This window comes from Coregonus clupeaformis, chromosome 12 (assembly GCF_020615455.1).
Source record: "Coregonus clupeaformis isolate EN_2021a chromosome 12, ASM2061545v1, whole genome shotgun sequence".
NCBI classification, from domain to species: Eukaryota; Metazoa; Chordata; class Actinopteri; order Salmoniformes; family Salmonidae; genus Coregonus; species Coregonus clupeaformis.
Genome location: NC_059203.1, coordinates 39,551,410 through 39,612,357, shown reverse-complemented (window position 1 = coordinate 39,612,357; position 60,948 = coordinate 39,551,410). Strand labels below are relative to the sequence as shown.

At 44.5% G+C, this 60,948-nt stretch overlaps 3 protein-coding genes across 4 annotated transcripts; 1 reads left to right on the top strand and 2 right to left on the bottom strand.

Moving 5' to 3' along the window:
• The first annotated feature begins 572 nt into the window (after positions 1-572).
• Positions 573-22,030, top strand: LOC121577629 (proline-rich protein 36). Its single transcript, XM_041891374.2, has 5 exons — positions 573-599; positions 14,089-14,177; positions 17,728-17,818; positions 19,508-21,560; positions 21,805-22,030. Exons 2-5 carry the CDS (start codon positions 14,175-14,177, stop codon positions 21,899-21,901), a joined length of 2,244 nt encoding a protein of 747 aa, XP_041747308.2. The 5' UTR covers positions 573-599; positions 14,089-14,174; the 3' UTR covers positions 21,902-22,030.
• Positions 22,031-27,284: 5,254 nt separating this feature from the next.
• LOC121578535 (methylosome protein 50-like) lies at positions 27,285-32,402 on the bottom strand. The gene is made up of 10 exons (XM_041892902.2): positions 31,724-32,402; positions 30,791-30,976; positions 30,457-30,595; positions 29,363-29,412; positions 29,157-29,227; positions 28,894-28,951; positions 28,239-28,307; positions 28,011-28,119; positions 27,854-27,922; positions 27,285-27,712 (listed from the first exon to the last, which is right to left on the bottom strand). Exons 1-10 carry the CDS (start codon positions 31,830-31,832, stop codon positions 27,556-27,558), a joined length of 1,017 nt encoding a protein of 338 aa, XP_041748836.1. The 5' UTR covers positions 31,833-32,402; the 3' UTR covers positions 27,285-27,555.
• Positions 32,403-41,904: 9,502 nt separating this feature from the next.
• Positions 41,905-50,644, bottom strand: LOC121577628 (prefoldin subunit 5). Of its 2 annotated transcripts, XM_041891372.1 has the most exons (6): positions 50,541-50,644; positions 44,015-44,117; positions 43,779-43,810; positions 43,094-43,168; positions 42,568-42,673; positions 41,905-42,451 (listed from the first exon to the last, which is right to left on the bottom strand). In XM_041891372.1, exons 1-6 carry the CDS (start codon positions 50,604-50,606, stop codon positions 42,372-42,374), a joined length of 462 nt encoding a protein of 153 aa, XP_041747306.1. In that variant the 5' UTR covers positions 50,607-50,644; the 3' UTR covers positions 41,905-42,371. The 2 variants fall into 2 exon arrangements, with proteins under 2 accessions (XP_041747306.1, XP_041747307.1); XM_041891373.1 differs by lacking the exon at positions 43,094-43,168.
• Between the last annotated feature and the right edge of the window lie 10,304 nt (positions 50,645-60,948).

The window sequence follows — 60,948 nt, the reverse complement described above, 5'->3', positions numbered from 1 at the left end:
AAAGTAGAACCACTGGATTAAAATGATTACAATATTATGTAGGCCTACCTATTATTACCAGTAGGCCTAGGTATGTTATTGAGATCTGAGATGTTATAACAGACTGCGCTGTAAAAATGTTTTCAATTTTTTATATATAATCATTATAGTCAAAGGAGAACATGATGGCATAATGATTAGACCTAAAGGGTTTATTAATCCATGTCTTGGGACAGTGTTGCCAACTCCTCAGTAAGGAAAGTAGCTATTGGCTGTCCTAAAAGTCGCTAAATGACGTCATCACATAATTTGCATAATTGACCATGTGCATGTAATTGTGATGGAAGTTGTAGGAGAGAGGAATAAGGTCGTGGGAGAGACAAAAAGTGAGTAAAAAACACCCTAAATATGTTTAGAACTACAAATTAACTTTCTTCTGTCGATTCTTGTTTTTTAAAATGTTTTACATTTACATTCCGCCCTGAATATAAGCCAGGGCGGGATCAGCCAGCGGCGGCTTCCCGCATGCGCGATTAATTTGCAGTCTGGACGCGGAGGGGTGAACATCTCCTGCTCTGACTTCAGCTGGGAGGGACTGCTGCGCGAGGACTGGGCCGCCTGTGAGTGCTTTGGGACAGGGGTGGGGCCCACGGCAGCACCCGCTGCTCGTTGAGAAGAGTAAGAACGATACGTGCTTTCACGTCAGAGTCTCCAAAAGTCTCCAATAACACCAGAAATAGACACTAGATTTGTCGCTAGTCGCTTTTTTGAAAATGTGTCGCTAGACGGGTCTGAATACTCGCTAAATATAGCGACAAAGTCGCTCAGTTGGCAACACTGCTTGGGAAGTGGGGACTAATTCAAAATGAATATGAATAAACCCCCTAGAGTTCTGAAAACTGTTCAAAGGTTCTCAGAACTAAAAACTGGACAAATTGACATCTTTTGCATTGCCCTGATTTCTGGGTATTCTATTTGATGAGGCCTATATAACAATGGAAAGGTCAAATAAAAGGAGTATTTGTCACTCTTCGTAAACAACAGGTGTGGACTAACAACGAAATGCTTACTTACTGCCCTTTCCAACAATGCAGAGAGAAACATTTAGAAATAATAGAAAAATAACACGAGGAATAAATACACAATGAGTAATGATAACTTGGCTATATACACTGGGTACCAGTACCGAGTCGATGTGCAGGGGTATGAGGTAATTGTGGTAGATACAGTGCCTTGCAAAAGTATTCATCCCCCTTGGCGTTTTTCCTATTTTGTTGCATTACAACCTGTAATTTAAATGGATTTTTATTGAGATTTCATGTAATGGACATACACAAAATAGTCAAAATTGGTGAAGTGAAATGAAAAAAATAACTTTTTTCAAAAAATTCTAAAAAATGTATAATGGAAAAGTGGTGCGTGCATATGCGTGCCCCCTTCGCTATGAAGCCCCTAAATAAGATCTGGTTCAACCAATTACCTTCAGAAGTCAAATAATTAGTTAAATAAAGTCCACCTGTCTGCAATCTAAGTGTCACATGATCTGTCACATGATCTCAGTGTATATATACACCTGTTCTGAAAGGCCCCAGAGTCTGCAACAACACTAAGCAAGGGGCACCACAAAGCAAGCGGCACCATGAAGACCAAGGAGCTCTCCAAACAGGTGAGAGACAAAGTTGTGGAAAAGTACAGATCAGGGTTGGGTTATAAAAAAAATATCAGAAACTTTGAACATCCCACGGAGCACCATTAAATCCATTATTTAAAAAATTGAAAGAATATGGCACCACAACAAACCTGCCAAGAGAGGGCCGCCCACCAAAACTCATGGACCAGGCAAGGAGGGCATTAATCAGAGAGGCAACAAAGAGACCAAAGACAACCCCGAAGGAGCTGCAAAGCTCTACAGCGGAGATTGGAGTATCTGTCCATAGGACCACTTTAAGCCGTACACTCCACAGAGCTGGGCTTTACGGAAGAGTGGCCAGAAAAAAGACATTGCTAAAAAAACAAGCAAACACGTTTGGTGTTCGCCAAAAGGCATGTGGGAGACTCCCCAAACATATGGAAGAAGGCACTCTGGTCAGATGAGACTAAACTTGAGCTTTTTGGCCATCAAGGAAAACGCTATGTCTGGCGCAAACCCAACACCTCTCATCACCCCGAGAACACCATGCTTTTCATCGGCAGGGACTGGGAAATTGATCACAATTGAAGGAATGATGAATGGCGCTAAATACAGGGAAATTCTTGAGGGAAACCTGTTTCAGTCTTCCAGAGATTTGAGACTGGGACGGAGGTTCACCTTCCAGCAGGTCAATGACCCTAAGCATACTGCTAAAGCAACACTCGAGTGGTTTAAGGGGAAACATTTAAATGTCTTGGAATGGCCTAGTCAAAGCCCAGACCTCAATACAATTGAGAATCTGTGGTATGACTTAAAGATTGCTGTACACCAGCGGAACCCATCCAACTTGAAGGAGCTGTAGCAGTTTTGCCTTGAAGAATGGGCAAAAATCCCAGTGGCTAGATGTGCCAAGCTTATAGAGACATACCCCAAGAGACATGCAGCTGTAATTGCTGCAAAAGGTGGCTCTACAAAGTATTGACTTTGGGGGGGTGAATAGTTATGCATGCTCAAGTTTTCTGTTTTTTTGTCTTATTTCTTGTTTGTTTCACACACACAAACATTTTGCATCTTCAAAGTGGTAGGCATGTTGTGTAAATCAAATGATACAAACCCCCCAAAAAATCAATTTTAATTCCAGGTTGTAAGGCAACAAAATATGAAAAATGCCAAGGTGAGTGTATACTTTCGCAAGCCACTGTATGTACATATAGGAAGGTATAAAGTGACTAGGCAACAGGACAGATAATAAACAGTAGCAGCAGCGTATGTGATGAGTCAAAAGAGTTAGTGCAAAAAGGGTCAATGCAAACAGTTCAATAGTTAACCAAATAGCTATCTGGACTAACTATTTAGCAGTCTTATGGCTTGGGGGTAGAAGCTGTTCATGTTCCTGTTGGTTCCAGATTTGGTGCATCGGTACCACTTGCCATGTGGTAGCAGAGAGAACAGTCTATGACTTGGGTAGCTGGAATTTGACAATTTTTAGGGCCTTCCCCTGACACCGCCTGGTATAGAGGTCCTGGATCCACGGCCTGTTCACCCCGCTACCATCTAGAAGGCAGAGACAGTACAGGTGCATCAAAGCTGGGACAGAGACTGAAAAACAGCTTCCATCTCCAGGCCATCAGACTGTTAAAGTCACTACTAGCCAGCCTCCGCCCAGTACCCTGCCCAGAACTTAGTCACTGTTACTAGCCGGCTACCACCAGGTACTCTACCCCTGCACCTAGAGACTGCTGCCCAATTTACATAGTTATTGAACACTGGTCAGTTTACATACTGTTTTACCCACTTCATATGTATATACTGTATTCTAGTCAAGGCTCATCCTAGATAACTACTGCTGTAAACACTTTTTCTATTCATATACTGTCCATACAGACAGTTATGCTATATATATATATATATATATATATATATATATATATACAGTGGGGAAAAAAAGTATTTAGTCAGCCACCAATTGTGCAAGTTCTCCCACTTAAAAAGATGAGAGAGGCATGTACTTTTCATCATAATGAACACATCAACTATAACAGACAAATTGAGAAAAGAAAATCCAGAAAATCACATTGTAGGATTTTTTATGAATTACTTTGCAAATTATGGTGGAAAATAAGTATTTGGTCAATAACAAAAGTTTTTCAATACTTTGTTATATACCCTTTGTTGGCAATGACACAGGTCAAACGTTTTCTGTAAGTCTTCACAAGGTTTTCACACACTGTTGCTGGTATTTTGGCCCATTCCTCCATGCAGATCTCCTCTAGAGCAGTGATGTTTTGGGGCTGTCGCTGGGCAACACAGACTTTCAGCTCCCTCCAAAGATTTTCTATGGGGTTGAGATCTGGAGACTGGCTAGGCCACTCCAGGACCTTGAAATGCTTCTTACGAAGCCACTCCTTCGTTGCCCGGGCGGTGTGTTTGGGATCATTGTCATGCTGAAAGACCCAGCCACGTTTCATCTTCAATGCCCTTGCTGATGGAAGGAGGTTTTCACTCAAAATCTCACGATACATGGCCCCATTCATTCTTTCCTTTACATGGATCAGTCGTCCTGGTCCCTTTGCAGAAAAACTGCCCCAAAGCATGATGTTTCCACCCCCATGCTTCAGAGTAGGTATGGTGTTCTTTGGATGCAACTCAGCATTCTTTGTCCTCCAAACACGACGAGTTGAGATTTTATCAAAAAGTTATATTTTGGTTTCATCTGACCATATGACATTCTCCCAATCCTCTTCTGGATCATCCAAATGCACTCTAGCAAACTTCATACGGGCCTGGCTTAAGCAGGGGGACACGTCTGGCACTGCAGGATTTGAGTCCCTGGCGGCGTAGTGTGTTACTGATGGTAGGCTTTGTTACTTTGGTCCCAGCTCTCTGCAGGTCATTCACTAGGTCCCCCCGTGTGGTTCTGTGATTTTTGCTCACCGTTCTTGTGATCATTTTGACCCCACGGGGTGAGATCTTGCGTGGAGCCCCAGATCGAGGGAGATTATCAGTGGTCTTGTATGTCTTCCATTTCCTAATAATTGCTCCCACAGTTGATTTCTTCAAACCAAGCTGCTTACCTATTGCACATTCAGTCTTCCCAGCCTGGTGCAGGTCTACAATTTTGTTTCTGGTGTCCTTTGACAGCTCTTTGTCTTGGCCATAGTGGAGTTTGGAGTGTGACTGTTTGAGGTTGTGGACAGGTGTCTTTTATACTGATAACAAGTTCAAACAGGTGTCATTAATACAGCTAACCAGTGGAGGACAGAGGAGCCTCTTAAATAAGAATTTACAGGTCTGTGAGAGCCAGAAATCTTGCTTGTTTGTAGGTGACCAAATACTTATTTTCCACCATAATTTGCAAATAAATTCATTAAAAATCCTACAATGTGATTTTCTGGATTTCTTTTCCTCATTTTGTCTGTCATAGTTGACGTGTACCTATGATGCAAATTACAGGCCTCTCTCATCTTTTTAAGTGGGAGAACTTGCACAATTGGTGGCTGACTAAATACTTTTTTCCCCCACTGTATATATATATATATATATATATATATATATTCAAGGGTTTTTCTTTATTTTTACCATTTTCTACATTGTAGAATAATAGCGAAGACATCAAAATTATGAAATAACACATGGAATCATGTAGTAACCAAAAAAGTGTTAAACAAATCCCAAAATATTTGAGATTCTTCAAAGTAGCCACCCTTTGCCTTGATGACAGCTTTGCACACTCTTGGCATTCTCTCAACCAGCTTCATGAGGTAGTCACCTGGAATGCATTTAAATTAATAGGCGTGCCCTGTTAAAAGTTAATTTGTGGAATTTCTTTCCTTAATGTGTTTGAGCCAATCAGTTGTGTTGTGACAAGGTAGGGGTGGTATACAGAAGATAGCCCTATTTGGTAAAAGACCAAGTCCATATTATGGCAAGAACAGCTCAAATATGGAAAGAGAAACGACAGTCCATCATTACTGAAGACATGAAGGTCAGTCAATCTGTAAAATTTCAAGAACTTTCAAAGTTTCTTCAAGTGCAGTTGTAAAAACCATCAAGCACTATGATGAAACTGGCTCTCATGAGGACCGCCACAGGAAAGGAAGACCCAGAGTTACCTCTGCTGCAGAGGATAAGTTCATTAGAGTTAACTGCACCTCAGATTGCAGCCTAAATAAATGCTTCACAGAGTTCAAGTAACAGACACATCTCAACATCAACTGTTCAAAGGAGACTGCGTGAATCAGGCCTTCATAGTCTAATTGCTGCAAAGAAACCACTACTAAAGGACACCAATAATAAGAAGAGACTTGCTTGGGCCAAGAAACTTGAGCAATGGTCATTAGACCGGTGGAAATCTGTCCTTTGGTCTGATGAGTCCAAATTTGAGATTTTTGGTTCCAACCGCCGTGTCTTTGTGAGACGCAGTGTAGGTGAACGGATGATCTCCGCATGTGTGGTTCCCACCGTGAAGCATGGAGGAGGAGGTTGTGATGGTGGGGGGTGCTTTGCTGGTGACACTGTCTGTGATTTATTTAGAATTCAAGGCACACTTAACCAGCATGGCTACCACAGCATTCTGCAGCGATATGCCATCCCATCTGGTTTGCGCTTAGTGGGACTATCATTTGTTTTCCAACAGGACAATGACCCAAAACACACCTCCAGGCTGTGTAAGGGCTATTTGACCAAGAAGGAGAGTGATGGAGTGCTGCATCAGATGACCTGGTCTCCACAATCACCCAACCTCAACCCAATTGAGATGGTTTGGGATGAGTTGGACCGCAGAGTGAAGGAAAAGCAGCCAACAAGTGCTCAGCATATATGGGAACTCCTTCAAGACTGTTGGAAAAGCATTCCTCATGAAGCTGATTGAGAGAATGCCAAGAGTGTGCAAAGCTGTCATCAAGGCAATGGGTGGCTACTTTGAAGAATCTAAAATAAAATATATATTTTGATTTGTTTAACACTTTTTTGGTTACTACATGATTCCATATGTGTTATTTCATAGTTTTGATGTCTTCACTATTATTCTACAATGTAGAAAATTGTAAAAATAAAGAAAAACCGTTGAATGAGTAGGTTTGTCCAAACTTTTGGCTGGTACTGTATATATGTGTTTTTTTAACTGGAAAATAAAATCCAACAATCAATCAATCCAAACTGTGCAGCGGCAATTTGATAAATGGAAAAATACATCTGTTACAAAACACCAAAAAGTTTAATGACAATTCTGAGATTGTCAAGCCAAGCCTTTGCTACTGGGTAAGCCTACAAGGTAGGGAGGGATGTGTTTTCTGTTTGTCGAGATTGACAGTCTATTTATTGTGGTGTTGAAAATGCAAACCAAGATGTCTTCACTATTATTCTACAATGTATAAAATAGTAAAAATAAAGAAAAACCCTTGAATGAGTAGGTGTGTCCAAACCTTTGTGTCACGAATTCCGCCGAGACTGCTCCTCCTCCTTGTTCGGGCAGACTTCGGCGTTCGTCGTCCCCGGAGTACTAGCTACTACCGCTTGATGTTCTCTATGTTTGTTTGGTTTGGTCTTGTTGATGCACCTGTTTCGTCTTAGGTATTGATTAGGTCACCTATAAGTTTCCTTTGGTTTTGTTTGCAGGTGTGTGTTGTTGTCCGCCTGTCCGTTGGTGTACATTGTATTTTGTTGTTAGTGTACTTACGCACTGTTTGCGTAATCGCTCGCCTCCTGTGTTCGAGGCCCGTTATTTTTGCATTGTCTTGGAATTCTAGTAAAGCCATTTTGACTGAGCTTCTGTGTCCTGCGCCTGACTCCTACACCGCATCCACATCAGCTTTGTGACAGAACAACACACCCTACTATGGAGTCAGCAGGAGCAGCGGCGGCGACCGAGTCGCTGGAGGATCGGGTCAGCTGTCAGGACGCCAGGATCCAGCAACTCGGCTCCGCCATGCAGGAGGTGATGAACACCCTGCGCCGATGGGAAAGGGGAGGCGTGCCCACACCTCCTCCTACCTTACCACCACCATCGGCCAGCCCCACCATACCAGCTCCGGAGTCCCATGGGATTCGGCTCTCGCTCCCGAGGGCGTATGATGGCACCGCAGCCGGGTGTCAGGGGTTCCTCCTTCAGGTGGAACTCTACCTGGCCACAATACACCCGGCGCCCTCGGGATACGAGAGCGTTTCCGCCCTCATCTCCTGTCTCTCCGGCAAGGCGTTGGAGTGGGCCAACGCCGAATGGAGGGGAATAGACGCCGCTACCATCAGCTACGCGGAGTTCTCCCGCCGCTTCAGGGCTGTTTTCGATCACCCTCCTGAGGGTCAAGCGGCGGGGGAGCGTCTGTTCCACCTCCGACAGGGGAAGAGGAGCGCACAGGAGTTCGCCCTGGACTTCCGGACTCTAGCGGCGGATGCGGGGTGGAATGAGAGGGCCCTCATCGACCACTATCGGTGTAGCCTGCTTGAGAACGTTCGACGAGAGCTGGCCTGCAGGGACACCAATCTACCCTTCGACCAGCTGGTGGACATGTCCATCCGTCTGGATACCCTGCTGGCCACCCGCGGACGTCTCGAGTTGGGGCCGTCCATTTCATCCCCCAGCACCTCCGAGCCGAGCCCTATGGAGCTCGGGGGTGCTGGCGCTAGAGAGAGGAGGAGAGAGAACCCGAGGGGGGCCGTCCCCTGCACCAACTGTGGCCGTGGAGGACACACTGCGGCTAGGTGCTGGGGAGGGTCTCCAGGGAGTCGGGGCAACAGGTCGCGCACTGGGGAGTCATTCCAGGTGAGTAGGCGCCCCACTCACCCAGAGCTCTCTGTTGTTCACTTGTGTATACCTGCGGTGTTTCCTCAGGTTGCATCTAATTCCCAGCATAAGGCGCGAGTCGATTCAGGCGCAGCTGGGAATTTTATTGATCAGAAATGTTGTGCTAAGTTAGGGATTCCCCTCCTGCCCGTTGATGCACCCTTCCCTGTCCATGCCCTAGATAGCCGTCCGTTGGGATCTGGGTTGATTAGGGAGGTCACAGCACCACTAAAGATGAAGACGCAGGGGGGTCATGAGGAACTCCAAGGAACCAAGGAAGCCCCAGCACCACGGGATACGCAGGAGAGTCGATCAGGTACGACTCTCCTGCGTATCCCGTGGTGCTGGGGCTTCCTTGGTTAATCGCCCATGACCCCACCATTTCGTGGCAACAGAGGGCTCTCAAGGAGTGGTTTGACCAGTGTGTTGGGCGATGTCTAGGTGTTTCCGTGGGGGCGACCACGGTGGAGAGTCCGAACCAAGTGCCCGCAATGCACATTTCCCCTGAGTATGAGGACTTGGCACTAGTGTTTAGCAAGACTAGGGCGACGCGATTGCCACCTCATAGACAGGGAGATTGTGCGATAAACCTCCAGGCAGGTACGGCACTTCCGCGGAGCCATGTGTATCCTCTGTCTCAAGAGGAGACGGCGGCTATGGAGACATATATAGCCGAGTCCTTGAGACAAGGATACATACGGTCCTCCACTTCCCCTGCGTCCTCGAGTTTCTTTTTTGTGAAGAAGAAGGATGGAGGGTTGCTCCCGTGTATTGATTATCGTAGTCTCAATCAGATTACTGTTAAATACAGTTATCCTCTTCCTCTGATTGCGACTATGACGGAATCATTACGCGGGGCGCGTTTCTTCACAAAACTGGACCTCAGGAGCGCCTACAACTTGGTGCGCATTAGGGAGGGAGATGAATGGAAGACAGAATTTAGTACCACCTCGGGTCATTATGAGTATCTCGTCATGCCATACGGGTTAATGAATGCTCCTTCGGTCTTCCAATCCTTTGTGGACGAGATCTTCCGGGACCTGCATGGGCAGGGTGTGGTAGTGTACATTGACGACATCCTAGTGTACTCTTCTACACGAGCCGAGCATGTAGCCCTGGTGCGCCAAGTGTTGGGTAGGCTGTTGGAGCATGACTTGTATGTCAAGGCAGAGAAATGTCTCTTTTTCCAGGAGTCCATCTCCTTCTTGGGTCATCGGTTGTCCGCGTCAGGGGTGAAGATTTTACATTTACATTTTAGTCATTTAGCAGACGCTCTTATCCAGAGCGACTTACATTACACTTTTTTTTATTTTTCATACTGGCCCCCTGTGGGAATCGAACCCACAACCCTGGCGTTGCAAACGCCATGCTCTACATCCCTGCCGGCCATTCCCTCCCCTACCCTGGACCAATTGTGCGCCGCCCCATGGGTCTCCCGGTCATGGCCGTCTACGACAGAGCCTGGATTCGAACCAGGATCTCTAGTGGCACAGCTAGCACTGCGATGCAGTGCCTTAGACCACTGCGCCACTCGGGAGACTAGATGGAGGTTGACCGTGTTTCAGCCGTGCGTAATTGGCAGACTCCAACCACCGTTAAAGAGGTGCAGCGGTTTTTGGGTTTTGCTAATTACTACCGGAGGTTTATCCGGGGTTTTGGACAGGTAGCAGCTCCCATCACTTCCCTGTTGAAGGGGGGCCCGGTGCGTTTGCAGTGGTCGGCTGAAGCGGACAGGGCGTTTGGTAAACTGAAGGACCTGTTCACTTCGGCTCCGGTGCTGGCGCATCCGGACCCCGCTTTACCGTTCCAGGTAGAGGTGGACGCGTCAGAGGCCGGTATTGGGGCAGTGCTGTCGCAACGCTCAGGCACGCCTCCTAAGCTCCGTCCCTGCGCTTTTTATTCTAAGAAGCTCAGCCCGGCGGAACGGAATTATGACGTAGGGGACAGGGAGCTGTTAGCCGTGGTTCAAGCTCTAAAGGTGTGGAGGCATTGGCTTGAGGGGGCTCAACACCCTTTTCTCATTCTGACTGATCACCGTAACCTGGAGTACATCCGGGCAGCTAGGAGATTGAACCCTCGTCAGGCTAGGAACATGTTTCTGACCCGGTTCGTGTTTAAGATAACATTTTACATTTACATTTTAGTCATTTAGCAGACGCTCTTATCCAGAGCGACTTACAGTTAGTGAATACATATATATTTTTTTATTTTTTTAATTTTTTATACTGGCCCCCGTGGGAATCGAACCCACAACCCTGGCGTTGCAAACGCCATGCTCTATCAACTGAGCTACATCCCTGCCGGCCATTCCCTCCCCTACCCTGGACGACATAACCTCCATCCCACGGTCCCAGAACGGTAAGGCAGACGCCCTGTCCAGGCGGTATGACACAGAGGAGAGGTCCATTGAGCCCACTCCCATACTGCCGGAGTCTTGTCTGGTGGCACCGGTGGTATGGGAGGTCGATGCGGAAATTGAGCGGGCGTTACGCACCGACCCTACTCCCCCAGAGTGTCCAGTGGATCGGACGTACGTGCCGCTCGAGGTCCGCGATCGTCTAATTTATTGGGCTCATACGTCACCCTCCTCTGAACATCCAGGTATTGGCCGGACAGTGCACTGCCTTAGTGTTAAGTACTGATGGCCAACATTGGCTAGGGACGTGAGGGTTTATGTCTCCTCCTGCTCGGTGTGCGCACAGTGTAAGGCGCCTAGACACCTGCCCAGGGGGAAGTTACAACCCCTGCCCGTTCCACAACGGCCGTGGTCTCACCTCTCGGTGGACTTTGTAACGGACCTTCCCCCCTCTCAGGGGAATACCACTATTCTGGTCGTTGTGGATCGGTTCTCTAAGGCCTGTCGTCTCATCCCAATGCCGGGTCTCCCTACTGCCCTACAGACTGCTGAGGCTTTGTTTACCCACGTCTTCCGGCACTACGGGGTTCCCGAGGATATAGTGTCTGATCGGGGTCCCCAATTCACCTCTAGAGTCTGGAGGGCGTTCTTGGAAAGTTTGGGGGTCTCGGTTAGCCTTACCTCTGGGTTCCACCCTGAGAGTAATGGGCAGGTGGAGAGAGTGAACCAGGATGTGGGTAGGTTTCTAAGATCATATTGCCAGGGCCGGCAGGAGGAGTGGTCGGGGTATATCCCCTGGGCAGAGATGGCTCAGAACTCTCTTCGCCACTCCTCTACTAACCTGACCCCTTTCCAGTGTGTGTTAGGGTATCAGCCGGTTCTGGCACCATGGCATCAGAGCCAGATCGAGGCTCCTGCGGTGGATGAGTGGTTTCGGCGCTCGGAGGAGACGTGGAACGCTGCACACGTCCATCTGCAGCGGGCCATCCGTCGGCAGAAGGCGAGCGCCGATCTCCACCGCAGTGAGGGTCCAGTATACGCACCTGGAGATCGAGTCTGGCTCTCGACTCGAAACCTGCCCCTTCGCCTGCCCTGCCGGAAGCTGGGTCGGCGGTTTGTGGGGCCATTTAAAGTCCTGAGGAGACTGAACTAGGTATGCTACAAGTTACAACTGCCTAATGATTATCACATTAACCCCTCGTTCCATGTGTCTCTCCTCAGGCCGGTGGTAGCTGGTCCACTCCAGGACAGTGAGATAAGAGAGACTCCCCCGCCCCCACTGGACATCGAGGGGGCTCCGGCGTACTCCGTCCGGTCCATCGTGGATTCGAGACGTCGGATGGGGTGTCTACAATATCTCGTGGAGTGGGAGGGGTACGGTCCGGAGGAACGGTGCTGGGTGCCTAGGAGGGACGTTTTAGATCCATCCCTCCTGACTGAGTTCCACCGTAGTCATCCTACGCGCCCTGCTCCACGTCCTCCTGGCCGTCCCCGAGGCCGGGGTCAGCGCACGGCTGGAGCCCCACGTCAAGGGGGGGGTACTGTCACGAATTCCACCGAGACTGCTCCTCCTCCTTGTTCGGGCAGGCTTCAGCGTTCGTCGTCCCCGGAGTACTAGCTACTACCGCTTGATGTTCTCTATGTTTGTTTGGTTTGGTCTTGTTGATGCACCTGTTTCGTCTTAGGTATTGATTAGGTCACCTATAAGTTTCCTTTGGTTTTGTTTGCAGTTGTGTGTTGTTGTCACCTTTGCCAAGATAATCCATCCACCTGACAGGTGTGGCATATCAAGAAGCTGATTAAACAGCATGATCATTTCACAGGTGCACCTTGTGCTGGGGACAATAAAAGGCCACTCTAAAATGTGCAGTTTTGTCACACAACACAATGCCACAGACGTCTCAGGTTTTGAAGGAGCATGCAATTGGCATGCTGACTGCAGGGATGTCCACCAGAGCTGTTGCCAGAGAATTGAATGTTCATTTCTCTACCATAAGCCGCCTTCAACGTCGTTTTAGAGAATTTGGCAGTACGTCCAACCGGCCTAACAACCGCAGACCACGTGTATGGTGTTGTGTGGGCGAGCGGTTTTCTGATGTCAACGTTGTGAACTGAGTGCCCCATGGTGGCGGTGGGGTTATGGTGTGGGCAGGCATAAGCTACGGACAATGAACACAATTGCCTTTTATCGATGGCAGAGATACCGTGACAAGATCCTGAGGCCCATTGTCGTGCCATTCATCCCCTGCCATCACCTCATGTTTCAGCATGATAATGCACGGCCCCATGTCGCAAGGATGGGCGGCAGGTAGCTTAGTGGTTAAGAGCGTTGTGCCAGTAACCGAAAGGTCGCTGGTTCTAATCCCCGAGCCGACTAGGTGAAAAATCTGTCGATGTGACCTTGAGCAAGGCACTTAACCCTAATTGCTCCTGTAAGTCGCTCTGGATAAGAGCGTCTGCTAAATGACTAATTATTATTATTATTATCTATACACAATTCCCTGGAAGCTGAAAATTTCCCAGTTCTTCCATGGCTTGCATACTCACCAGACATGTCACCCATTAAGCATGTTTGGGATGCTCTGGATTGACATGTACGACAGCGTGTTCCCGCCAATATCCAGCAACTTCACACAACAATTGAAGCGTGGGACAAAATTCCACAGGCTACAATCAACAGCCTGATCAACTCTATGCGAAGGAGATGTGTCGCTCTTCATGAGGAAAATGGTGGTCACACCAGATACTGACTGGTTTTCTGATCCACGCCCCTACCTTTAAAAAAAAGTTATCTGGGACTAACAGATGCATATCTGTATTCCCAGTCATGTGAAATCCATAGATTATGGCCTAATGAATTCATTTCAATTGACTGATTTCCTTATATGAACTGTAACTCAGTAAAATCTTTGAAATTGTTGCATGTTGCATTTTAATTTTTGTTCAGTATATTTATATTACGGACTCAAACATTGCTCGTTCTGATATTTCTTCGTTTTTTTCTTTACATATTGGGGTAATGTGTGTATTGTTTGGTATTACTGCACTGTTGGAGCAAGAAGCATAAGCATTTCGCTGCACCTGCGATAACATAATTTGTCTTTAGTTGTTGTCAATGCATTAGGCACACATTACTTTCCCACATAATAGTTTGTCAAGAATTATGAGAACTGCAGACAAATGCCGTAACTTATTATGTACATGCATAATTACACTAGATGCAGTCACTAGACTGCATCTCCTTTCAGAGCTGCGCTGATCGGTTTAATGGTAGACTTGTCGGTTTTTCATCTGTACTGTAGACTTAAGCAGTGTGTTGTGCTTTTCTTTCTTTTCTTTTAGACAGTGTTGAGCTCGTGTTGGATTCATCAGCCATTCCTGAATCAGGCACTGCCAAAGTGAGGTCTAGACCCACAGTCAAGCACTACATGGTAAGTTCCAATAACTCTGCATGATGTGTGGAAAAAAATCTATTTGATTCTAATATATACTTAAAATCTACATTTCAACACTGGAGACGGTGTTGCAGTTTTTATTGAGACTGCTGTTAAGCTTCTACAGTGCCTTGCAAAAGTATTCATCCCCCTTCACGTTTTTCCTGTTTTGTTGCATTACAACCTGTAATTTAAATGGATTTTTATTTTTATTTCATGTAATGGACATACACAAAATAGTCCAAATTGGTGAAGTGAAGTGATTTTTTTTCTCAAAATTTCAAAATGTTCAAAAATATAAATAACGGAAAAGTGGTGCGTGCATATGTATTCACCCCCTTTGCTATGAAGCCCCTAAATAAGATCTGGTTCAACCAATTACCTTCAGAAGTCACATAATTAGTTAAATAAAGTCCACATGTGCGCAATCTAAGTGTCACATGATCTGTCACATGATCTCAGTGTATATATACACCTGTTCTGAAAGGCCCCAGAGTCTGCAACAACACTAAGGAAGGGGCACCACCAAGCAAGCGGCACCATGAAGACCAAGGAGCTCTCCAAACAGGCCAGGGACAAAGTTGTGGAGAAGTACAGATCAGGGTTGGGTTATAAAAAAATATCTGAAACTTAGAACATCCTACGGAGCACCATTAAATCCATTATTAAAAATGTAAAGAATATGGCACCACAACAAACCTGCCAAGAAAGGGCCGCCCACCAAAACTCACGGACCAGGCAAGGAGGGCATTAATGAGAGAGGCAACAAAGAGACCAAATATAACCCTGAAGGAGCTGCAAAGCTCCACAGCGGACATTGGAGTATCTGTCCATAGGACCACTTTAAGCCGTACACTCCACAGAGCTGGGCTTTACGGAAGAGTGGCCAGAAAAAAGACATTGCTTAAATAAAAAAATAAGCAAACACGTTTGGTGTTCGCCAAAAGGCATGTGGGAAACTCCCCAAACATATGGAAGAAGGTACTCTGGTCAGAAAACACTATGTCTGGCGCAAACCCAACACCTCTCATCACCCCGAGAACACCATCCCCACAGTGAAGCATGGTGGTGGCAGCATCATGCTGTGGGCATGTTTTTCATCGGCAGGGACTGGGAAACTGGTCAGAATTGAAGGAATGATGGATGGCGCTAAATACAGGGAAATTCTTGAGGGAAACCTGTTTCAGTCTTCCAGAGATTTGAGACTGGGACGGAGGTTCACCTTTCAGCAGGACAATGACCCTAAGCATACTGCTAAAGCAACACTCGAGTGGTTTAAGGAGAAACATTTAAATGTCTTGGAATGGCCTAGTCAAAGCCCAGACCTCGATCCAATTCAAAATCTGTGGTATGACTTAAAGATTGCTGTACATCAGCGGAACCCATCCAACTTGAAGGAGCTGGAGCAATTATGCCTTGTAGAATGGGCAAAATCCCAGTGGCTAGATGTGCCAAGCTTATAGAGACATACCCCAAGAGACTTGCAGCTGTAATTGCTGCAAAAGGTGGCTCTACAAAGTATTGACTTTGGGGGGGGTGAATAATTATGCACGCTCAAGTTCTGTTTTTTTGTCTTATTTCTTGTTTGTTTGACAATAAAAAATATTTTGCATCTTCAAAGTGGTAGGCATGTTGTATAAATCAAATGATACAAACCCCCCAAAAAACAATTTTAATTCCAGGTTGTAAGGCAACAAAATAGGAAAAATGCCAAGGGGGGTGAATACTTTCACAAGCCACTGTAGGTGTTGTTCTCCTAACACTTCAAGATGAACATCACATGGAATTTGTTATAGGGCTTGTCTTTAGTTGTTGTCAATGCATTAGGCACACATTACTTTCCCACAAGTCTGCTGAATTGTGAATTATTTCTCAACAAGGCCTTTGTAGTACCTGAAAGAGAAACTGCATTGCCTCATGAAGGGCATTCCTGTAATCATTGATCACTGTGACCACCTCAGAGTCAGACCCATTACTCACACCTGGTCAATCTGAAAGCATACTTTTCTAACCGGCAGATTTCACTTGCACAGGCTATTCACATGTATAAAGAGGGAGTAACCGAAGTTTACTTGCAGGTAGGCTATCCATGTGACGAGGGTCAATTTGTTTGCGTGTTGACCCAGTCTTCTCAAGTAATTTCTGTCCTCAGAAATTCTCACCCTATTTACTTAGACATTCTCATGCGGGCACAATAACTATAAGAATGTCACCTTGGTTCACACAATCTTGGGTCTTGTACTGTCTGCCACAATGATGGCACCTAGCTCATTTGCCCTTGATTCAACATGGTGTCCCTGTAGGTGATCCAGAAAAGCTCAGCCGTATCTGATTTTTTAAACAAGTTGTACTATGTTGTTATTTTGTTGTAGGTATGAAAGCCTACCTCAGAAAGGGAAGTGTCCTATGTGACTGCTCCTCTGGTATGTGTTAGATGTGCCACACCCAGCAGCACAGGGGTTGGACTGCTCTGACTGACTGCTCTGATTTTCACCAGTGAGTCATGGAAAAGAAACATAAGGAATTAAGCCGGTTCAGAAACTGCATTTAATGCCGCACCCTTCGCCCCTTGTGAAATGTTCATGCCTTTGCAATGAGCTGCCTGCTTCAATGAATAGTCTGCAATCATGAGATATTTAAGGCATGACATAAGGGAGGTGTTCTGTTCACATTAGATGTTTTAAAGATACAGTGTAACCGAGGTTGTTGAGAAAGGACCACACCTGAACCTTTTCCACTAATAACTTAATATTTCCACAGCTGAATGAAAGTTATTTATGTGTCCGCTGCCTGAACTTTGGAGTATTGCGTGTACCATGTGAAAGTTCTAAACAAACCAAGTGGTGGTGGCCTAACCATCAGGCCAATGGCAGTAACTTGATTACAGTTTACAGTTACAGGGGTGAACCTAACTTTGGATTGTTTTGCTAGATTGTTTTACTGTGCCTTGCCCATACAACGCCCTGCCTGTGGATGAGGCATGACAGTGTGGCTACAAAGGCAGTAATGTCGTGAAAAGGGCCCAGAACTGGGCTAGTAAGCTTCAGCTAGTGCCTAGCAAGGGGTTAGATACAGTATACCAATGGAAAATATATTGCTGAATCATTTCAAGTGGGGTGCTCAGTGCCCAAATGAGACTATGTAGATTGAGATCCTGTAGCCTCAATCTACACAAGGAGGCTTTGCCGTTATAGTAAAGGACTCCAACTGCTGGGAAGACTAAAAGGAATTTTGGATTTAATGTGCCTGGCCTTCCTCTGTTTTTGGTAATTGACACTACTTGTACACTGATGTACTTGTTTGTTTCCTGAGTGTAAGGTTTAGTAAATTAATAGTTTTTGCATCAGTGGTGTCATCACGCAACAAACATGCTAACCTGTTCTAAGGTAGATGCAAGTAGTAGTTTGGATAACAGATTGGATCACTGCAAGCCATAGTGTAGTCTAGAAGAAATCCAATCCATTCCCTTCCTCTCACACTCAGTTCCTTGTACAATCTCAGGGTGAAATGTAAACAGTCTGATGGCTTTTGTCCTTGTTTCCCACAGTCCTCCTCTGACATTGTGCAAGGGTTTGCTGTCCCAACACCCAAAGTTCCTGTCCTCCCATCTTTCAACGGACCAAAGATAAACAGGGCAGGTGAGGGTCTGCCAAAAGTCTCTGTGTTTCCCAGAGTTAAGCTGTGCAGCTAAATAATTTAAGTTTCCGTGAACTTAAGCCTTAGTGCTGGTTTTAGACAGAGATCAAATTTCAGCACAAACTCAAAGCAACTCTGTTTTCATAAAGGGCTTAAATATATAGAGCAGGTACAGTGCCTTCAGAAAGTATTCACACCCCTTGACTTATTCCACATTTTGTTGAGTTACAGCCTGAATTCAAAATGAATGAAAGTGAAAACCATGTTTTTAGAAATTTTAGCGAATGTATTGAAAGTGAAAACAAAATTCAATTTACATAAGTATTCACACCCCTTAGCTATGACACTCCAAATTGAGCTCAGGTGCATCCAATTTCCTCTGATCATCCTTGAGACGTCACTACAACTTGATTGGAGTCCACCTGTGGCCAATTCAATTGTTTGGACATGATTTACAAAGAAACACATCTGTCTATATAAGGTCCCACAGTTGACAGTGCATGTCAGAGCAGAAACTATACCATGAAGGCCAAGGAGCTGTTCTTAGAGCTCCGAGATAGAATTGTGATGAGGCATAGATCTGGGGAAGGGTATAAAACTATTTCTAGAGTGTTGAAAGAGCACAGAGGTCTCCATCATTGGGAAATTGAAAAAATATGGAACTACCCAGAGCTGGCCGTCCAACCAAACTGAGCAACAGAGCAAGAAGGACCTTGGTCAGGGAGGTGACCAAGAACCCAATGACCACTGAGATGGGAGAACCTGCCAGAACACCAGTCTCTACAGCACTTCACTAATCTGGGCTTTATGGGAGAGTGGCCAGACAGAAGCCGCTCCTGAGAAAAGGCACATGACAGCATGCCTGGAGTTTGCAAAAAGGCACGTGAATGACTAAAGGCAAAAGATTCTGTGGTCTGATGAGACAAAAACTCTTTGGCTGGAATGCAAAGCGCTGTGTCTGGAGAAAACCAGGCACAGCTCATCACCAGTCTAACACCATCCCTACCGTGAAGCATGGTGGTGGCAGCATCATGCAATGGGGATGCTTTTCAGTGGCAGAGACTGGTAAGGATAAATCTGTGGAAAGACTTGAAGATTGCTGTTCACCGCCGCTTCCAATCTAACTTAACAGAGCTTGAGAAAATCTGCAAGGAAGAATGGGAGAAAATCCACAAATCCAGATGTGCAAAGCTGATACAGACAAACCCAAGACGACTCAAAGCTGTAATCGTCGCCAAAGGTGCTTCTACAAAGTATTGACTCAGGGGTGTGAATACTCATATAAATAAGATATTTCTGTATTTAATTTTCAATACATTTGTAAAAATGTGTAAACATGTTTTCACTTTGTAATTATGGGGTATTGTGTGTAGATGGGTGAGAAAAATTATAATTTCATCCATTTTGAATTCAGGCTGTAACACAACTAAATGTGGAATAAGTCAAGGGGTGTGAATACTTTCTGAAGGCACTGTAGATGTTTGTCTAAGATCTTGAACAAGAACACTATAAAAAACACCCAAGCAGCCATTCACAAGCATGTTTGCAGAGTGGGAGGGTACAGATCAAATGTAATTTAATCAGTTTCACCATTATTCAGGCCAACCAAAACAAAAGTAAAATAATTTACTTTGACAAGTTAAATCAATAAAATACTTGTCTCTGATGGTAGTTCTCCCTCTTCTTTATAGTAAATGGCGATCGGTTTTCCAATGGATCGGCTATATCTGTACCTGATTTGGTGGAAGGGGAGATATTTATTCCACCTCCCCCTACAATGGCACCCCCACCCCCTCCACCCATGTTCATCCCTCCCCCACCAGATTTCTTGGGTGACTTGGACTCCATTCAGCCTCCCTCCATGCCCCCTCCAAAACCCCCATCAAAACCACCATCAGTGGTTCCATCTAAAGAGTACGAGGATTTCACCTCCCTGAAACCTCCACTTATGCATCCCCCGAAGCCCCCGTCAACTTCCTCCAGTGCTTCTAGTTCCTCTTTGTCCATTTCTACACCACCACCGACCACTGTCCCTGATTTTACTGAGCCCCCAAAGTTTGCCCCTCCACAGCCCCCTACAGACATGAGGCAAGCTGCTCTGAAAGCCCTGAAGACCCCGCCTCCAAAGCCAACGAGGCTGTCCTCCATCCACAGCATTGACGAACCCCCCCAGTTTCCAGCCCCAGCTTCCCTTGCACAGATCCCGACACCCTCCAGCTTCAACCCCCAGAACACAGCTAAGCTCTACAGTGTTCCTAAGACTGGCATTCTAGGTAGGCAGGTGGACTGTGATAATAGGCCCAAGCAGATCCTACTCCTCCAGGTCAATGGGAAAGCCCCCTCTGTGGCACCACCAGCTAAGCCAGCCCGGAGAAATAGCTCAGGTATGCAGCTGGAGCAAGACCTGCAGGACTTAAAGGAAAACTTGCAAGCCACCCTTCCAGGCCAACCCACCCCACCCAAGACTTGGGAGGAAGTGAAAGTGGAGCCTTTGCCTTTATCAGCACAACAGGGTATCAACAAACCTGCCGCAACGCCCCCTAAAATGTCACCCAAGCTTCAGAAGGTGGTCACTGCCTCTGTAATCACAGAGGCTAGCCAGGTCAAGCAGGAAGCGTCTCCAGGCCGGAATCGCAAGTTCAGTCCTATGCTGGACCATAAACTACGCAACCTAAAGGCCAGTGAGGTCACTGGGATGAGGGAGGGTCCTTCTGCTTCCCCCCTGGCTCTTCTCATGGCAGCTAAAGAGCGAGAGAAGCACAGGTCCACTCTTTCCCTTGAAAACAGCACAAAGAGTAATGAGCCATCAACCAGCATCCAGCACAGTGAATCCAATCCCAATTCTTTCACCGTCATCCCTAGGTCCACCTCATTCACTTCTGTAACCTCACAAGATAAACCACAGTCTGTGGTCCCACTGGTGATCCAAACTCCAGCAAAACCCCAGATTATTGAGTCAGTGGTGAAGGGGCCAATTGCAAATCCAGTAGTTCAGAGGATTCTGCCCACCTCTAGATCCTCATCCTCCAGCAGTCTAGCCGTGGAGAAGCAAAGTGGAGAGCAGAGGACTCCTTCACCCTCTAGCCTTGTCAGGGATGAAGAGAACAGGGAGGACCTATGCATGCCATTACTCCCTCCCCCTCCCGAATTCGATGACCATGATGATGTCGTGGACTCTCCCCCCAGCTCGCCTCCACCTGACCCTCCCGTGAAGAAGGTCCTGCCCCCCACTCCCAGCCCTGTCCTTCCAGTCCAGTCCCCCACTGCCACCCCTGTCAAAACTCCCTCCCCTCTGCCTCCGCCTCCGCCTCCGCCTCCCCCTCCAAAACCCAAATCTCAAAGCCCTCCCAAATTCCCACCTCCTGTCATGGAGATCAAACCCAAGCTGCCTGTTCAGACCAAACCCAAGCCACCTCCCACCCAGGGGCTCTCCTCCCTCTCAGCCAGCCAGGCCACGCTCCAGAGCATCCTGCAGAAGAAGATGCTAGAGATGGACCGCAAAATGGACAACAAAATGCTGGCCATGAAGGAAACAGACTCTGATGACTGGGGGTCTCCCTTGTCTGATGAGGAGACCAAGGTCCCTGTTGTCCTCAGAGTCACCCCGAAGAACCCTGTTATCACCGCAAAGAGCAAGAGTGCCACCATGCCAGCCAAAACACAAGGCCTGGACATGAAGGAGCTGGAGACAAAAATGGCCATGAAGGCTCAGAGTTTGTCAGCGCCATCAAAAGTTCCCACAAGGTAGGACTTGCTCGCTGTCCTTTATCTTTATTTGTCTGTTTGGCTTTTTAACAAAATGTGAAAAAAACAAATCTTTGTTATGGTTAAGGTTAGGGTGTTGTGACTTAGTTTTTGTTTGTCTAGTAGTATCCCTAATTGCATGTTTTGACTCACAGTAAAGAATGTTAGCTAGATGTATTGTTAAATGCAACAAGATCAACCTGGTATGTTTAAATGATTAATTATTTATTCCTCTACTTTTTAGCAATGGGCCACAGTCAAAGCAGGCGTGTGGCATGACTTTCATGGTACAACCCGGAACCAAACAACCAATCACTGTTGTCAGCAAAGGGGACTCATGAGGAGCCAACTCCAAATTATACCACACATACTGTACCATACAGCCCCTGTCAAGGGCAAGGACAATGGAAAGAGAGGGCACCTTAAATACTGCTTAAAATTGATATAACCAATAAACACTGAGCACATATGCCAAGGATGTTTTCACCAAGCCCCTGGAGAGAGGACACAAACAATTTGCTCTGCATTTGTCTAGAAAAGGTTTTGCTGTACCACAGCACATAAACCTGCCCTCCAGAGGTACTGTGTCAAATAGCTTTTTGTCTAAGTGCCAAAGTCTAAAGAGTGGGTGGACCATGTTGGAACAGCTTTCAACAGTATCTTTGACTGCTACGGTTTAATCAGTGCGAGTACACATTGCCTTATTTTTACCTCTGGTATCGGTCTGACCTAATAGACTCAAAGCAGATTGTGAGGAGGCTGCTCTTAAAACTAGGAGCTGTAATTTGCCAGCCTTAATATCAGTGGTGGAAAAAGTACCCAATTGTCATACTTGAGTAAAAGTATAGATACCTTAATAGAAAGTTACTCAAGTAAAAGTGAAAGTCACCCAGTAAAATACTACTTGAGTAAAAGTCTAAAAGTATTTGGTTTTAAATATACTTAAGTATCAAAAGTAGAAGTAAAAGTATAAATAATTTCAAACTCCTTATATTAAGCAAAGCAGATGGCACCATTTTTTTGTTTTTAAAATGTACGGATAGCCAGGGGCACACTCCAACACTCAGACATTATTTACAAAAGATGCATTTGTGTTTAGTGAGTCCGCCAGACCATAGGCAGTAGGGATGACCACGTGTTATCTTGATAAGTGCATGAATTTAACAATTGTCCTGTCCTGCTAAGCATTCAAAATGTAACGAGTACTTTGGGTTTTCAGGGAAATTGTTTGGAGTAAATAGTACAATATTTTCTTTAGGAATGTAGTGAAGTAAAAGTAAAAGCTGTCAAGAATATAAATAGTAAAGTAAAGTACAGATACCCCAAAACACTACTTAAGTAGTACTTTAAAGTATTTTTACTTAAGTACTTTACACCACTGCTTAATATACACCGAATAATTCCATGCATCAAAAGGATGTTTATATAAATGTCTTGAAGAGTTACTATAAGGATGTGTACAGATTGTTTTTGCTTATGTTTCCATTGTGTCACAGTACCGCTACAATACATTAAGAACACACATGTTGTATATTGTTCACTATACTATACTTAACAAGGGTGCCACAACTATGTAAACTGTGTTTATCAGTTATCTTTTGATCATCTACTTCGGTCAGGTGAGCAAGATATGTTCCATACAATGGATGACTAAATAGAAGCAAAACAGATGTCGCCATTTACCACATAAGGACAGGAGAAGTAAGATTTGGTCTCCATGGTCTGTAGAACCTACACTCAGTTGTCCGTTTATTAGGTACACCACCCCGTTCACGAAAATAGTTAGCTCCTACAGACAGTGAGTCAAGTGGCCGTGGTTTGCTATATAACTGAACATTAGAATGGGCAGAACGAGTGATCTAAGCAACTTTGAGCGTGGTATGATCGTTGGTGCCAGGTGCGCCGGTTCCAGTATCTCAGAAATAGCCGGCATCCTGGGCTTTTCACGCACGACAGTGTCTAGGGTTTACAGAGAATAGTGCGACAAACAAAAAAACATCCAGTTAGCGTCAGTCATGTGGGCGAAAACATCTTGTTGATGAGAGGTCGAAGGAGACTGGCAATAATCGTGCAAGTTAACAGGCGGGACACAAACAGGCAAATAACGGCGCAGTAGAACAGTGGTGTGCAGAACAGCATCTCGGAACGCACAACTCGTCGGTCCTAATTACGGATGGGCTATTGCCGCAGACGACCACACCGGGTGCTGCCATAGAGTTAAATTAGAAGTGCCCATCCCCAGAGAAAATGACGTCAAATCACGTTATATCTACAGTAGCTTTGATTGGACTGATCATGTCAACATCATACTTTCAAAATCTTAGCTAGCAGTCATCATCATGAATCATGTCGACAATCTACTGGCAAATCCTTTTTAATCCTTGTCATATGAAGAGGAAATATAGATAAAACGTATCTGTGCTCATCGGCCATTGGACATAGACATTACACAACAAGTTGGAAATCACAAATTCAACAATGAGTGGTTTGGAAGGAATCAGTGGCTAACTGCAAGCATTGCAAAGCAATCACTAGCCTGCTATTCAGTGGAGTGGCTGTGTGGTCCCAAGTCTGGGATTAAGGGTCTCTTTTCCAAGATTAAAATGATAAACATTCAACATTGGCCATGATGTCAATGAAGCATGATTTGTGCTGCGCTCAAAAACTTAACTCGGAACTGCGAAATCTGACTTCAGTGAGTTCAAGACAACTGGGAAATTTGGGGAAAACGAGCTCCGACTGGGTTTTGAACGGTCATCCAACTCAGAATTGTAAATCCAGAACTTGGGCCTCTTTCTAGAGCTACGACCTGAAGATCACTAACGTCATCATGATTTTACCTTGTTTTTTCCCCCGAGTTCCCAGTTGTCTTGAAAGCACCATAAATCCAGAGAATACCAGACTTTGATGACAAAATTTGCCCACGAAGGACCGCCGCGCCACCTTCCTGTTCAAGTGAGCACAGCACAACAAGGTGAGTCCAAAAATGTATTGTATGCTGCTGCATAAATGATGTAATATGCCAGGGAGATATGTATACTATAGCTAAGAAAGTAATACTAAGTGTATGTTGTGTAGTAAACTGTTAGTAGCCCATGTGCCTCAACCTAATAATTTGGTCTATTTTCCCCTCTTAATTTCACCTTCTGTTCTGACTTGGTGGTGCACATGTAGCCTATAGCCTGTTTTAGATAAATGTCTATTGAATATTGTCTGCTTTCATTGTCTGTTTATATGCCCCCTTCATTTATGCTATGGTTCTGACTTTGACTTGGTGTACAGGGAAAACACTAAGAACGGCCCATGTTCTGAATTCTGTCGCTGTACATTTCAAAAGTGCTGAACAAATAGTTATATTGACTACGTCCGTCCTAGCTCGCTCATTAATGTCTTAATCGAAATTATGGATTGCCTCTAATTTGCTTGTCGTCCCCTTATGCCATAGTTTATACATCTCAATTGTCAGTAGAAACCACATTTGTTTAAGCAAGTCAGCCATATCAGCGTTTTTTTTTTTTTAAGGCAGTAAATGAGGCTGAATTAACTGACAAGGCTCCGCTGATAGCCAGGTGTAGCAGTGGTAAGGTGTTGGGGCAGCTTTATGTAGGCCCTAACAGTTTGTGGGCACAGTTTGTCACCGTTATAGTGCAATTAATTTATTGTTTAGTGTTGTGTAGTGGCATGCATCCCACATTTTTGTTTGCCACACCAAGATTTACATGCTAAAATCGCCACTGTGCGGGGTACAGAGATGAGGTAGTGTAGCTATTGTCAGTGTGCCCCCTATATTCATTTAGCAGCGGCACCCTAATCGTTACAGCCACAAAAAATGCAGATGGACAACCCCATGCTTCCGTCCATTTATTTAAAGCTGCATCAGTTGGGCTACATGTTATGCTTTTAAAAGGGGACAATTATATTTCAGATGGTGTCAACAATTTTATTTTTTCATTTTGGAGTAGAATGTTCTTCTAGAAAGGTCACCAGAAGTGAGCTCAGCAGTTCTATCCAAAAAATATAATGGAGAGGCATGCCCCTGCACACTACTTTTGCCACTGGTGTCTGTCAATACTAAAGCTGCTCATTTATAAAAAATATTTTTTAAATCTAGTTAAAACCATGATATATCCAAGACGATGTGAAAACTTGTAAGGGTTGGTCACTGACATTGGAGGAAGAGTAGTGTTGATGTCTTCTGACTGGAGTGGAAGTGGACATGACCATTGATTTTGGTAACGTCAAGTTCCAAGTCCTTTTAGAATGATTTGGCACAAAAACCACCACATTCAGAAACCAAAATTACCATGGATTGCCTTCCCTGGATTTATGGTTTTAAACATTGAATTATGCCAAATATACCAGTGCACAGGCCACTCCTTTGTATTGTTATTTCACCTGTGATATAAAAATGTAATAAAGTCAAGTTTCAAGGTAATTAAATGTGTTTCTACCAAATTGTCTGAGAATAATTTCCCAATGAGGACTAAAAGGTGAGTAACATTCATGTGTTTGGAAAACCAAAATCAACCCGTGAATATACAATATTCAGACAAACTTTATTGAAGGATGGAAAAACAAGTTGATTATGTCAGTTTTAGGTTGCACTGCTCAGACTTCCAAAAAGCAACACCAGACATGTACTGTACATACAATCCAAGGAGCAGCCCTGTGTGGACGAAAACCATTAAGTGTGCTTTCTGTTTCACATGAGCGAGAGAGAGGAGACCATCTAAACAAAAGAAAGTGCCAAGGGAGGGGAGGGATAATATGGAATGGAATCACATTGATACAAACAAGCCAGTGAAGTTAAGGACTTCTCAAATGTACAGAAATTCTTCATTAATTTGGAAAACAAATTGCCCATGGTATTGATTATGGTCACAACTTGAACCAGGTCATTCTAGTCCAGTGTTATTTCAGAATGCTTGTATGAGGCACAGGTTAATTGACTATTAAGTCCAATTCACCCACACAATCTTGCTATCCAATGAGCTAGTGGCTCACTTCTCACAGACTGGCTTACATGCCATGTAATACAGCACCCCCGAGTGGGTAAACAAAGGTTACATGGGGTTGGACTCACTGGACTATACGCGTGATCAGATGGGTTCATTAGATTAGATTCCCATTGCCTTTGGCAGCATTCCCAAACCCAAGTCTTAAAGTACCCCACGTGTTAACTGGACACCAATCCATCTCAGTTAATTTCCCCACAAACAACTGCAAAACAAAGGTGATGTCCAACAAGTGGTTAACATTCACCTTAAAACTGAGACTCAGCATATGACGTTGCCATGAACCGCAAATATGCAACGCAAGACATTGCACTCCAAAAGCACATGTGCGCTTCAAGCTGCTGCAACGTGATCGCTGCTGGACAAAAACAGCAGAAATGTTTAGGCTCGCAATTCATACTCCGTTGTTGCGGAAAAGATCCCGATTTAATTTGTGCATCGCTGACTACCTTCACACATAATTGATTTAATAATTTCTTTTTAAACCTTTTTGTCATTTAGCAGACGCTCTTATCCAGAGCGACTTACAGTTAGTGAGTGCATACATTATATATTTTTTATACTGGTCCCCCGTGGGAATCGAACCCACAACCCTGGCGTTGCAAACGCCATGCTCTACCAACATCCCTGCCGGCCATTCCCTCCCCTACCCTGGACGACGCTGGGCCAATTGTGCGCCGCCCCCTGGGTCTCCCGGTCGCGGCCGGCTACGACAGAGCCTGGATACGAACCAGGATCTCTAGTGGCACAGCTGCCTTAGACCACTGCGCCACTCGGGAGGCCTTAATCAGTTGGAAAGAAAACCAGCATGGCCAGGGGTACTTAGACTAGGATTGGGAAAACCATCCTAATACTGCTCTGCTCTCTGTTCCGGTGTTGACAACTTCAATCCTCATGCCAACCCCTCAAATTCTCCCCCACAAAACCCCATACTTTTACAACCCCCCTCCCCATTTCCTGACCCAGGCTGGGTGGTGGGTCTATGGTGGTGACATGGAGTCTCCAGTGGCGGGTCCATCCTGTCCCATGACGTGGTGGAGGACCTGGTGGTCCCAGCCCACGGTGGTCAGTGTGTCAGAACCGCCAGGGGCCCAGCAGACACCCCGAACAAAGTCCTGGTGCCTCCTGTCTCTCAACCTGGAGAGGAGCAGCAGACACACATGATTAAGTGACTGGGTACAAATACATTATTTTGACTGTTTTATTTCAAAGCTGAGTTGATAAGCCAAAAGGATTAACTAGGGAGAGATTGTAAACAGCCCATACATAGACACTTACGTTTCCTTAAGCTCAGAGTTCATCACAGCAACGGAGCAGTCATCACTGATGGAGGCAAGCAAGGGGGCACTGTGGTGGAAGGTAAGAGATAATTGTGTTAGCTTAGTCTGACAAACCATTGACTGCTGTAGATGTGTGAGGTGAGATGGTGTTTTACCTGTGTGAGGAGAAGGCTAGGCCGGAGACCCTGCGGCTGTGGGTGCTCTGTGTCTGGGCAGGCTCTGTTCCCTGAAAGTCCTTCAGAGTCACTCGTCCCAGCTTGTCACCTGAATCAACAAACACCATTATCAACAAATATATCATTAAAGCCTGGCAGATCAATCATTTAGACCAATGATGTGCTTGGACCACTATGCATCATGGGAAATGTAGCGCTGGTCCTTACCGTACGCGATTGTGGTCCTGTGGTGGGGATGCCAGGCTACTGAGGTAGGGCAACAGCTGGGCTCTACATCTGAGACAAGATAAAATCTCCAAAGTCAGCTGGGAAATCACCAACCACAGCAACATGCACTAGACAACATGTTGGCCACACCAGACCATGTACATGTTTTTGATTTCCACTATTTACATGTATTGCACGTGCACTTCGAACACAGTGAATGGGTACTTGGTGTGCTGCAGAAGCCTAGATACTTTTGAAGTGTGGATGTTTTCAAAACACACAGAATTATTGTCCCAACACACTGGAATCCAGGATCGCTGGAAAAGTTTGCTTAATAAAGAACAAATATTAGGAAAATTAAACCACATCTACCAAACGAGCCTGATTGTTTTTCAAGGACATGTTGTGAGTTGTGACCCGACCTGCATTTGTCACAATTTATAAGATTGGGTTACTCAAGGATATACACTTCGACAACAGAATCCAAGGCTGCCTTAAAAACCATGCTCCTTGACCAATATTGAAAAACTATAAGACCCAATGACAAGCCAAGATTAATGTCACTGTCAATCCACTGGCAACAGAAATCTATGCATCTCAGCCCAGTGAAAATCCTGCTGCCTAGCTGACTGCAGTTCAGACTGGTTCTACTCACCTAATCTAGAGGCTGGTTTGGTGGGTTTTCTCCTGTCCCAAAGCAACAGACGACCATCCTGAGGGAAGGGGAATGGAGAGAATGAGAGGAGACAGTGCATTACGACGTTTCATACAGTTACAAGGGTCTCCTTTCAGTAAGTTACAACCTACTACTGTATCTAGCTTCATATTTCATAGCACACAATAGAAAAGCCACACTTACCATTCCAAACTGATCAACCGATTAAAACAGACAACCCTCTAATTAGTCTTGGCTCTTACCTGGCCACATGAGAGGAAGAGGGAGTCATCAGATGGATTGCAGGACACACAAGTGACTGGCTTCGAGTGAGCTGTGGAACAGGAGACAGATCAGATTCAGTTACCTAGACAGCCTACAGAAACATGAGAAACTGCCACTGACATGTTCACCACTTTTAAGACACAGTGCAGCTCAAAATACAGAGATGGAGGTATAGTTTCCTTACCATTATATGTGCTGACCACTTCCCCCCGAATAAGGTCCCAGACTTTGATTCTGCAGCAGGTAGAAAAGAGAAAGAACTGAGCAAGATTTAGGCCTATGACAGCATAAAAATGATATTAATCTTCACCATGAAATGTATACCAAGCTGCAACACGTCATTACCTGCAGCTGTCAAAATATCAGACTCACAGCCAGGCCAGTTACACCAAGGGCATAGGTCTGTCATGCCATCAAATCCAAAATTTGCATGAGACCGGAGTATGTGAGCGGTCTGAAATCCCGCTCATCGCTCAAGGAGCGATGCTTGCACACCGCTCCATGTCCTTTCCAAACACCAAATTCGCTCCACTCATTAAAATCACAATTTAACTAACACCCATTAATTTTTTGGACTACTTGGACCTACCATTTGGTTTTGAAACCAAACCATATTTAATTTGAATGAAAAGTATTTTAATAAACATGAAGGTGAACGTAAGAAGCGCTCATCATTTCAAATAGGCTACATGTCATGGTAAACAGAATATAAACACTAAATATGTCAGGAGCCAGACAGGGAGCCTAATAAGGAACGACTACAGGCACATGCTAAAAGAAAGTAACAAGGTGGGTAGATAACTAAGTGTGTTATTGTAGCAAAGTATTTATAAACTAAAAATCAGATCTCTTAAAAGTTTCGTAGGCCTACACAATCATGCTTTCAGGATACGTGTCTTTTCAGATTCCACATTGACTCTTTACTTATGGACATCACATCGCCACACTCCCTCTTGGTCCTCATCTTTGTAAGTCACCTTGATTTTGCACCTGTGTTTTATCAGTTTCTTTATGAAAATATTTAGTGAACTTCATGTTAGTAGATAAAGCAAGGGGCTATAGCAGCACACAAGTAGACTACAAATGCATGCTGGGCTGGGCATGCCCTGAGCTAGTGAAGTGAGCGCTACTGGATCGAAATTAGTGGGCAAGAAAGCCGATGCTCCAGCCTTTGGGAATTTCGTGTCGCGCTCCAGTCAAATTGGGCACACTCCGCTCCTCGTTCCGCTCACATACTCTGCATGAGACACACACAGATAAGAGATTGCCCCTACTGACCGGCTGTCCATACTGCCGCTGATGGCGTGGCTTGACCCAGCAGGGCTCACGCTGGTGACGATGTGATCATGCTCGAGTTTGGTGAACCGATTCACCAGCAGACTCTCGTCCTCCACTAGGTCCCACAGCTCAACAGCACCTACAACACCCAGACAAACCCCATTGCATCCACACTGTTGTATAGCCCGTAAATAATGTATATGATAGTGTGGCCTGAATTAAATGTAATCATTGTACTTTTAACACCTATATCTCCCTCTGTTGTGGTTGACCAGCCTTATTTACAGCAGAATATGATATGCATTTAGTAATGATTACTGTCATTCCTACTTACCGGAGTCAGATGCAACTAGGACACCCCTCTCTGAAACCCACTTTGCCTCTGTGACCCCTGCCTCTGTCTGGACACCAGCCTTGCAGAAGCCCTCATTGGGAGACTGCTTGGGGTCACTGTAGACCCAGATGGAGCCCTGCCAGCACCTGCCTGTCAGACTGGAGGCCCCCAACAACAGGGTGCCATCTAGGGGAAGAAAATAGAAAATGTCAATAGCTGAATCATATGTCTTGTGCCTGTGCGAAATTGCCATAGGATAGGGTCCCATAAAATAATATTTTAGTATCCCATCAAAGATCCCTGCACGGACAAGGCCTGTAGTCAGCGCGCCAGTAGATTCACAGTTGTGACTTGTGGACAGTAGTAGACAAGTTTGCTGGCTAGCTAGCTCTTTTTAGGGAATCTAACGTTAGCATCCTAGATATAACATGCCTGCTCAACGTGGTGTTGCGACAGGTTATTTTACAATCAATGCATAACTAGCAAGCTATAATTGTTAGATTATGTCTAACGTTAGCTAGCTATATGATAACGTTAGAGGATCTAACGCACCATTGAAACGCTTTGAGATTGTTATGAAAAGCGCTATAGAAATATAATAAATGATTATTCTCTTCGAAGTGGCAAGTTAGCTTTAGGAGCTAGCTACAGTAGCTGGCTAAAGTGGGTCACAGTAAACTTTACCAAAGATAGAACAAACATATTTGACTGTGTGCTTTTGCTGTTAATGGTGCAAGTTCGAGAGCCACTCAGACGGAGACGAAAGTCATAACCCATCTGATTTACACGTCCACAATAGACCACTTTATTCCGCGACAACACACAACGTGCTGTGGTAGATAGCTAGCCCTTTCTACTAGCCATGTGTCTGGAAGCTATCCAACTAGCTATCACACAAGGCTGGCATCACTCACAAGCTGTGACTTTGCTTACCTCCCCTGTACTGCGCCGAGTCCAAATGTTTCTCCATGCACGCAGGGGCATTTGGGGGTATGTTCCATCTGTTTTCCTTTATCATATTGGTATTTACTGTACTTTTCATCCAGGCAACTCTGATTCACTTAAGATAGTGTTTGCAATACAAATTATTTTTATTTGTATAATAAATGTAAAAACGTTGATAACTTAACTATCTAGTCGAGAAACCACGGACTAAGAAACTACCTGATTTAGGTAAACGTTTACGTTCAAGTGCTCCATCATTCACGCCAGAAATGAATGAACTTGCAAACAGCCAGAGAACTCCATCGTGTACGTTTCCCAATTATCATCAATGGGCCGCGCGGTGCATTCTGGGACAAGATCACTCCTTCAAGTAGTGAATGGGAGTCAATTGGGCGCTAACTCGAAAACCCAACATTAGCATGAAGTAGAACATTACGAATCTTTTCAGAGATGTGAGATAATTGACTTGTTCTCTGTAATATCGTATAGCTTTGAAATCGTAACATACCGTACTTTCAAGGAAAATAGGCTGGTTTCTCGACTCACAACCTGACTTTTAAGAAAGGATTGCGTGACAATAAGCAAGTTTAACAACCGCGTGAACGCGATTGGTCGACAGTCTGCTGGGCGGAGCGTTATACTTTTCTACATTCATTTCCAGCTGGGATTCTTATCCCGCCTCTTCTAATACTGTCATAGTGAGATTGTAGACTCCTAAATTTATACCACAGATTATCCATTATATTGACCAGATACTGAAGTGGCCGCGTTAACAATGTGAAGAAATGTCTTAAAATGGAAGGCAGTCGGAAGGAGGGAAGATACGGTGGGATCATTCTAGCCAATGAGTAGGTTGATACGTGTGTGAACAACAGGCACAACTCCGATTTAAAGTGCTTTTCCCCAAAAATTGCCGGGATGTCACGTGTCCTACTTATATCAGTACACTTGTAGAAACCTAAGCATTACGAAACTTCTATTCGATCAAATAAGTCATTCAATTTTCTGTTAACCAAATTAGACACTCATTGACCTTCATACTCCTTACTTGGTGAGCGAAAAAACCCCACTACAAAACGCCACCTGCTGGAGAAGACATATTTGGGGCGCAGTTATCCGGTCATGGCTAGGATAGATCCAGCTTTTGTCAAATTAACGTCAGATTTTACTTTTCGTAGCAAGTTAGGATAATTAGGTTAAGGTTAGGAAAATAGTTAGGGTTAGCAAAAATGCAAAAAACACCAATAAAAATTGCCGTTAATTTGACAAAAAATATATTTCTTTTAGCCAGGGTTATCAAATATTTCTATAACTAACCCAAGATAGACCAGAGCCTGTCGTTTCCAATGGGAGCAAATTAATCATAGTGGGCAAGGAGGTGGGCAGAGCCAAGGACGAGCTAGTGAGATCCTATTGGCACGTTCTAGCATTTATTTGCATATTTCCGTTAGGGAACGTTTACCCTGAAGTGCGCGTGTGCAATTCCTAAATTCGCCCTTGCACTCCTTCTAAACAACGCACTTTTTTGAAACTTTGGCAGTCTGTTACAGATTCTAGTTTTGGAAACAGACAACTGTATGGAGATCAATCGATGAGAACATTTGCAGAATGTCGGCCAAAATCCATCTCGCTCCATCTTCTCCCACAGCCAGCCACTGGGCTTCCTCTCATCACCATATTTAGTAGTGTGTGGAAACGCCAACCGGATGCTTCACATTTATACATCCGGTGAAATATCTGGCTCATTGCTCTGTGGGGTTATCCCTCTCACTTCGCCTCTTCCTCTGTTTATAAGACTGAGGTATACAATTATGACGCTAGCTTGCAAAAAAATACACATACACTGCCAGTCAAAAGTTTGGACACACTTATTCATTCAAGGGTTTTAAATTATTTGTACTATTTTTTTTTTTACATTGCAGAAAAATAGTTAAGACATCAACTATGAAATAACACATGGAATCATGTAGTACCCAAAAAAAGTGTTATTTTATATTTGAGATTCTTCAAATAGCCACCCTTAGCCTTGATGACAGCTTTGCACATTCTTGGCATTCTCTCAACCAATTTCAATTAACAGGTGTGCCTTGTTAAACATTAATTTGTGGAATTTATTTCCTCCTTAATGAGTTTGAGCCAATCAGTTGTGTTGTGACAAGGTAGGGGGGGTATACAGAAGATAGCCCTATTTGGTAAAAGACCAAGTCCATATTATGGCAAGAACAGCTCAAATAAGCAAAGAGAAACAATAGCCCATCATTACTTTAAGACATGAAGGTCAGTCAATCCAGAACATTTCAATAACTTTGAAAGTTTATTCAAGTGCAGTCGCAAAAACCATCAAGCGCTATGATGAAACTGGCTCTCATGAGGACCGCCACAGGAATGGAAGACCCAGAGTTACCTCTGCTGCAGAGGATAAGTTCATTAGAGTTACCAGCCTCAGAAATTGCAGCCCAAATAAACGCTTCACAGAGTTCAAGTAACAGACACATCTCAACATCAACTGTTCAGAGGGGACTGTGTGAATCAGGCCTTCATGGTCAAATTACTGCAAAGAAACCACTACTAAAGGACACCAATAAGAAGAAGAGACTTGCTTGGGCCAAGAAACATGAGCAATTGACATTAGACTGGTGGAAATGTGTCCTTTGGTCTGTAATCCAAATTGGAGATTTTTGGTTCCAACCGCCGTGTCTTTGTGAGATGCAGTGTGGGTGAACGGATGATCTCCCCATTTGTATTTCCCACCGTAAAGCATGGAGGAGGTGGTGTTATGGTGTGGGGGTGCTTTGCTGGTGACACCGTCTGTGATTTGTTTAGAATTCAAAGCACACTTAACCAGTATGGCTACCACAGCATTCTGCAGCGATACGCCATCCCATCTGGTTTGGGCTTAGTGGGACTATCATTTGTTTTTCAACAGGACAATGACCCAACACACCTTCAGGCTGTGTAAGGGCTATTTTACCAAGAAGGAGAGTGCTGGAGTGCTGCATCAGATGACCTGGCTTTCACGATGACCTGGCCTTCACAATCCCCCGACCTCCACCCAATTGAGATAGTTTGGGATGAGTCGGACCGCAGAGTGAAGGAAAAGCAGCCAACAAGTGTTCAGCATGTGGGAACTCCTTCAAGACTGTTGGAATAGCATTCCAGGTGAAGCTGGTTGAGAGAATGCCAAGAGTGTGCAAAGCTGTCATCAAGGCAAAGGGTGGCTATTTGAAGAATCTCAAATATATTTTGATTTGTTTAACACTTTTTTGGTTACTACATAATCCCATGTGTTCTTTCATAGTTTTGATGTCTTCACTATTCTACAATGTAGAAAATAGTAAAAATAAAGAAAACCCCTTGAATGAGTACCTATGTCCAAACTTTTGACTGGTACTGTAGATGACATTGATTTTAGCGTTGGCAAATTGGTTTAGTCTCATAGTGAGGAGCCTATCAAACGTAGCTAACGTCATACACATATTTTTGGGAATTCTGAAATGTATCGGAATAAATGACCAAACTATAAAACTAACTAGCCAGCTATGGGTAACTGTAGCTGGCTATCTGACAGGAGTGCTAGCTAGTTACGTTAGCTTGCTAGGTACATTAATAGCTTCAGGTTGGTTGTTTTTAAGCTCAATTTCAAGATTTCCACCAAGGACGTTGCCTCTCCAATCATCACTCTCCCTCGCTTGGGCAAGGGACGTACACTCGGATGTGACGATGTAAAAAAAAAAAAAAAAAACGTAATTCAAAAGCTGTGGATTGGGGGCCGTGGGAGGTCTACTTTGAGTTTGGAATGTTGCCAAGGTTTATACTGCGCTTTTGAAACAGCAACCCAAACTACGTGGACTGCATACTTCCGTTTCCTGGGTCCACGCAGCTTGAGGTTTTGGTTGTCACTAGTTACCACAGCCACAAAGTCAAAAATAGCTTTATGGTCTTAATTTAAATTTAGGCCAGGCAAAATTGATTCACTGTTTAACGGAAAAGTGAGGCGAGCGAGCGAAAAAAACATTAAGCGGATAAGGAATAACAATACTTTACCACATTGTCCTAGGCACTTGTGCAGGCTCTAGCCCCAATATGAGCTTCAAAAGTTATATTATTCCATGCGAAAACCTACACTATTTTTCTTTAAAGTAATGCAGATATTACAATGTTGTTATAACCATGAGAAATGAAACAAAATGGGAAGTATACAGTGCCTTGCAAAAGTATTCATCACCCTTGGCGTTTTCCCTATTTTGTTGCATTACAACCTGGAATTAAAATTGATTTTTGGGGGGGTTTGTTTAAAATAATTCTAAAAAATAAATAACGGAAAAGTGGTGCGTGTATATGTATTCACCCCCTTTACTATGAAGCCCCTAAATAATATCTGGTGCAACCAATTACCTTCAGAAGTCACATAATTAGTTAAATAAAGTCCACCTGTGTGCAATCTAAGTGTCACATGATCTGTCACGTGATCTCAGTATATGCACACCTGTTCTGAAAGGCTCCAGAGTCTGCAACACCACTAAGAAAGGGGCACCACCAAGCAAGCGGCACCATGGAGACCAAGGAGCTCTCCAAACAGGTCAGGGACAAAGTTGTGGAGAATTACAGATCAGGGTTGGGTTATAAAAAAATATATGAAACTTTGAACATCCCACTGAGTACCATTAAATCCATTATAAAAAAAATGGAAAGAATATGGCACCACAACAAACCTGCCAAGAGAGGGCCGCCCACCAAAACTCACAGACCAGGCAAGGAGGGCATTAATCAGAGGCACCAAAGAGACCAAAGATAACCCTTAAGGAGCTGCAAAGCGGAGATTGGAGTATCTGTCCATAGGACCACTTTAAGCCGTACACTACACAGAGCTGGGCTTTACGGAAGAGTGGCCAGAAAAAAGCCATTGCTTAAAGAAAAAAATATTCAAACACGTTTGGTGTTCGCCAAAAGACATGTGGGAGACTCCCCAAACATATGGAAGAAGGTACTCTGGTCAGATGAGACAAAAATTGAGCTTTTTGGCCATCAAGGAAAACGCTATGTCTGGCGCAAACCCAACACCTCTCATCACCCCGAAAACACCATCCCCACGGTGAAGCATGGTGGTGGCAGCATCATGCTGTGGGGATGTTTTTCATGGGCAGGGACTGGGAAACTGGTCAGAATTGAAGGAATGATGGATGGCGCTGGGATTTGAGACTGGGACGGAGGTTCACCTTCCAGCAGGACAATGACCCTAAAGGGGGGAATAGTTATGCACACTCATGTTCTGTTTTTGTCTTATTTCTTGTTTGTTTCACAAAAAAAAAAAAATTGCATCTTCAAAGTGGTAGGCATGTTGTGTAAATCAAATGATACAAACCCCCCAAAAAATCCATTTTAATTCCAGGTTGTAAGGCAACAAAATAGGAAAAATGCCAAGGGGGGTGAATACTTTCGCAAGCCACTGTAACTTCTAGCCTAATAAGGCTTTAACAAATTAAGACAATTCAAATAAAGGCCTATCATAGACCACCCTTTCAAGGAAAAATATGCTTTGTTAATAAAGCCTTCGAATTAGGTCAAATGAATGAAACACTGGAAAAAGTGCAATCCAATCTCGTAATTTAATGTGATGTATAGGGTAATAGAGAAGACTATATATAAAAAAAATCTAATTCAAGAATGATCGACAAATAATTGTAATCAAATTTAAATGTTGATGTATAATAATGAGTTCATTATCTGAATGCATATCTATAGCCTTTAGGTGTTAACAAAATATTCATACAAATATTAGGCCTCTCAGACTAGGCCGTGTATAAAGAGGGTCAATCAAGTTAGGTCTGCCAAATTAATGTAGCATTGGAAAATACATAACTCCAGCCATAGAGTATAGCCTATCATCATCAAAATAAAAAATGTAGTTTATAACATGCACAATTAGAAGCATCAACCTATATAGAGCAAGCTTGACTAAATTCGAGCCCAGTAACTTTGATTGTCTCGTCTGTCTGCCAGGAAAAGCCCCCACCTTAGAGACAGTCGATCACATCATTGTGGAGCTGCTGATTTGCACGAAGTGTGTGCCACTGGCGATGGACTTTGCTGGACATGCTAGCGGTTTTCGGCGGCGCATCATCACTTCAAACGCATTCCGTCTTGGTGTTATCGGTTGGCCTACAACTACCGGTAGTACCGGTAAACTGTAAGTTATGAATCACAAATCACCATACAGCTGACACACTTCGATTTCATCAATCATTTTGACTTCAATTTGGTTGTCCATCATACCATCAGCTTGCACTGCGTCTTTGCTGATGAATGCCCTAATCTCTGGCCAGTCAATTGGTTCAACAACATTGTTGTTTCGTCTATTAATCGCTTCTAATAGTTCTGAAAATGATGCATTAACGATTAATTTAACCAACTGTTTGTTTATAACGAGGGACGTCCCACGTTTAACCTGGACACATAAATAGTAGGAATTTGCGCTGGCTTCAGCCATGACCGCACAAGGGAGAAATGAAACATCTGCACGTCGCCTGCAGGTGCCTAAAAGTCGCCAGAAGTTGCTAAATGACATAATCTAATTTGCATAATTGGCCATGTGCATGTAATTGTGATGGACGCTGTAGGAGAGAGGATGTATGTAAGCCAGGGCGGGATCAGCCAGCGGCAGCTTCCCGCATGCGCGATTCATTTGCAGTCTGGACGCAGAGGGGTGAACATCTCCTGCTCTGACTGCAGCTGGGAGGGACTGCTGCGCGAGGACTGGGCCGCCTGTGAGTGCTTTGGGACGGGGGTGGGGCCCACGGCAGCGGGTACGGGGGTGGGGCCCATGGCAGCCGGTACGGGGGTGGGGCCCACGGCAGCACTCGCAGCTCGTTGAGAAGAGTAAGAACGATACATGCTTTTATGTATCGTGGCTGAAGCCACTGTAAAGTCCATGGAGAATAAGAGCACTTCCTCCCAGCTGCCCACTGCACTGAGGCTAGGAAACACTATCACCACCGATAAATCTACAATAATCGAGAATTTCAACAAGCATTTTGCTACAGCTGGCCATGCTTTCCATCTGGCTACCACTACCCCGGCCACCAACTCTGCACCCTCTGCTGCAACTTGCCCATGCCCCCCCCGCTTCTCCTTCACACAAATTCAGACAGCTGATGTTTTGAAAGCGCTGCAAAATCTGGACCCCTACAAATCAGCTGGGCTAGACAATCTGGACCCTTTCTTTCTAAAACTAGCCGCCGAAATTGTCGCAACCCCTATTACTAGTCTGTTCAACCTCTCTTTCATAACGTCTGAGATCCCCAGAGATTGGAAAGCTGCCGCGGTCATCCCCCTCTTCAAAGGGGGTGACACTCTAGATCCAAACTGCTACAGACCTATATCCATCCTGCCCTGCCTTTCGAAAGTATTTGAAAGCCAAGTTAACAAACAGATCACCGACCATTTCGAATACCACCGTACCTTCTCCGCTATGCAATCCGGTTTCCGAGCTGGTCATGGGTGCACTTCAGCCACGCTCAAGGTCCTAAACGATATTATAACCGCGATTGATAATAGACAGTACTGTGCAGCCGTCTTCATCGACCTGGCCAAGGCTTTCGACTGTCAACCACCGCATTCTTATTGGCAGACTAAATAGCCTTGGTTTCTCAAATGACTGCCTCGCCTGGTTCACCAACTACTTCTCAGATAGAGTTCAGTGTGTCAAATCGGAGGGCCTGTTGTCTGGACCTATGGCAGTCTCTATGGGGGTGCCACAGGGTTCAATTCTTGGGCCGACACTTTTCTCCATGTATATCAATGATGTCGCTCTTGCTGCTGGTGACTCTCAGATCCACCTCTACGCAGACGACACCATTTTGTATACATCTGGCCCTTCATTGGACACTGTGTTAACAAACCTCCAAACGAGCTTCAATGCCATACAACAATCCTTCAGTAGCCTCCAACTGCTCTTAAACACTAGTAAAACTAAATGCATGCTTTTCAATCGAACGCTGCTGGCACCCGCCCACCCGACTAGAATCACCACTCTCGACGGGTCTGACCTAGAGTATGTGGACAACTACAAATACCTAGGTGTCTGGTTAGACTGTAAACTCAACTTCCAGACTCACATAAAGAATCTCCAATCCAAAGTTAAATCTAGAATCGGCTTCCTATTTCGCAACAAAGCCTCCTTCACTCATGCTGCCAAACATGCCCTCGTAAAACTGACTATCCTACCGGTCCTTGACTTCGGCGATGTCATTTACAAAATAGCCTCCAACACTCTACTCAGCAAATTGGATGTAGTCTATCACAGTGCCATCCGTTTTGTCTCCAAAGCCCCATACACTACCCACCACTGTGACCTGTACGCTCTTGTTGGCTGGTCCTCACTACATGTTCGGTCGTCAAACCCACTGGCTCCAGGCCATCTATAAATCACTGCTAGGCAAATCCCCGCCTTATCTTAGCTCATTGGTCACCATAGCAGCACCCACCCGTAGTCTGCGCTCCAGCAGGTATATCTCACTGGTCATTCCCAAAGCCAACACCTCCTTTGGCCGCCATTCCTTCCAGTTCTCTGCTGCCAATGACTGGAACGAATTGCAAAAATCTCTGAAGCTGGAGACTCTTATCTCCCTCAATAACTTTAAGCATCAGTTGTCAGAGCACCTTACCGATCACTGCACCTGTACACAGCCCATCTGAAATTAGCCCACCCAACTACCTCATCCCTATATTGTTATTTATTTTGCTCTTTTTGCACCCCAGTATCTCTATTTGCACATAATCTCTTGCACATCTAGCATTCCAGTGTTAATACTATTGTAATTATTTTGCACTATAGCCTATTTATTGCCTTACCTCCATAACTTGCTACATTTGCACACACTGTATATATATTTTCTGTTGTATTTTTGACTTTATGTTTTTTACCCCATATGTAACTCTGTGTTGTTTTTATTGCACTGCTTTGCTTTATCTTGGCCAGGTCGCGGTTGTAAATGAGAACCTGTTCTCAACTGGCTTACCTGGTTAAATAAAGGTGAAATAAAAAAAATAAAAAATAAAAATTACGTCAGAGTCTCCAAAAGTCTCCAATAACACCAGAAAAAGTCGCTAGATTTGTCGCTAGTCTCTTTTTTGAAAATGTGTCGCTAGAGGGGTCTGGAAACTCGCTAAATATAGCGATAAAGTCGCTAAATTGGCAACACTGGCAGGTGCGAGCGTGTGTTTCACTGTCCAATCCGAGGCTCGAACATGATCTGAGTGCGTGATCGGAGGCTGTTTTTGGTCTCTTGCGCATCAACTTGGGAAAGCCTCAAGGGAGAGTGGACAGTGCATTATAAACAAAGCGCCGCATATATTTCCCCAAAAATAACATCTTATTTTTATTTTATATTTTTGCGGGGTGTGGAGAAAAGTAAGGCGGGGCATCCGTTAAACAGTAATTTAACTTTGTCCGGCCTTAGCAGTGTGGTTAAGGTTAGGTTTAAGGCCCAGTGCAGTCAAAAGTAATTTCCCTGTGTTGTGTATATCTACATTTCCACACTATGGAGGTTGGAATAATACTGTGAAATTGTGAAAATGATAATGCCCTTTTAGTGTAATTGCTGTTTGAAAAGGCCCCCTGAAATTTCAGCCTGTTGTGGTGGGATGGTGTTTTGGCACCAGGCGGTACATTTGTTTAGACCAATAAGAAAGTGTTCCAAACCTCTCTGCCAGCCAATAACAGCTAGTTTCCCCCTCCCCACTCAGACCCCTCCCTGACAGTCTTAGCAAAGTTCTTGCTTGAGAAATGTATCTTTGCTAAGAAGCTATTTTTGTTTCTGTTTGACCATTTTAATTGAAAACAATCACAGTAAGGTACTTAATTGTTACCCAGAAATGATTTGATATCAAGGTAAAAACAGCTGCATTGGACCTTTTAAATCAGATTTTAAGTAGAGAAATTGTAGAAATAGGTGGGTTTAGCCATAATTAAGACTTTGTGGCTGTGGTAACTAGTGACAACCTGAGGTTTTAGCGATAGACTGTTTTAGCCCTGTTTTAGCCCGTACCTTGGGACTGTTTTATCGTAGTTTTTAAAATGTATTTTATTATTTTTTTATCTGTGGATTTGAACAAAAAGTAAAAGATACAATGTTTCATGTTTCAATAAACCATAGTCATTGAGCAAAATCTGAAAGACACAAACGGTGTAATATGAGGGCACTAACATGTTCTCCCTTCATTCAAAACATCTGTTGCAGATTTCATGTCATCACAAATGATAATCTGAGTGACAAGAGGAGTCTATTTTAGTCAAATTCAACATTGCTATAGCAACACAAGCTTCAAAATCACTACACAGAACATAACTGGGACACAAATAAATGCCTACATCTCAGTTATATTTCTGAAATCTGGCTACTGAATTTAAACTGAATCCAGATATGACTCACATTTTAAAGGAGTATTTGTTAAAACACTAACTTGGCTGCCCTTCACCATTGTACTGTTGACACAAATTTGTAGTACATTCTTGTCTTTCGCCCACTTTTACCTCAGCTCAACCCATTAACAGTTCATGCAGAATTTGTTTTCAATAACTCAAAACCCCCATCATGAAGCACCCAAGCAGACTGGTGTAAGCCCCATCTTCACCTGGTTAGGCTTTGGTGGTCCCCAACTGTGAAGCCTGTTGACTCTGAAGCTGTTGGATCTTAATATTCATCACCTCAATAACAGCTAGAAGACAGAACAAAAAATACAGATAGGAAGGGATGAGCAAAATAGGTTCTATTGCATTTAAGTTAAATACTTATAATACAAATATTACAAACTTGTATGTATTTGTGTGTTACCTTGTTTCATGCCATGTTTCTCCTGCAGAGCCGGCTGAACCTTCTCTATCTGCTTGGTGAGGAAGTCTATTTTGCGCTTGAAAAACTCTTTTGTGTCATTGACATTCTGCAGAGATATTTCAAATGAGGCTTACAAACTCATATTATACAAAGACAGATTTCCAAATAGTTGTATTAACAAGCAAATAAATGTACATGGAACAGCAGAGTTGAACAAAATACAGTCGACTGACTCCTGGCCAAAAACCGAGTGAAATTTGTAGGAACGATCTTTCAGAATGTGCCCAATAAGAAATTGTTTTCCTTTTTCCATTGCTACAGTGTGCCTTCATGAACACGACCCTGATAAATGCAAAGGATTGGGTCATGTCAGCGTACACTAAATTAGAAGATATCCTTGCCCAGCCGGAGCAATAAAAAAATAATCGAATTGGGACTGGAAAACAGATTACTTACCCAAAGTGCACTTAAGTGTCGACTGTACAATGAAGGGTATTAGCAATTTGTTAATTGCTTTTCTGCCCACCTTTTCAACGTAGTATCCTGTCCCCACATCCACTAAGACATGTTCCACGTCATTAAGTGTTCCAGGGACATACATCTAATAGCAAGTGATGTTAAAAGGACAACAGGAAACTTCCAACAACAACACTATTAATAAATGCATACTGAATATATTGTAGCGAACTCGGGTCCAGTGACTGTCAAGCCAACAGCTTAACCGTTACGCCAAGAGGTCCGAACCTCTTGACGAGGTATTATAGGTGTTGGGTTAAGGTCGCTACACTACCCCCTTCCTTCGGGAGAGCATGTCCCCACTCTTCTCTATACCAAGTCCTTCACGTGTACATGCTTCTCCGATTGCCTCACAGGCACCATCCCACCAATGTAGCGAATTCGGGGGGTAGCCCCGACCGGAACACCTTAACTGTTACACCAAAAGGTCTGACCTCTTGACGAGGTCGTTAGGTATTGGGTTAAGGTCGCTACAATATAATGGCAGAGAAGGTGCTGTGGTCTCATTTACATGTTTTAAATACTGTATTTAACAATGCACCTTCAATCAATCTCAAATTAGAATAATCAAGTGTGTTGAATGTGAGAAAATGAGATTGCTGGTATGTTTGTAGACTAGGAGACTTTCAGTAGACAAAAGTAAAAAAATAAATGTTTTATTATTTTGGCATCTCCGATCAGTAACATAAGGATACAGAGCTTGTGAGGGGCACCAGCAATTCTTTTCCTAAAAGAAAAGGTCAAATGTAAATTATCTATTGAGTGTGTCATACCTTCAAACACCAATGTGGGGTGAGATCTTCATCAAAGATAATTTCAATCAATTTATTTCAGTATCTGTAAAAGCTTCCATACAAAACAAAAACTGAACAAAACATAGGATGCATACAAAGCATTAACCATGTTTGCCAGTGTAGGTTGAGCAGCTCACCTGCATTGTTTTTGTTGAGGACACTCAAACTGTCCTTAGCTTCTACATATTTAGTCTGGACAACTTTGAGCTGACCTATAGATGAGGTCAAAAACTCTGTCTCCTGCAAAACATGGAAGAAAGAATCAGATGATGCAATTTAGACATTCCAGACACATTATTTGCAGTAATTTCATTCATGACCATTGAGGAAGTAAAGAACTAAGTACACCTGGCCCAAATATATTGCATGTCACCGGAAGGCCAAAAAGATAATCAAGGACATCAACCACCCGAGCCACTGCCTGTTCAACCCGCAATCATCCAGAAGGCGAGTTCAGTACAGGTGCATCAAAGCTGGGACAGAGAGACTGAAAAACAGCTTCTATCTCAAGGCCATCAGACTGTTAAATAGCCATCACTAGCACATTAGAGGCTGCTGCTGCCTATAGAAATCATTGGCCACTTTAAGAAATGGAACACTAGTCACTTTAATAATGTTTACATATCTTGCATTACTCATCTCATATGTATATACTGTATTCTATAATGTTCTACTGTATCTTAGTCCATGCCGCTCTGTCATTGCTCGTCCATATCTGTATATATTCTTCATTCCATTCCTTACTTAGATTTGTGTGTATTGGGTATATGTTGTGAAATTGTTAGATATTACTTGTTAGATATTACTGCACTGTCGGAGCTAGAAGCACAAGCATTTCGCTACACCCACAATAACATCTGCTAAACACGTGTATGTGACAAATAAAATTTGATTCAATTTGATTTGATTGCTTATATCAATATTGGCCTGAAATAAAGGAGCAACATTATTATATTCTACTGCCATTTACTTTATGTTCGTAATTCTGATATTTTATATATTTTTTATTGTCGTTGCATTGTTGAGAAGGAACCTACAAGTAAGCATTTCGTTGGACGATGTACAGTATAACATGCGTATCCCGTACATACGACTAATAAAACTTGAACATGGGGACGCTAGCTACATGAGATCATGTAGGAAAGAAACTGAGCATGAATGGACACTAGACAGCTTTCCAAAACATCTTAGCATTTAGCTACAAAATTGTAACGTGATAGCTCCATACAGCGTTACAGCTTAGCTACTGTAAAGTGTAGCAAGGAACTTTTCAACTTACCTGTTCTTGGCAATACTTTCTTCATTCTCGATTCGGGAAAAAATGTGTATCTTAAAAAATGGCAGTGTCCGGTTGCAGGTGGTTCTACAAAAAACAAAGAACATTCGTAAAGATATTAAATCCGTGGTTTGTACCGCGCAAGCATTTCCCAGCATCTTTGCAGGAACTAGTCGTTTCTAAGCGACATGGATTCAATATCTTTCTGAATTTTCTCTGTTTTTTGTAGAACCACCTCCAACTGGACAGGATATTTATAAGATACTTTTTTTTTCTCCCCGAATCAAGAACGAAGAAAGTATTGCCAAGAACATTTGTGTATTCATTGACTGTTTGTTTGTTTCTGTTTCTCGAAGATGGCATCGGAGATTTAAATTGGCACATGCGCACTGAGTCGCCATCTTAGAGAAACAGAAACCAGCAAACAGTCGGTGGTTGTATTTGATTAACATTTATTGAAAAAGTATGGATTTCAGCTGCACTGGGGTCAGAACGCAATCATGGTTACATTAAGACACCGTGGAGCAGGCGCTAGATATGGGTTGGAAAAGGTATCCCATCCCTGCATTGAGGTACGTTTTCCCACCCATATCTCGCACAGGCTCCACGGTGTCTTAGGCTGTCTACACTTGACACTTGCATGCGACTTCTGCTATCAGAATACGAAGATCACATTGAAAAGACAGGTCTAGATGCACAAAAGTAGCTATTTGCGATCCCTTTTAACTTTGCTAGCTAGCTTGCTGGCTAGTTAGGGACAGATAGCAATTTACTGGGGGGAGGGGTGGTCCAAAATAGGGGAGGGTTGTCAAATGTAATTTTTTGCTTTGGGGAGGATTGTGTGTTTTTTTTATTGGGCACAGGGGAGGGTATTGCGTTTTTTTCCTGGTTAACATGGACTCTTTTGCAGGTTTTACTATACAATTTCTTCCATGCTAGCCACATTTCCTCACCTGCTTGCATGCGCCTCCCCTATATCAAGGTGTTTTGGTACTTCCCTTATGCACTACGCTTTTCCGTGTGCTAACTTTTACTATACCACAGGTCAGTATAGCCTACCCTTTATCCACAATTCAGTGACAAAAGTGGTAGGTGGATCGTTTGTCCAGATCTGCAATAGGCTAACTAGCAATCATACCACACATAAAAGCATTCAAAGCTGCATCGATTTTCAATATGAATCGACAAGAACAAATAGGAATAGCTGATATGCAGTGGAGAGGCCAGGTGCATCATTGCTCATGAAAAAACAGTGAAGACATTAAACACACAGCTCAAAAAGCTCCCCTATTGATCTTGTTTAGGGACAATACAATTATCCTACAACACCACAATGCAATGAATAATTGCATTATTTTTATTAAGTGAGTACAAAATTCTACTACTATAGGCTGAAGTGAAAATGCCATTTGAATAACGGTGCAAAAGCCCTGTGATTTGAATGTTTCATTCGATTTGGGTCTACTCTCGACAGTTTATAAGGTCTAGAAAGGCCAGTCTGGCTGTATTTTTACTTCTGATACTGAACGTGCTGTCTGTTTCAGATCAGATCATTCTCCCAAGTCGTCCTACTGTATAATAATGTGGCCACATATGCTCCCGGCAGGCCCAGTTATTCAGGAAAGCTTAACATGCTCTGCCTCCTCTCCAATCCGAGCAGCTATTCCTCACGCACCTAGAACCAAACGCTTCAATATAGCCTAAATACTGTATTTATCGTTTCACTTTTAAAATGTATTACCTTTAATATGTGGCATAAACACAACCAGTCACAATGATTTAATTCAGATTAGGCTACTTCTAAAGTTTCCTGTAGGCATGCGCACGTTCATCTAAAATGGCTTGACATTAACCAGGTCTCCATCCAAACTTTTTATGCGAGTAAAGTAGCCTACATGTCAGATAAAAAATGTCATGGCATCATGGGAAAGTGCACAGTGATTAGGTTGATGCTCCTTTCAATAGATTTCTAGGGTCTTATTCTGGTGACATAATGATCGATGCTTGGCTGCCATTTGACAATAAAAATAATCTCGCACTTCTGTCCATAATTATCTCATCATATAGTAGGCTATACCTGCAATGTATCTGCAAGCTGTTGGCTAGAGCGCACATGCCAATACCAGAGTGGGCACATTTCGTATACCTACGAAACATTTGTCACAAAACCATCCGTAGGCCTAGAGTTGAAAATGCGATGGAAACCCATGGGAATTTAACCTCAAAAGTTATTTTTATGTGCACTAAGTATTTACAGACAAACTTATCTGCAACAAGTCAATTTGATGGAAACATAACTCTGATAGGAAAATGCGCCGGGGCTTCCCTTAGCCGGTAATTGCGGCTTTTGGACGATAAAAAAATGAAAAGCCAATAAATAAAATTGCAGTGGGCGAAATTGTCCAGGAGAGGCTGTCGTCTAGCATAGTCTATATTTTATGTTTTAATCATTTAGCAGACGCTCTTATCCAGAGCGACTTACAGGAGCTATTAGGGTTAGGTGCCTTGCTCAAGGGCACAGACAGATTTGTTCACCTAGTCCAGTCTGGGATTCAATGTTCTTAACCACTAGGCTACTTGCCACTAGGCTACCAACACCCCGAATTCGCGCTTCAGCATCATTCTCTCATGCCTTGCGCTGAGGAGAGAGAGAGCAACAGAGGAGGCTACTGTTGAGGCTACTGTTGAGGCTACTGTTGATTGTGAAGATGGAGGCCTTTTTCATTGAAGTAAAACAAAAATTTGAGGAAAAAGAGTATGCTTATAGTGAAAAGCCTACAAGGGGAATTTAATACGTTTTAATATTGTAGTGGGCTAAGATGAGAAGAATGTTAGCATGGCCAAATGCAGGCTACTGTGCAACTCCCTATTCAGGTAGGATGCAATTTTGGTACTTTATAATAATAATAATAATAATAATTATTATTATTGTATATCACTATAAGCCTATTTATTTATGAAATCAGTTTAAATATGCAAAACCTGTTTTGTTTAATTCGGTTGAGATATTTTCATTAGCTAAATTAAATTCAAGCTGTCTTTTTAATTGTGTACTCCGTATTTAGTCTGTTTTAAACCAGTTCGCAAGTGTTTTATTTCATTCTGTTGAGCCATTTTCTTTGGCTAAATTAAGTTTAAACTGTAATGCTGTGTTTGCCGCAATATAATAGCCTGATCATATTTTCCCTATAAACAATGGCTTGACTTACTTTTGATATTACCCTGATAAGGTTTACTAACTTTTGTGAAGGTTTGGTGTGGTGTGGCCACACCAGTCATAATGGGACCCATGTCGTCCAAAAAGTTGTACTTTTGACTCATCTGTCCAATGAACATTCTTCCAAGAGTCTTGATGATCATCCAGGTGCTTTTTGGCAAACGTTTTGTCAACGTTTTGGACGAGATGGGTCCCATTATGTCTGGCAAAAACCAAACACTGCATTCCACAGTAAGAACCTCATACCAACGGTCAAGCATGGTGGTGGTAGTGTGATGGTTTGGGGATGCTTTGCTGCCTCAGGACCTGGACGACTTGCCTTAACAGAAGGAACCATGAATTCTGCTCTGTATCTGAGAATTCTACAGGAGAATGTCAGGCCATCCGTCTGTGAGCTGAAGCACAGCTGGGTCATGCAGCAAGACAATGATCCAAAACACACAATCAAGTCTACATGAAAATGGTTAAAAAGCAACACATTTGAAGTTTTGGAATGGCCTAGTCAAAGTCCAGACCTAATCCCAATTGAGATGTTGTGGCAGGACTTGAAACAAGCAGTTCATGCTTGAAAACAAACAAATGTCGCTGAGGTACAGCAGTTCTGCATGCAAGTGTGACAAAATTCCTCCACAGCGATGTGAGAGACTGATCAACAACTACAGGAAGCATTTGGTTGCAGTCATTTCAGCTAAAGGTGGCACAACCAGTGTAAGGGGGCAATTACTTTTTCACACAGGGGCATTAGGTGTTGCATAACTTTGTTAATTAAATAAAATAATTATCCATTTTTTTGTCATTCGTAAACTCAGGTTCCCTTTATCTAATATTAGGTTTTGGTTGAAGACCCGATAACATAAAGTATCAAAAATATGTAAAAATTTAGAAAAACAGAATGGGGGCAAATACTTTTTCAGGGCACTGTATACATCTACATTTTGAACAGGATTATCTATTTTGGATGCAATTTATGGATATAGAAAGACTATGACAGAGTGCTCACTGATTTAAAGCAACAATATTCAGCAGAGAAAAATAATCATCTTTACAAAAAATAAATTAGGTGATCCCTGAAAGCCAGATGGAGATGTGTACTTTAGTCCTTATATTATTGTAACATATGCTACAGCAAATGTAGGGACCACAATGGAAATAAGTCCGACTTTAATATGCAATCCTGGTCACTTAAATTATTTTTTTTACTGACAAATTAAATCCAACAACCTATCAATCCAAACTGTGCAGCGCAATTTGATGAATGGAAAGAGACATCTGTTACAAAACACCAAAAAGTTTAATGACAATTCGGAGATTGTCAAACCAAGCGTTTGATACTGGGTAAGCCTACAAGGTAGGGAGGGATGTGTTTTTTGTTTGTCGAGATTGACAGTCTATTTATTGTGGTGTTGAAAACGCAAACCAAGATATTGAAGTGTCCGAAGTCGGTATGTTTTGTTTATTGGTTGTGTGGTGCATTTGCACTGAAACCTGTTGGTAGAAAATGTGTTGCATATATTTTATATAATTATGGCATCAAAATGTTGAACATTTGATTTCTCCTAGCTGATCTGATCATTGTCTGCAACTGGCTCTGATCGTGAGGTAATGAAAGCGGCATGGAGTTAGCTCGTCTGTGGTGGTCGGCGAATCCTCAACCTTCTGGCCCGTAGACCTGCGTGGCATCGATTGCCGCAAAATCATGCTTAAGTGTTAGTTATTATTTGTGGGCTACGGGCCAGAGGTTAGTTGGCTAGTTAACTACAGTAGTTGGCTACTGCCATCAAGTTGTTGTTGTGTTATCAGACTTCGCCTGTTTCACCGTTTGCAGAATGCATACAAGCATTTTAATATAAACTAGAGCGGGAAAAAGGGAATCCGGACACCATAGACATTTAAATGTAGGTGTAGACGCATGACCTGTTCGGAATTCCATGATCAGAATACGAAAGCTGCATGAACTGTCAAGTGTAGACACAGCCTCATTGTAACCATAATTGCATCAGCTCGGTGTAAACAAGTGTAATGGTTGGATCAGAATCTTCTGCCAACGGGTAACGTAGATAGCTAGTTACTCAGATGGCATGGCTGGCACAAGCAAACACTTGGGCAAGTAGAAAATAATGTCCCCAGAATGACTTTACACTTCAACTAAGATTCAAGATCCCTCTGTTACCTGCTCAAGTTGAGTCTTTAGTCCCTCCAACTGAGGAAGAGAAAGCTCTGTCAGATTCACCGCCATGTTAAAAATGTGAGACAAATCAGAATGACCTTTCCCGACACACGTATTTCCAGTTTGAGAAAACGCCCTTTTCATTGAAGATGCAGATGTAGTGACATACTGCCCCCTGCTGAGCTGGAGCATAAATGCAATTCCTTTCAACACCTAAGTGCAAGGATTGTTTGGCAAATATACTGCATTTTTATTGACAAACATGTATTAATACATTTATGTACACATTTCACTAGCATTCAAAAGTGAAAATCAAAGGATACAGCATTGTTTACATTTAAGAAGGCAGCCTTGGCCGATAATACACACAAGCAAGTTTAAAATCACATCCTCCAATTTATGTTTTGGGAATCAATGGCTTCGAATCAGTGCTGTTATTAAATTAATTAAAGTTTGTGTGTGTGTCTGGGGATGTCCTCATCCTATCGCAGATAGATGGGGAGTCCGTAGACCACAGGTGCTTGAGGTATGTGGCCTGGCTGGACGGGGCCATGTGGTCCAGGAGTGGAGCCCTGGGGCCTGCAGACAGCCAGGACTCCAGCAGAGCCTTGGTGAAGCTATCAATTTCCCGGTCCATCACATCCCAAAGGCTCCCCAGAACCAACGGGCTACAGGCCAGAGAGGAGACAGATAGACATACAGTTGAAGTCGGAAGTTTACATACACATTAGCCAAATACATTTAAACTCAGTTTTTTCCACAATTCCTGACATTTAATCCTAGTAAAAATTCCCTGTCATAGGTCAGTTAGGATCACCACTTTATTTTAAGAATGTGAAATGTCAGAATAATAGTAGAGAGCTTTTATTTCTTTCATCACATTCCCAGTGGGTCAGAAGTTTACATACACTCAATTCGTATTTGGTAGCATTGCCTTTAAATTGTTTAACTTGGGTCAAACGTTTCGGCCCATTCCTCCTGACAGAGCTGGTGAAACTGAGTCAGGTTTGTAGGCCTCCTTGCTCACACATGCTTTTTCAGTTCTGTCTACAAATGTTCTATAGGATTGAGGTCAGGGCTTTGTGATGGCCACTCCAATACCTTGACTTTGTTGTCCTTAAGCCATTTTGCCACAACTTTGGAAGTATGCTTGGGGTCATTGTCCATTTGGAAGACCCATTTGCGACCAAGCTTAAACTTCCTGACTGATGTCTTGAGCTGTTGCTTCAATATATCCACATAATATTCCTTCTTCATGATGCCATCTATTTTGTGAAGTGCACCAGTCCCTCCTGCAGCAAAGCACCCCCACAGCATGATGCTGCAACCCCCGTGCTTCACGGTTAGGATGGTGTTCTTCGGCTTGCAAGCCACCCCCTTTTTCCTCCAAACATAACGATGGTCATTATGGCCAAACAGTTCTATTTTTGTTTCATCAGACCAGAGGACATTTCTCCAAAAAGTATAATCTTTGTCCCCATGTGCAGTTGCAAACCGTAGTCTGGCTTTTTTATGGCGGTTTTGGAGCAGTGGCTTCTTCCTTGCTGAGCGGCCTTTCAGGTTATGTCGATATAGGACTCGTTTTACTGTGGATATACCGGTAGATACTTTTGTACCTGTTTCCTCCAGCCTCTTCACAAGGTCCTATGCTGTTGTTCTGGGATTGATTTGCACTTTTCTCACCAAAGTACGTTCAACACTCTACTCAGCAAATTGGATGTAGTCTATCACAGTGCCATCCGTTTTGTCTCCAAAGCCCCATACACTACCCACCACTGTGACCTGTACGCTCTTGTTGGCTGGTCCTCACTACATGTTCGTCGTCAAACCCACTGGCTCCAGGCCATCTATAAATCACTGCTAGGCAAATCCCCGCCTTATCTTAGCTCATTGGTCACCATAGCAGCACCCACCCGTAGTCTGCGCTCCAGCAGGTATATCTCACTGGTCATTCCCAAAGCCAACACCTCCTTTGGCCGCCATTGCTTCCAGTTCTCTGCTGCCAATGACTGGAACGAATTGCAAAAATCTCTGAAGCTGGAGACTCTTATCTCCCTCAATAACTTTAAGCATCAGTTGTCAGAGCACCTTACCGATCACTGCACCTGTACACAGCCCATCTGAAATTAGCCCACCCAACTACCTTATCCCTATATTGTTATTTATTTTGCTATTTTGCACCCCAGTATCTCTATTTGCACATAATCTCTTGCACATCTAGCATTCCAGTGTTAATACTATTGTAATTATTCTGCACTATAGCCTATTTATTGCCTTACCTCCATAACTTGCTACATTTGCACACACTGTATATATATTTTCTGTTGTATTTTTGACTTTATGTTTTTTTACCCCATATGTAACTCTGTGTTGTTTTTATTGCACTGCTTTGCTTTATCTTGGCCAGGTCGCAGTTGTAAATGAGAACCTGTTCTCAACTGGTTTACCTGGTTAAATAAAGGTGAAATAAAATAAAATAAAAAATAAAATCTCTAGGAGACAGAACGCATCTCCTTCCTGAGCGGTATGACGGCTGCGTGGTCCCATGGTGTTTATACTTGCGTACTATTGTTTGTACAGATGAACGTGGTACCTTCAGGCATTTGGAAATTGCTCCCAAGGATGAACCAGACTTGTGGAGGTCTACAATTCTTTTTCTGAGGACTTGGCTGATTTCTTTTGATTTTCCCATGATGTCAAGCAAATAGGCACCGAGTTTTAAGGTAGGCCTTGAAATACATCCACAGGTACACCTCCAATTGATTCAAATGATGTCAATTAGCCTATCAGAAGCTTCTAAAGCCATGACATCATTTTCTGGAATTTTCCAAGCTGTTTAAAGGCACAGTCAACTTAGTGTATGTAAATGTCTGATCCACTGGAATTGTGATACAGTGAATTATAAGTGAAATAATCTGTCTGTAAACAATTGTTGGAAAAATGACTTGTGTCATGCACAATGTAGATGTCCTAACCGACTTGCCAAAACTATAGTTTGTTAACAAGAAATTAGTGGAGTGGTTGAAAAACAAGTTTTAATGACTCCAACCTAAGTATATGTAAACCTCCGACTTCAACTGTAAATGCAATACATGTCAAAATCACACACAGACAGGCAAGTTCATCTAGGATTTATTTTGTTAGTTTATGACAGTAAAACAGAATACATGAAATGCCCTCATTTGCAATGATTTCTGAAACAATTATGAAAGCCTGGTTTGTCTCTTGATCTTTACAGGTGTGTGTGTGCCAGTCTTATCAGCCAGCCATGAGGTAGTTGAGGATGATGCCTGTCCCCTCCAGCTCCCCTCGTACTGCCAGCCAAAGAGCATGGAGGCAGCTCTCATCTCCTTCTTCGGGATCCTCTGCCAGTCCAGGAACTGTAAAAGGCATCTGGCAGAAGTAAATTCATCCAAAACACAAATATAGTTTGTGACCGCATTTTCACAAATTTGATTAAATAATCGTTAAGCCCATTCAGAAGATTAGAAGACAGAACCCGGAAGTATAACATAGGACAACGTAAAATATTTTTATGTGCAATGATGTCCGAGGGGGAAAGAAACAGTGTTTGTTGTTTGCAGTAACTTCTTTATTATTATTGTTATATATATATTTTTTTAGGGGTTAGATCAGCTTAATATTGCAGATAGATTGTAACTTCCATCAATGTAATTGTCTGCATCACTTCCAATCCCCCATGTTTTTATATATATATATATATATATATATACAGTGGGGAAAAAAAGTATTTAGTCAGCCGCCAATTGTGCAAGTTCTCCCACTTAAAAAGATGAGAGAGGCCTGTAATTTTCATCATAGGTACACGTCAACTATGACAGACAAATTGAGGGACAAAAAATCCAGAAAATCACATTGTAGGAGCTTTTATGAATTTATTTGCAAATTATGGTGGAAAATAAGTATTTGGTCACCTACAAACAAGCAAGATTTCTGGCTCTCACAGACCTGTAACTTCTTCTTTAAGAGGCTCCTCTGTCCTCCACTCGTTACCTGTATTAATGGCACCTGTTTGAACTTGTTATCAGTATAAAAGACACCTGTCCACAACCTCAAACAGTCACACTCCAAACTCCACTATGGCCAAGACCAAAGAGCTGTCAAAGGACACCAGAAACAAAATTATAGACCTGCACCAGGCTGGGAAGACTGAATCTGCAATAGTTAAGCAGCTTTGTTTGAAGAAATCAAGCTGCTTACCTATTGGGAGCAATTATTAGGAAATGGAAGACATACAAGACCACTGATAATCTCCCTCGATCTGGGGCTCCACGCAAGATCTCACCCCGTGGGGTCAAAATGATCACAAGAACAGTGAGCAAAAATCCCAGAACCACACGGGGGGACCTAGTGAATGACCTGCAGAGAGCTGGGACCAAAGTAACAAAGCCTACCATCAGTAACACACTACGCCGCCAGGGACTCAAATCCTGCAGTGCCAGACGTGTCCCCCTGCTTAAGCCAGTACATGTCCAGGCCCGTCTGAAGTTTGCTAGAGTGCATTTGGATGATCCAGAAGAGGATTTTTTTTTTTTTTTTTTTTTTTTTCGGGGGGATGGATCAGCTTAATATTGCAGATAGATTGTATCTTCTATCAATGTAATTGTCTGCATCACTTCCAATCCCCCATGTTTTTTTAATTTTTTATATATATATTCCCCTTTATTACTTTTCAACCCCACCATCCTTTCCCTACTTGGAGTAAATTAGTGAACAACAACGCCCAGGCCTCTACTTCCGGTCTATACTTACTATCTACACCTTATAGACAGAGTTAATTTTACAATAATTCTATATCTATCTATATATATATATATATATATATATATATATATATATTTATTTTTTTGCTCCTAAACTTCTTCTACTCTCAACCTCTCCGATCATTTTCATGATGTCCATCCGGTGTCACGATTCAGACAGACGACCAGAGGACCACAATTGCGTCACACCAGAAAGTTTATTAAACTTAAGGGAAAAGGGAAGTAGGGAGTGAATGAAGGCTCCAGGGGTAACAGGGATCCCGTCCAATGCGCTGGGTCTGTGCCCCCCCCAGTGGCAGCGATGCGTCCTATGAAGCCGGTGGTGGGTGGTCCAGAAGTCCTGGGGGGAGACACAGACACAACAGGGCGGAATGAAACCAGGCAGCAGTACAGTTCAAGGGAATCCAAAATACGTAGTAGCAAGGCAGAAGGCTGGTCAGAGTTACCGGGATTGAAGAGTAGTCAGGAGTCGTAATGGCAGAAGCAGGTCTGGATCTCCTAAGGCAGAAGAGTATCCAATAAACAGGCAGGTCCGGGGTCACAAAACCAGGGTGAGCCAGAAGCGCGAGCAAACAGGTTCCGGGTGTGAGCTTTGCAGACGATCTGACACCGGAGAGCTGAAAGACAGGGCCTTAAATACTGGGAGAGGTTAGTGGGTAATGCAGCGCAGCTGGCAGAGTAATTAGAGCCGAGCAGAGCAGGGACAGGTGGAGCTAGTTAGGCTGAGTAGAGAGAGGGAGGTGAGCAGAGTGGAAGATAGTGGAAACCAATTAAGGTGGTAACCCGGTGGAGTGAGAGGGCTCATGACAGAACCCCCCCAAGGGACGGCCCCAGAAGTCCCAAGAGCAACACCACGCCGGGCGGGAGGAGGGGAGCCGGAGGAGGGCTAGAACTCCTCCGAACGGTCCGAGTGAACGTCCTCATCCTCGGAGGAAGCCGGAGGGCCGTGGTCGGGAGATGGGACAGGTCCCGAGACAGGATCAGGCACAGGACAGGAAGCCGAGCGGGCCGGACGGTTAGGGACCCCTCTGGGGCGGCCCCCTACGGATTGCAGGTTGATCAGGATGCCGTTGGTGGAAAGCGGTGATGAGAGTCCTATCCACAATCCGACTAGCTGGCACCCAGGTCCTTTCCTCATGTCCATAGCCCTCCCAGTCAATGAGGTACTGGAGACCCCTACCCCTCCGTCTGGACCGAAGCAGGCGGCGGACGGTGTAAACCAGACCACCATCGACGAGCCGTGGAGGAGGAGGACCAGGCGCAGCAGGGACCAGCGGACTCTCATGGATGGGCTTAATCTTAGACACATGGAAAGTGGGGTGCACCCTCAGGGAATTAGGCAGTTGGAGCCGGACAGCAGTTGGGCTAATCACCCTTATGATAGGGAATGGGCCAATGAACCGAGGTGCCAGCTTCTGCGACTCCACCCTGAGTGGCAGGTTCTTCGATGACAACCACACCCTTTGACCAACATGGTAGGTGGGAGCAGGAATTCTCCGACGGTTGGCCCCGGTAGTGTAGCTGGCAACGGACCTGAGGAGTGTGGCTCGGGCTTGTGACCAGGTGCGGCGACATCGACGGGCAAAAGCAAGTGCAGATGGGCAAGTAACCTCCTCCTCCTGGCTGGCAAATAGAGGAGGCTGGTATCCATAAACACATTGGAAAGGGGACATACCGATGGCAGAGCAGGTCAGAGAATTGTGTGCGTACTCCACCCATGTCAATTGCTGCGACCAGGAGTGGGGGTTGCGTGAAGTCATGCATCGCAGTGCCTTCTCGAGCTCCTGATTAGCCCGCTCTGACTGCCCATTGGATTGGGGATGGAATCCGGAAGTCAGACTGACTGTGGCTCCCAGCAGGTGACAGAACTCCTTCCAAAAAGCGGAGGAGAATTGTGGACCACGGTCAGAAACAACATCCCTTGGCAGTCCGTGGATCCGGAAGACGTGTTCCAGGACCACCTGGGCGGTCTCCTTGGCGGTTGGGAGCTTGGGGAGGGGAATGAAGTGTGCCATCTTGCTGAAACGGTCAACGATGGTGAGAATGACGGTCATGCCACTTGAAGGAGGCAGCCCCGTGACAAAGTCAAGGGCGATGTGAGACCAGGGACGTCTGGGCACAGGCAGGGGCTGCAGCAATCCGGCTGGGGGCTGGCAGGACGACTTGTGTTGGTTGCAGATGGGGCAGGCTTGGACGAATTCCCGTACATCCTTCCTCAGAGAGGGCCACCAGAACCTCTGGGCGAGCAGGTTGTAAGTGCGGGTGGAGCCAGGGTGACAAGCTAGGCGGGAGTCATGTCCCCACTGAATGACCTGGGACCTCAGGTCTTCGGGGACAAAAAGGCGGTCAGCTGGGCAAGTGCTGGGACCTGGCTGGTTACGGAGAGCCTCCAGCACCTGTTCCTCAACAGCCCAGGTCAGAGCTGCAACGATGCAGGGACTTGGCAGAATCGACACAGGGTCCTTGGAGGGGGTGTCATCCTTCTGGAATTGACGGGAGAGGGCGTCTGGCTTGGTGTTGCGTGATCCAGGCCGGTATGACAGAGTGAAATTAAACCTGGTGAAGAACAGGGCCCAGCGGGACTGCCTGGAGTTCAACCGTTTGGCCGTGCGGATGTACTCCAAGTTCTTATGATCGGTCCAAACGAGAAATGGAATGGTGGACCCCTCCAGCCAGTGACGCCACTCCTCCAAGGCAAGCTTCACAGCCAGCAGCTCACGGTTCCCTATGTCGTAATTGCACTCAGAGGGGGACAACCGACGTGAGAAAAAGGCACAGGGATGGAGCTTCCTATCCTCCGCAGCCCACTGAGAAATCACAGCACCAACTCCCACATCCGAGGCGTCCACCTCCACAATGAATTGCCGGTCCACATCAGGCATCTGGAGGATGGGAGCGGAGGTGAACCTCACCTTGAGGGTACTGAAGGCTTTGTCGGCTGCTGGGGTCCAGGTGAAGGGTTGCTTGGTGCTGGTTAGAGCAGTGAGAGGGGCAGCAACGGTACTGTAGTTCCGGATAAACTTCCTATAGAAGTTAGCAAACCCCAGAAACTGTTGCAGCTTCTTTCTGTTCTCCGGAACTGGCCACGAAGTGACTGCTGATACTTTGGCAGGATCCATTTGGATACTTCCTTCTGCCACTATGTACCCCAGGAAGGCCACTGTCTTGACGTGAAACTCACATTTCTCTGCCTTGGCGTAGAGGGAATTCTCCAGAAGACGATGAAGGACTTGCTGGACATGGCGGGTGTGTTCAGACAGGTTTCTGGAGTAAATTAAGATGTCATCCAGGTAAACGAAGACAAACTTGTTTAACATGTCCCGCAGTACATCATTCACTAGAGCCTGGAACACAGCAGGAGCATTGGTGAGGCCAAAAGGCATAACCAGATACTCGTAGTGGCCTGTTGGTGTATTGAATGCGGTTTTCCATTCATCTCCCTCCCGGATCCGCACTAGGTGGTAAGCGTTTCTGAGATCCAACTTGGTAAAAACAGTGGCTCCCTGGAGCAACTCAAAAGCAGAGGTGAGCAGAGGCAGAGGGTAACGGTTTTTCACTGTGATGTCGTTGAGTCCCCTGTAGTCGATGCAGGGGCGAAGAGATCCGTCCTTCTTCCCCACAAAGAAAAAGCCAGCACCAGCAGGAGATGAAGATGAACGGATTAATCCTGCGGACAGAGAGCCATTGATGTAGTCCTCCATGGACTTTCTTTCAGGAGCAGACAACGAATAAAGACGACCCCTTGGAGGAGCTGTTCCAGGGAGGAGGTCGATGGCACAGTCGTACGGTCGGTGAGGGGGCAGAGATGTGGCTCTTGCTTTGTTAAACACCTCTCTGAGACCATGGTAGCATTCTGGGACATTGGAGAGGTCAGGAGCGGAGTTAGTAGGTACTGGCCGAGGGGGTAGTGCGGCAGCAAGCAGGCAGGTTCGGTGGCAGTCCTCTCCCCACTCCCCTGATCACCCCGGTCACCCAGTCGAGCTGAGGGTTGTGCCGGCGGAGCCATGGGTAACCCAGGATGAGGGGTTGGCCTGGAGAGGGGGAGCAGGTGAAACTGGATAGTTTCTTGATGGTTTCCGGACAGACCCATCGAGACCGGGGCCGTGACATGAGTGACCGATCCGAGTAAGTGTCCGTCCAGTGCCCGGGCAGGAATAGGAGGTGTCAAACGGAGGTTCTCCAGTCCCAGTTGGCGTGCCAGCTTGACGTCCATTATGTTGGCTTCGGCGCCAGAATCCACCAGAGCAGCCAGGGTGTGAGTTGAGTCAGAGAGGCGGAGGTGAACTTGCAGCAGGGGTTTGCGGTCGGAGGACTGGATGGTCATTGAACTCGACCGGACTCCCCCTACGCCCGGTGAGCTTCGGCCCTTTAAAGGGCAGGTTACCACACGATGTCCATCACCTCCACAATAGAGGCAGAGGTTTGAGGTGAGCGGCGCTGGCGCTCTGCAGGAGTGAGGGAGGCTCGCCCAATCTCCATAGGCTCAGACTGATCAAGCTGACCTGGGTGAGTGGCAGTAGATGACAGGAGCCCAGTCGGATCTCTCCGAATGCCGGTAGTAGGTGGACCTTGGCGCCCCCCTCTCACGACGACGGGTCTGTATCCTTCTGTCGATCCTGACAGTCAGTGCGATGGCTTCATCAAGAGTGGAAGGCAGTTCATGGGAGACCAACTCGTCCTTGATATAGTCAGCCAAACTATGGAAGAACGCGTCCACCAACGGTGGTGTGTTCCAAGAACTTCGTCTAGCCAGGGTTCGGAAGTCGATGGAATGGTCTGCGACTGTACGTCTGCCTTGTCGAATACTGAACAGTTCACGAGACGCCTCTGCGGTGGGTGAATCCAGGTCAAACACCTTCAGCATCTCCTCAGCAAACAGGTCGAAGGTTGCACATGCGGGGGTTTGACGTTCGAACTCTGCTGTTCCCCAGAGTCGAGCTCGGCCTGTCAGGTGAGTGATGGCATACCCAACTTTAGCCCCCTCCGTGGCGAAGGTCCTTGGCTGCAAGGAGAACTGAAGTCGGCAGCTAGTCAGGAATGGCCGGACCTGGGTTGAATCGCCGTTGAACCGCTCGGGGTTTCCAATCTTGGGTTCCCGGAGCAGCGGCTGCAATGACCGGGGCAGGTAACTCGGGGCTGGGCTGGTGGGCAGACTGGCTGGGGTAAGGTTGGTGAGGAGTTGAATGAGCATGGCGAGTTGTTGTTGCTGCTGCTGAACTGCTGCTCATGCTCATCGGTTTCCATGTCGGGGAAAGTGTGCGCTGAGTCCATAATGGTCAGATCGTACTGTCACGATTCAGACAGACGACCAGAGGACCACAATTGCGTCACACCAGAAAGTTTATTAAACTTAAGGGAAAAGGGAAGTAGGGAGTGAATGAAGGCTCCAGGGGTAACAGGGATCCCGTCCAATGCGCTGGGTCTGTGCCCCCCAGTGGCAGCGATGCGTCCTATGAAGCCGGTGGTGGGTGGTCCAGAAGTCCTGGGGGGAGACACAGACACAACAGGGCGGAATGAAACCAGGCAGCAGTACAGTTCAAGGGAATCCAAAATACGTAGTAGCAAGGCAGAAGGCTGGTCAGAGTTACCGGGATTGAAGAGTAGTCAGGAGTCGTAATGGCAGAAGC

Coding starts and splice junctions, on each gene's coding strand:
- LOC121578535 (XM_041892902.2), bottom strand. CDS start 31,832: ATGAAAAGTACAGTAAATACCAATATGATAAAGGAAAACAGATGGAAC. Junction 30,596..30,790: donor CCTAGTTGCATCTGACTCCG/GTAAGTAGGAAT, acceptor TGGGTGTTGTAG/GTGCTGTTGAGCTGTGGGAC. Junction 28,952..29,156: donor TCTTCCTCTCATGTGGCCAG/GTAAGAGCCAAG, acceptor CCCTTCCCTCAG/GATGGTCGTCTGTTGCTTTG.
- LOC121577628 (XM_041891372.1), bottom strand. CDS start 50,606: ATGGCGGTGAATCTGACAGAGCTTTCTCTTCCTCAGTTGGAGGGACTA. Junction 43,811..44,014: donor CCTCAACAAAAACAATGCAG/GTGAGCTGCTCA, acceptor CTTTTCTTTTAG/GAAAAGAATTGCTGGTGCCC. Junction 43,169..43,778: donor TGGTGCCCCTCACAAGCTCT/GTATCCTTATGT, acceptor ACTTGCTATTAG/ATGTATGTCCCTGGAACACT.
- LOC121577629 (XM_041891374.2), top strand. Junction 17,819..19,507: donor ACCAAAGATAAACAGGGCAG/GTGAGGGTCTGC, acceptor TCTTCTTTATAG/TAAATGGCGATCGGTTTTCC. Junction 21,561..21,804: donor CCATCAAAAGTTCCCACAAG/GTAGGACTTGCT, acceptor TCTACTTTTTAG/CAATGGGCCACAGTCAAAGC.